Genomic DNA, 60,948 nt, shown 5'->3' with positions numbered 1-60,948 from the left:
GAAAATATTATTTAATTATAAATAGTGATATGTCCATATGGTCACATAATCTTTAAAATACAATATTAAATTGTGTAGATCCTCCATAAAGATTAGTATCGTAACATCAATTTCGGCCAAAATTAAAATATTTCTCAGACCATTTCCCAACTATAAATAGTTATCTTTACGTTCGTTCTTTGTTCATTTTTACTTATTCAATATACTAAAAAATAGTCATCCACTTAACTTGTTTGGTTTGAAAAAACAAAAGATAAGTAATCATTTTGTATCTGTTTTATTTTGTTATTTAATACTATTCAATTCTAAATATTTACAAGACCTAGAATTAATAGAGTAGATAATAATAACACTACTTTTATATATATATATATATATATATATATATATATATATATATATATATATATATATATATATATATATATATATATAATTTCGTAATTAAAAATGTATCAAGTCAAATATAAATGAAGAGATTATCGTCAATTTACAAACCAATATAAGTTTAATTTTAAAAAAATCGGTGAAGCCTACAAAAATTTTATAAGGTCCAAAATTTTCCTTCTCAAAGGAGTATACTACTAATTGGTACTCACACCGTCCGGATTTGTTTATCATTATATATTTATTAAAAGTTAATTTGACTAATTTTTAAAGGTAAATTAGATCACATTAATTCGATATTTTAAACAAAAAAATTAGATATTCTAAAATTATATGAAAAGTACTATAAATTACAATTTTTTGCATATGAATATGATAAAAAAATTCATCTTAAAATGTTAGTCAAATTTTTTATAATTTAACTCTAAAAATAGAAACTATAATAAACAATATCAAACGAAGAAAATAAATTAGTAAAACTATCAAGTAAATACTTCTTAAAAGGCATATAAGAGAATAAAATAGACACTTTATATAAAACAAGGTAGAATCCAACACAATAGACCATTAAGAATAAAATTTTCACAAAGTCAATTTACATATCTCAATTATTTCATAATACACCTTCCATTCATCAACATAAAACACTAAAAAAACTCATAATACACCTTCCATTCATCAACATAAAACACTAAAAAAACTATCTATCAAATTTTACAAGAATGAAAAGCAACCTAACATTTTTCCGTCTCTATTCAATTATTATGATTTTTATCACACTTCAATTAATTATTTGCGTTTTCATATTGACTTTGCAATATATATATATACACACATTAAGTTATGCAAGTTGTGACCCACGGACACCACCCAAATCGTTATCTGTCCCTTGAGTCAATCCACAAATATTAATTTCAAAAGATTTATCTCGAACCAACATCTTCCCCCTCAATTATTATTCCAAATTAGCCAAAAATAATTTATAGACAATTAGCTGGACCATACATTTGAATAATATAATAAAAACAACACTAATTCAAAAAAGTCCAAACTGATGTAACACCCACCCATTTTCCCATTAATTATTATATATATATATATATAACTTAAAGTTTGTCAAACGTCCCACTTACGACACGTTCTTGATTAGACTAATCCCAACTTGATTAAATTCTTTAATCTTAATTCCCATTGACTAACTATTACGGTAGGAACCAAAACTCTTTAATTTATTTTTAATTATGATTTAGTGGAAGATGGAATAAGTGGACTTCCTTGCTAGAATCAACCTAACGTGTATAAATAATTAAACGTCAAATCATAAAATTAAACAAAGCTAAAAAAAAATCTTCCAACATGATATGTATAGTATATTAAATTAAAATTTTTTAAAAAAATAAAAAATAAAAAGTAGCCACTAAATTTTTGCATGATTCAATTTTCCACCAAATCCACAATTTGTGCTCTCTATCTTCTTTTCAAATTTTTTTCCACGCATAATCAAAAGTATTTCAACGACAAGTACATAGAGAGAATAAAAATTAAACAAATATTGCCTCTTTTTTTTTTCTTTAGGCGTTGACCGTTAGATCGACGGTGCCGATTTACTCTTCATGTTTCTAAAGAAGATCTGAGCCATTGATTTATCATTAAGATTTACGAAGATTCAAGAACATGAGCTCCTGGTGTTTCTGTAATGGAATGTGAATGATTGTGTTCTCCTTCATATGTAACAATCAACATAGCTGCATCGTCTAATGCTCTTTCTACATGTTTTCTTGCTGGACATCCTCGTACACTGCTACATTTGTAATATCCCCTGAAAAAAAAAATCAAAATCGAATCAATACGATTACTCTGAATGATTTAAAATCAAGAAATTGTGGGTTCGAGTAATTATAATAAAGTAGAAAAATTTACCTAGGATGAGGAGAACCCTTGATGGGTTTTTGACCATATTTTCTCCATGAATAATCATCAGGTGGAATATCAGCCATTTTCATGCTAATAGCAGGGACTCTTACTACTCTTTTGACTCTTGATTTTCTGTATAAGTTATTAATAGATCAGTTAAAACTCAGATAAATTTGTAAAGATCTGTATATTTATGGATTTATAGTGATAAAAATGGAATCTTTGGGTTGATTTTTACCTTTTCTTTGGGCAGTGGCAACGGCCAGAGGAACCACCGGCGCTGCTGCACTTGAGGGCGGTATCGTCCATGGAACTACACTTCCTTTTGAATGAAGAAGTAGAAAGAGGTGGACGGCCGGCGGATGAAACCTGAGAAAGATTTGTTATTTGAAACCCAGAAGATAAAGACTGCTGTAAGCTCTCTGTTTCCCCTGTTAACGATGACATAAACGAAGTCGCCGGCGATGGAGAAGCAAAATTAATGGTAGTTGATGCTTCTTTCCTTTCAATCGACCCATTTTTCACTAATTGAAGATGGTTATGAGGTAAAGGAGGCAATCTTTGAATTGGGGTCGGACAGTAGATTTTGGTATTTGAAGCTTGGGGTTTTTCGATTTCTTCAATTTGGGGGTTTTGATTCTTAATGGATTGTTGTAATTGTTGTGGCTTTGATGGAAGTGGAGGAGAAAGAGAACTAATTGGTCCTCGCCGGAATCTAGCATGACCAGTTCTGTTTTTATCAAGTAAAGAAATGAACTTTTTGAATTTGTTTACAGCAGCATCAGCTACAGCTTGATAATCTGCAGAAACAGAGGAATTACCCGATGACGAATCCTGAAAATTCGTTTGTTGTTGTTGTTGATTTTGATGAGATTTAGACAACAATCTGATTAATTTCTCAACGCTTTGAAGTCCGGCGGTTGCAGCTTCTTGTACGGCGGTTTCCTCCATTTTTGATGAAAAATTATCGGTTCTGTAACCACTGGTCATTAAGTCTACAGCCATGTTTACAATACCATAGAACAGAGAGAAGAAGAAGAAGAAGAAGGAAATTGTAAAGAGTGAAGAGAGGGGTAGAAGCTAATGAAGATATAGAAATAAAAATGAGAGAGAAAAATGGGAGGAAATTCTTATTCTAATCAATGAGGGAGAGAGTCAAACTTATGATGCCCCTTTTTCTCTTTTTTCTTTTGTTTTTTTCTCTACTTTTATTTTGTACCTTTATCTTAATAAATGACTTTTTTTTTTAATTTTTTGACCGAATATTCGAGTTTTGAAATCGAAATCTTTAATTAACCTATTTAAAATTATCAATAATAATTGTACGAAAATGGTAAGTATCTTTTTATTTTTAATTAAATATATGAAATTTAATGTAAATATCAAATATTAAATAAAAAAATTATTTATGATTGTTAAAATTTAAATTATTTAATTAAATATATAAATGAGAAAATGCACAAGTACGTCCTAAACCTATGCCCGAAATCTCAGAGATACACTTATACTATACTAAGGTCATACTATTTCCCTGAACTTATTTTATAATTAATTTTCTACCTCTTTTCGGCCTACGTGACACTAGCTTGAAAATTATTAATAAAATAGGGGTAATACGATCTTAGTATATTATAAGTGTGTTTTTGAAATTTCGAGCATAGATTTGAGGGAGTACATGTGCATTATCACCGTGTAAATATTAAATTTAAGACATTTAATTTTATACTATATCACAATTTTTATTGATACAAGTGTAAATGACTAAATTTTGACCTTATAGCTCATAGAGGGATCGTTTGTAAGTTGATTAAAATTTTGAAGAGATCACCAATAAAATGTTATTTCATCATTTTAATAAAATGATTAATACTAATACAAGTATCTGTCATTTACTTTGTATCAAAGGAATTTCGTATTAAGAGGTTTCAAATTTGAAATCTCTTAGTCAATGATGAAAAAGTACTTATCACGCTTTTAAAATGGCGTAGTCAATTGGATATCTTTTATCGAGAAAAAATTAACATATACACAAGTAAAATAATATACGAAATGATTAAATAATTTATTTTGAACTCCTTTAATATAAAAAGTTATTATTTCTTAACACTCTTTGAGAAATTTATGATTTCGCCATGGCACTTTCACAAGCCTCGTTGATACATCTAATGGATTAAAGCCAATGATATGTGTCCACGTTGATCATTCATTTCTTTGTAAGAAAGAAAAAGAGGGCATTGACTATATAGTATTTCTATTATTATTTTTTTTGGAGTGTATGGGTAACCGGTTAAGGGATAAAGCGGTGGAAAATGGAAGATGACGAAAGGGAAAAGAGGCAGAAAGTCAAAAGAAAGTAATGAGCCGTTAGATGAATGAATGGTAAAATGAAAATTAGGTTGGAGCCAGTGAGGTAGAGTTGACTCTTTAACATCTTTTAATGCAGAAGTCCATATGGGGTATACATAAAAGTCTTTTTCATTTTACTTTTATTTTTACAAGGCAATATGATTATTAAAACCTACTCTTATGCATTTATTCTTACTTATCATTATATTTAATAAATATCTTTTACTACTAATGATTTAGTTTTAGTTTCAGATGGGCTTACAATATTGTTTTTTCCCCCCTTTTTAAACACATAATATTACATTGAAAAATAACTTTATTTTTGTTATCTATTCTTTTAAATTATTTTAACTAACAGAAAGATAGGAATAAAAAAAATTCTTTTATATATATATTTTCAACTGATAATATATGTCATATATATAAAATACTTTTATCTTTTGATTATTTTTATATTGATATGGGATAAACATTTGCTTGTACTGATTTAAAAAAGAATCTTTAGAAAGAAAAAAGCATATTTTTTTTTTAAAGAACTAAATCGTATACCGTAAAGATATTTTTAGATCAAATTATAAACTAAGATATATTTATTAAGTTTCATATAATTTAAGAATGTTTTTTAATCCTTTTCCAATACTCATTATATTAAAAAAAATATGTTTAGCTTTTTTTTATTATTATTATTTCTCATGACCAAATATAAAATATCAACTAATAAGTTCATTGAAAATATCTGTTTAATCAAATAATATCAGATAAATCGTATCTTTTTAGCATATACATATTCATGTTATGTTTCAAAAAGTTGAATTTGATTCATGACAATAGGGTCATTAGATGCCCCATAATTATGGGAAATAGAATAACCTTCCCCTCCATCTGAATTTCATCCTAAATATGCCTTTATCATTAGTAAATTTGCTCATATTTATCCCTCAAGTCATCAACTAGGGGAAATAAAATAACATTGTCCCTATTATGAATTTAATCCAAAATATACTCCTTATCATTAGTGGATTAACTCAAATTTATCCTTCAATTATGAAAAATAGAATAACTTTGTCCTCCGTTTGAATCTGGTCTAAATATATTTTTATTGTTAATGGATTGATTTAGATTTGCCACTCAATTATGGAAAATAAAATAATATTGGCTTTCATTTACGTTAGATCCTAAATATAACTTTATGGTTAGTAGATTGACTTAGATTTTCTCCCTCAGTATGAGAAGATAAATAACTTCATTCTACGTTTGAATTTGATCTTAAACATATTCTTATTATTATTAAATTTACTCTTCAAACTATTTATAAATGAAAAAAATTTTATTCGACCAATCAATAATTACGAGTCTTTTAGGACCTACTGATGTCTTGTTATGCTCAGTCTTCGTCAAACTTGAAATTAAAACCACAGAAAATCACAGTATAGCTAGCTAGGTCACAACTCACATGGGATTCTTTTTTTCTTCTTTCCCTATTGTATCTTTGAGTGAATTTCGTTTTTTGTACTCTTGTTAAAATTTCCTCTTGTGAGTTTTGACAAAAAAAAAAAAGAATATTAAAAAAAATATATTTAAAAAATAATTATTGTCTTACACCAAATGAACATTGTAGGACCCTTAACTATTAGACACAATATTCTCAAATCTACTTGGGGATCATTTCAACAAATTGTACAAATTGTCAACAAGTGAAAGACATAATTTCTTGTTAGATTTTGCGTATACTATCTTTATTTTAGTTAGAATTACTTTATTTTTTTCTTTCTTTAATTGGTCAAGTTGATCTTTTTGTTAATAAAATAATTGTAGTAGTTCAAACCTAGGAATCATTGGGGGCTTAAATTGTCTTTAAAAAGAAAGAAAAAGCAAGAAAATGAGTGATGTAATAATAATAATAATGTAACGTATCTCGAGGAGTTGATTTTAAAACGGAAAAAGAAGAGTTAAAAGTTGACAAAGGTGAAGATATTGGGAGGGGTGTTGTACAAGTAGTTGGGTGGATTGTCAACTTTCAAGTTGAAAATAAAGGATAAATTGAAATTCAAAGATGTATTTGAATGTAAGTTTTACTTGAATAAATTTTAAAAATTGTTACTAAAAGTCATTCTTTAATTTGAAATACTTAATTATAAACTATAGTAGTCCATTTAATGATCACCAATGGAAGACATCTCTTGTTTTTCAAATCTGATTAATGATATCGCTGCTTAGAGTTCAGTAAATTACATAAAAGACTCGAAATTCAAATTCGAAATCAATTAGTAAAAATTTACATATTCTACTCTATCTCATAGTAGTGCAATAGAGCCTATATTGTCACAAGATTAACCAAAACTTCACTCCATAAACAATAAAAGCCATAAAATAAAGCAATGAAGCATTGACTTTGAAGCTGGATCCCACTTTATGTTGGCTTGCTAATTAAGAGTTGAGGTTTCAATAATTATGAGGGCATTTTTACACTCCAAAAACATTTCTTCAAAGTCAATCTACTTCATTTTTTTTTCTTTCTTTTTTTTTTTTGGTTGAGAAATGCTTTTCTGTCCTAGGTTTCTTATTCTCAATCCCAAAAGGATTAATTTTGCCGAAAGCAATAGTTTATCTTTTTTCTCAAACTTAGGTTAGTGATAAACAACTAATTAATGGAAGTATGCGTTCTTTTATTGTTTTTTTTCTCCGATCGCACACTTTAACTGTTTTATGTGATATAGTTTTGTTAGTACAATCTTATATCTTTTCTCTAGTTTTTAAAAATGAACCTTTTTTAACGTACGTGAAAAAATATTACTTTTGTTGTTTCAATTTATATGGCGTTGCTCTACTGTATACAAAATTTAAACAAATACAATACTTTTTGATCCAAAATATGTCCATGAATCATCACATTGAGAATTTAAAAAAATTTAAATTATTTTTAAGTAGAAAAATATGATATTATTCAAAGAAAGGTTTAAAAGAAAAATTCAAAACATAAAATAAAAAAAAAAATGTCATAATTAGTTAAGAGTACGACAGGGTAAAAGAACGACAACTAATTGGAATTCGACAAGTTGATTTTCTTGTATAACACTAAAACAAGGGAATTAATCAACATTTAACCAGAATATGAAGTCATTGACTGAGAATAAATAAACATAAATGGACAGTAATTGTTAACCTAATTACTTACATGTATATCTCCAGTGTGAAATATTATTCTTAAATGGGTTTTAAAGTAAGATTTTAATACACATATCGAAGTAAAAAATCAAAAAAATATCTACACTATTGAAAATGACCAGGGCAAATATTGAGTGGTCAAAACACTCTAATGAATTAAAGTCGTTTCATATTTTGGAAACTTCTTTGACTTTTCATTAGTATTTGGAGTTCACTATAATTTTAAACGAGTCAAATCCGCGTAAACTTAAAATATATCCTACTTCCTAGCACAAATTATATATTTTTTTGTGCTTCCAATTTATTTCATAAAAAAAAGTTTTTTTTTTTTAAGAAAAAGACTTGGGTTTTGATGATTGTGACAAGGTTAAATATGCCACAAAAAAAAATAAAACGTGTTTGAGAAATTTGCAGATTATATAGAATTCATGGTTTCAATATAGGACGTAATTATTTAGAGCCCGTTCGGATTAGCTTTCAAATCGGTTGAACCTATTTTTTAAGTAGATTTTTGATTTGTAAAAGTATTTGACAAATATAAAAGTAATTTAAAATAAGTCAAAAACTGAAAGCAGGTCTCCCCATAGTTTGTATTTTTTACTTAAAAGTCATTTCATACTTTTTATTTTTAACTTAAAAGCTACTTATTTTTAAGCCAATTTACACGGGCTCTTATTATCTAACTTGTTTTTTGGGTTTAAAATATATAGAAGTTAATATTATAAATAGTAAGTAGAAGCAGACGTAGAATTTTGACTATCCATTTATCTGAACGTAAAAATTCTCATCCAACATGTAGATTTATATTAAACAATTTACCAAAGTTTTACTATAAATATACAATCTTGATTCATAACTACAGCAATACAATAATTTTATTACTAAAAATCTTTATAGTTAAAATCATAAATCTGTCTCTAGACCCGCCATATATAAAATAGGTTAATACTAAAAATCTCTCATGTATCTGTAAGAATTAATTATTAATATGACCTAAATTTAACATCATAAGAGGTAATTTTTTCACTTATTTCAACTGTTTATAAACTAATTATAGAGGTGATTTCAGTTTTCACATAAAGAAACTTTTCTCTCTAAAGTTGTTTGGTTGGGGAAATAATTAAAAAAAACTAGATTTTTTTTTTCAAAATGGTTGTTAAACTCGAGATGATACAATAGTAATAATAAATAAATAAAAAGTCATAATGGAGTATTATTAATGGGTGAAATATTGTTAGTTGACCATTTTCAATCCCCATGTTTGAAAATTAGCCATTGTCCATCTGTTATTGAGATTCGTTGAAATAATCGTGCTTTTATTTTATCGGCATAAAAGTTATTTCTAGAAGCGAATATATATCAAATATATTTAAACGATTAATTTCATAAATCGAAAAAGCCTAAGTATAGATGAAGAAGTACGTAAATTAAGAAAACCACTAACATTTGTTTTGTAGACATCAAGGTGAGCCTATTACACTAGCTGATAAGTTATAGAGCTTCATCAATAGAATTTGAAACTCTATAATAATGATTATTTCTTAATTACATAGACGAAAAATAACTAACCTCAAATTTACCTGTATAATGGTGGTTTGAGCATGCCTACTTGTGTTATGTAAGTCAATATTAACCAAATTTGTTGTAACTTGGCCCATACTGTGCCAAATTGTGAAAAGATGGATCCTCGATAAAAAGTTTGGTATCCTACAATGAGTTAGGTCTCCACATTATCTCAAATCTTTCAATGTTAGTTATGTTAGTTACTTTACTAGGTCTTTTTTTGATCCCTCGATATCAATAGTGTTTCTATTTATCTTCAACGAATAGCCCTAACTTATAAACTTTGAGATAGATTATTGATTTGTGCTTTAATATATTGAAAAATGTAAAAAATAACTATAGTTGATTGTACTATTAGATTTAACTCTTAGTTTGGTAATTATATAGGGATGTCAATCAGGTGATTGGGACTTGACGCCTAAATTTTTATCTCGTCTTGCTCTGCATAATAGAATTTACTCCCAAACACTTTTATTTCAATCAAGGTGAATAATATAAAATGAAAGAGACCAACGTGCGTATACAAAAAAAAAAAATCCTAGGATTGATATTAAGCATAGATGTTTTTTAAAAACATGTGCGTATATAATTCAAATGTCTAAGAAATAGAATATAAAACAAATAGGAGACGTGAAAAGCATTACATTGGTCAAAATTGTAATATAAAGTTGACTTTCTTAGATGTATTATATTATATATACATATTTCTCATACATTAAAAAAAAAGAAGGATGCGCATATTTAAGCAAGCATAATTCTATGTCAAATACCTCTTTGTAGATCAATAAGCTAATAAGAAATGAGAGGCCATGTTGTATATTTTAACGATTTAATTGATGCTTATTGTTTAGTATTAGAAACAAAATAATCATTGGAAGACTATTTATATAATAAAATACTAAATAATTAATTTGGTCAACTATTTAGGTGAAGATCGATTTCTGAATAATTATGGAGTTGAACCATTCAATCATCTAGTTTTAAAAGGGCAAAATTGTATGAAATAAGAAACTATTAATTTAAAATAGATGCTATAGCCATAGTTTATTTTATTTATAATTCGTAGCAAATATCCCATTTTTTTTGTCATCAATTAATCATTTTATACATTTCGGTATGACATGTATAAAATGTGTTTGCATAAAGCGAGAGAAAAGTATATATACAAATACAAATATATATATTTTCGTCTTATACACTTATAATTATACAAATACCGATCTTATCATATAAATTACAATGTATAAATGAATTTATACAAAATTGAATAATTTGTATAAAATTGGTATATCTAGTGAATTATGCAAATCAAAAGTTTCATAACAAATATAAAATTTGTTACGAAGCGCAATTAAGCAAACTATATGTAAAACATACAAATATAATTATTATGTTTGCTAAATGTGAAAGTTGCTATTTTAAAAAATATGTACGAAGTGTATAACTTATGTCAATTTGAAACTATATATACACCTATAATATATATGTTGCGTATATTTTGATCATATTGATAAACTATGAAAGATATATAACCGTAACTTTCTCCAAATGAAAATGGTAAGTGAGGCAGAAAACCTAGTTCTACTGAGAATGGGCCTGGCCTTTTTAGACTTATCAGATGTTTATACAGATGCTGACATAATCCAATACACAATATACCATCTTAGAGAAAGATGGGCCCACGAGAGCTCAATTTGGGCCCATCTATGTATATTACTCCTTAATTGGACTTATCTATAGGCCCAAATAACATATTTGGACTCTTGTCAACTTTAGCATGAGAAATGTACGGGCTAGCCACTTCTTGAATTAATATTTGAAGAAATATTCTGTATTTTAAAAGTAATATAATATTATGATACTATCAAGAATTTTGAAATTCGAAATTTGAAAATGTGAAATTCGATGATAGTGTCACTAATATTATTTGATGTAGGAAATTCATGTATTTCAAAAAATAATGCTTTTTAAAAAATAATTTTTAAGCCGATGATATCTTACCTGATTCGGAAAATAGCTATTTTAATTGTCCCTTTCGACCAATTGATGAATTAGTGTGGTTAGTTGATATATTACTTCCACTGCCAGATAATAAACAAACTCAAAATATTGTTTGAACTTAGATTGTTAACTTTAATATCGATTTCATTATTTACGTCTCTATATCTTCTATTCTTTGGAATAGTAGTTGATTAGGTAACAAAGACTAATTAATTGATTAATTAATTATGTATTGCTTATTAATCCTTTTAATTCTCAAGTGGTGAAGCTCTTAAAAGTAATGGAATGCACGATTTAGGGATCTAATTTAATCTATTACCAGAAAATCACATGTTTAATTTTATAATTTTTTTTCGAGTATATATATGTAAGGTTGAATTTGAGCCAGTCTTTTTTTTTTTGGGCAAAAATTGTCAAACCACTATGCCCAATTAAGTTGATCAAGTTTTTTTTTCTTGTTTTATTATTCAAAAAACTTGAAAATTTCATATTGGAGAAATTAATAATAGGAGAAAAATGAAATTCAACAAACTTATTGGTAAAGCATGGCTTCTGTCATCTTTGTTTATCAACTTTATTGTTTTTGTGTATTTTTTTTTTCTATTGTCTGATATCATATAGTCGTGGCTTTATAATTAAATATGATATAAGAACATGCTCACTTTACTTGAAAAACACATTAAAGAGATATATATTACCAATTAGGGTTGGACATAGTTTGGGTCAAATTGAAATCCATACTAAAATTTCTCTTTTTATTAATTTTAATTTCTTGAACTCATAAATTCCAAAAAAAATTAAAAATTAAAATTTTCATATTCAATCTGAATTGTTGGAACACCTTTCTCTAATAACAATAATTCAAATGTCGAATTCGTTCTGAGTATTGCAATTTATTTTTGCTCAAAGAGTAAGATGTATAAAGTATTAATCACAATCACATGTAGATTAATATTCTAAGTATGTAAATTGCTGTCACTATTTCACATTACACTATGTCATCCAAATAAAATCTTAAGCTTTACTTGAAAGATCCCATAAAATCGGGTTAATTATGAAAATTGGGACAATTTGTTTGACTCTAACATAATTTAAATTAGTTTGGAAGAAGATTCAAAAAACTATTTCTTCAGATAACGTGGCCCTAGGTACATTGTCTGATTTAATAACGTACACCAAATCAAACATAACATAAGAAATAGTTTTAACATAACTAATACGAACAATTATTAATACATCATATTCAATATTATTCTTATACACCTTATCAAAATAGAAATGAATTCATCGTATAACATATAAGTCTAAGTGAATTAAATACTGATATCTTTCTATAAACACATAAATATAAACATTACACGTCTATTAATTTATTATACAAACAAAAACGTTACACGTCTATACATTTATAATACAAACAATCGATGCGTATATATTTCTATCGAGTTGCACACATAATATACCTTAGGATCCATTCTTAAGTAAGTAATGGCCCATAAAGATTCATCGATGTATGGGCAACTTTCACATATAACAAACAAAAAATTCATATTTGTATGCTATAGCAAACTTTGCATAATTGCGCTCCATAGCAAACATAAAAACTGGATAATTCGCTATACATATACAAGTGTATAATTCGCTGGCCTATTTCGCTGCATTTGTATAATTAGCTTTACATACAGTTGAATCGAATTAAAATGTATGTATATTGAATAATTATAAGTGTATAGCAAGAAGATATATGTTTTTCTCGCTTTATACAAAAACAGAAACACAATATATACACTTCTGTTGTATAAAGCTAGAAAAAATTGTATTTCACTGCAATTGTATAATTCAAAATTGTATAATTCTTTGGCCTTTTTCTCTGCAATATTTGAAGTAAAATGTTTGTAAATTGTATGATTAAGTGTATAACACAAAGATATACATTTTGCATGTGTATATACAATTTTCTCTCGCTTTATACAAAACGAAAACAGAAATTATACACTTCTGTGTATAAAGCGAGAGAGGCGAAAATGAGAGAGTGGCGAGCGAGACTTTTGGGAGAGAGACGCCTGACAAATTTTTGCCAACATTTGCTATGGAGCACAATTAAATCAAACCCTAGCTATTCCATTTAATTTAGGTTATTAATTTCCTATTATATACAATTTTCCCTTGATGTATCCACCTTTAATTTGCGATAAATTATGGTCCAACTGACTTCTATATCACAACTTGATATTTTTGTTCAATTAAAAGAGACCGCCAATTTCTCGATTTTTTAAATTTATTTATACTTAATTTGACACATTATCCTTTAAATGATAATAAATAGAAAAAACGTCACCTAAACATTAAAAAATATATGATACTTAGTAGCTGAGATAAAATAAATATAAAATATTAAATTATTTTTTTTATTTCTTAAACTAAACGAGTAAAGTTAGACGAATATATTTAATATATTGAATAAATAAGACTGATGAGAGGATTATTATAGTCTCCCATCCTTTTATGTTTTACTATAGGCTGGTGGGCAAATGGGATTTGCCAAGCTGTAATGGATCGAAAGGATAATACTGAGATAATATCAATTTAAATATCAATGGATTCTCTATTATTTCTATCAATTAAAGATATTAACAAGTTCTAAGCCTAACAAAACAAAAAATAAAATAAAAAATTCTCTTTTTATTCATTTATTACTACTACAATAATGGAAGCAGTTTATTTAATTTATCTTTTTGTTTCGTTCACATGGTGTCTGAATCTGAATCTTCCTCAACACATATAACCTATTATTTAAATTGTTGTTAAGAGGCTTGCTTTAGTAGGTGACATTATTAATAAGACTAAACGTAAAATGATTATTGGATATAGTGATGGAATGAATCGAACGTGATAATTAATTCCTCTTTACGTAATAAAATGAAAGATATTTCAAATATTATCATATAAATAACACAGATATGATTGTGAAAATATTGATTGGTATTACTGATATTTTTACATAGTCAATATTTATTAATTATAAAATTTTAGGACTCAAATATTAATTAGTTTTTCATCTTTGTAATTTATAAATAGTATCTTTTCCACACTTATATAACAACAATATCAGTGGCGTAGCCGCATAGCGTCAAGGGTGTGCACATCCTTAACATAATTTAGATATTCTTTAAAAATTATTTAGCTTCGCTACTGAATAATAAATTTACATTCCCATGTTTGAAAGTCATTCAATTAAAGAGAAAAATCAATCCCCGCTGCCACCCCTGTCAAAAGTAGAGTTGCGATTTAAAGTTGTAGATTTAAAATTATCTTTCTTTTTTAAGATTGAAATTATCTTTCTTTTTAAGTCATCATATTTTAAATTAAATAAATATTTAATAATTTTTTTAAAATAATATAATATAAATATATAATTACAATCCTAACTTATAACTCTGCCCCTACTTTTCGTCAAGCTAAGAACTTCAATTATCACATAACCTTTTTTCTTCCTTTTGCTTCTTTTTCTTTCATCCCAATTCTCATCTTTGTTAGATCTGACTTTTGCACAACTTTCTTATATTTATATATATAAAATAAAAATGATAAAAACATAAAGCCCATGTATTACACATGATAGTTGCGTCTTCCTTTTTTTATCTTTTTCACCGTGGTAGGTTTGCCTCTCCCAAGAGTAATTTTGTGTTCAACAAACTTGTCACGCTTTTCCAAGTTGTTTCCTATATTTAATTCCACTTTCAATACATTAAATAATTAATAAATATTGAATTTTCATCTTTGTAATATTTTGATAGTTATCCATCCTATTTTATATCTAGTTGGTAGGATAAAACTTCAGGAAAAATCACTAAAGTATAGGCTTATACCAAAAAAAAAACCTCACTTTTTTTTCAATTACATAAATTCATTTAATTATATTTATATCTTGCTTACACAAATCCAATAGAAACTCATCAGAATTATCAGCTTGGATGCGGTAGTTAGGATTTTAAGGTCGTGGGTGCTTTGTAAAAAATATGTATTAATAATGAGATTCAAACCTTGGTACAACAACACTAAAAGAGTTTTAAGTATCCATCCTAAAATCATTTAACCAACTATATGATTTATTCATTGAGTGCTCTATGTTATTTTTATACAAATATCTATCGATTTCTACACAAATATATATATATTTTATAACAAAGTTAATGAATGCTCGAGAACCCAGCAGACACCACGTGAGTCTGCCCTTACTTGCATGCCAGATAATCTTTAGTGGTCTACTTATTTTGCATTAAAGATAATTAAACTCATTTAACCATTAACCATAATGTCAGAATTTATCTAATTTAAATCTAAATCAAATTACTCTCGACATTAAATAAAAACGATGTTTTATTACTCTATATTTATGAATTTAACCATTAGAAGAGAATAGCAATTACTTAAAGATGAAATGTGCTCAAGTAAAATTTACAAACAATCAAAATCATAATTTATGGATACTTGAAGGACTAAAAATGCTAATTACCTTTCCAACTACAATCCTACTCGATCTTCTCCTCCAAGAAATACGTACATATTCAAATACCTTTATTTTAAAAAATAAATAAAATATTCCACTTTTTAGATACCAATTGTCGAAAATACCCTTTTCCCTGCCTTTATAGTACAGTTGTTTCTCCACTACTTCCCATCTTCTTTTTCCATACCTCAACTAAAACAATCAAACATGGCGATTCATCTCTCCGCTCTAACAATCTCGATCCTCGTAATGGTCGTGTCCTCCGCCGCCGTAACATCGGCGGCGGCAGAGGACATGTCGATTATAAGCTACAACGAAAAACATCACACGATCGGCGCCGGTCGGACCGATGACGAGGTCATGTCTATGTACGAATCGTGGTTAGTTGAACACAAAAAAGTGTACAACGCTTTGGGAGAAAAAGATAAACGGTTCCAGATCTTTAAGGACAACCTTAAATACATCGATGAACATAACGCTATGCCGGAGAAAAGTTATAAGCTCGGTTTGACTAAGTTTGCTGATCTGACCAACGAGGAGTATAGGTCGGTTTATTTGGGTACGAAGCCGGATGCTAGTCGCAGGTTGTCGAGTAGACAAAGTGATCGGTATGCTCCGAAGGTCGGAGATAGGTTGCCGGAATCTGTTGATTGGGTGAAGAAAGGTGTGCTTGTTGGTGTTAAGGATCAAGGACAATGTGGTATGTGTACCTCTTACTTGTTTTTGTTTCACTTTTTATTACTTTATTTGTTTTCGGAAAAGCATTATGACTTTTGTTGATTATAGTTGATAGTGTTTTTTTATTAATTTATTTATTTATATGAATCTGATATACTTCATGTGCTACTATATAAATTTCAAACAAGAGTAAAGTACAGAATAATGAAATGAGCTTATGAAAATGTAGGATCCATATTACTTTGTTGTTTTGATTCATCCAATTTTTAGATGGGTTGATATGTGATAAAAATTTAACCCAGTTCCAAATTAGTGAATATTGATTTGCTAAGAGAAAACATTAATCCATTTAAATAATCAAATAATACATCTTGAGTTATGCTAGTTCAATTCAAATAACTTTTGGACTGATGCTTTACTAAGTCTATCTATTTTAAATATTTAAGTCAGCTTATATATTTGACACCTGATCCGAATTTTGATCCTTTATTAGTTATCAGGGAAAAGAATTAGAAATATATTTGAAATTTAATCGAAATTGTTTAATATGATATTAAAATTTGGAATGAATATTTTATTTGTACACTATTTAATAATTTTAGATAAAAAATGTTCATAAAATTTGAAATGTAACAACAATTTGGTCAAAATTGAAATATTTTTACCATTCGAATAGAAAGAGAATAATCTCATAACGAGTATTATACTTTATTTTAGATTTTTATCTGTAAAAATAAATTTCTCTAGAAACTTTAACATATAATTAACTACAAAATGAAAATGATGTTTAAATTTCTTTTCACCGTCATTATTTATGAACAACAACTGGTCAAACGTGATAACTACAAACAGCAAAACGTGCAACATGAATCATATGAATAGAAAAAGCCTATGTTATTATTCATCCGTGACTAATTTGTAATGTAAAAAGTGATGTTCGAATGTGCAATTATCAAGGGGTATTTATAAAAAGCAATTTGTATTTGTTAGAAAATTGTTTTTTTAATTAAAGTTAATGGTTCAATAATTAATATTCTCAACTCTATCATACCTAATAATTCCATTTGTTATTCTTAAATAGTAGTATAAGATTAGTTAGCATTCTCAATTACACTATCGGTTGGGGAGGAGACAAAATCATATGGGGTTGGATATATTTGTTTAACCCAATTGGAAATATTCTAAGTAAATATTTCCGTTTTATCGATGCTACTTTGCTGGCTTTGATTTCCAATATTTTAAATTTAAGACTATCTTTATTTAAATTTTAAAATAAATAAACAAATTCTCTTCGTATCTAAGTCAGTCTATTGGATTTGTCCAAACTCAATTGCTTTATTTTAAACTCTATATTTATATTATAAAAATCAGTAAGTATAGTAGACGTCATTGTCCTAGAATTTAGCTGTGTGTTATATTATGTTGGTAGAAGAAGGATTTTAATTTAGACGTTTGGAAAATGAAACAGGGAGTTGCTGGGCTTTCTCAGCAGTTGCTGCCATTGAAGCAGTAAACAAAATAAAGACTGGAGACTCGATCTCTTTATCCGAGCAGGAGCTAGTAGATTGTGATACTTCTTCTAACAATGGTTGTGACGGTGGTCTCATGGACTATGCTTTTGAATTCGTTATCAAAAATGGAGGACTAGACACTGAGGAAGATTACCCATATACTGGCGAGGATGGAAGATGTGACCTAACAAGGGTTAGTACCGCGTTCTTAGTCTTGAAGGACTTATGGAAATGAAACTAATATACTTTCAAGTTATCACAATTAAAGATCTTGTTTGAAACAATTGCAGAAAAATGCCAAGGTTGTCACCATTGACGGGTATGAAGATGTTCCTGCTAATGATGAAAACGCAATGAAAAAGGCTATTGCAAGTCAGCCTGTTAGCGTTGCTATTGAAGCTGGTGGCAAAGACTTCCAGCACTATAAATCGGTAAATAATCTTTACTTCAGACTGGCCTAGTCGTTAATAAAGATGTCTTTTGATTGAATTAGGTAGTGTTCTTGTTTCAATCAATAATCTAATTACGTACCTAACCAACACGATTTTTTGTATTGAATTTACATCGTATGATCATATTCTCATGCCTCAGAGGTAGATTTAGATGGACATGATCAATTGTTCCGTAATATTTTAGGCACAAAACATTTAAGTGAAAAGCACAAATATTTCCATAATTTCAAAAGAAGGGTTAAGAATGTTATATACATGTTAAATTTAAATCTTGAACTCGTCTATGCTCCAGGGCATCTTTACTGGGAAGTGTGGCGCAGCAGTGGACCATGGTGTGGTTGCAGTGGGATATGGTAGCGAAAATGGCATGGATTATTGGATTGTGAGGAACTCATGGGGTGCTTCCTGGGGAGAACACGGCTACCTCAGGATGCAGCGTAACATTGCTAACCCAAAGGGTTTGTGTGGTATTGCTACAGTTGTTTCTTACCCTGTCAAGACAGGCCAAAATCCCCCGAAACCAGCTCCATCTCCTCCATCGCCAGTCAAGCCACCTACTACTTGTGATGATATGTACAGTTGCCCATCAGGAACAACGTGTTGCTGTGTCTACGAGTACTATCACATGTGCTTTGCTTGGGGTTGCTGCCCTATGGAAGGAGCTACTTGCTGTAAAGACCATAACAGTTGCTGCCCACATGATTATCCTGTCTGCAATGTTAAAGCCGGCACCTGCTCAATCGTAAGTGATCCATCCCTACTTTGTAATTGTATGACGCACACAATATAATCATTTCCTTTATTAACGCGATTGTGTTTTTGTCTCTACAGAGCGAGAATAACCCTCTTTCAGTCAAAGCAATGTCACACATTCTTGCCAAACCTATTGGATCCTTCAGCAATCAGGGAATGAAAAACACTATCTCTTGAAGTGTCTCCAATGGGAATGCGCAAATTCGCAGTGAATTTGCAAAACCTCATTTCCAGCTGAAAGTTTATAGTTATAGGTGATTCCAAAAGCAGAGGATAACAGAGTTGCTGCTGATTTCTGTATAGTGCTTCTTTAGTGCTTGTCACACAATGCACTAGAACAATATTGAAACAAGATTTCATTGTTCTGCTGTTTCTGATTTATGTAAATATTTCCTTTATTTCTTCATCAGGGATGACTATCTGCTACTTTCACAATGCAGTTTATTATTCCATGTGATGCTTCTACTTTCATTTCACTAATAATATCAAAGACTATTGATAAACTCTCTTTGCTATTATATAAGCTATCATAAATTATTTGTCATTTTAGTAATTAAATATATTATTTTTCATTTTACCGGTTGTAGTAACTGTTGTTCTTGGATAAAACAAACGTTTCAATTGTGGGGTGATGACACATAAATAGAGTAAATATTGAATAAAAAAGAGATTATGTATACATAAACATGGATGATCATATTTTCAAAATACTAGGTTCAGATCAACTAAGTTATTTTTCATATCAAAAGTACTGAATTTCAGGTGAACTAGGTGCAAGTATCCTCTTTATTTGGTAAATTTATGGTTCATGCACTAATTCCAATAATTTATCCTCTGAGCATGAAGCCTATATATGTTAATGCATATTCATCAGATTATTCCATCCAAAAAATAAAAGTTCCAATTATAGCCAAACCACATATTTAGCATTTTGCTAGTAATTTTTTTTCTTTAATTATGGATTTTCTAATTCTTGCTTCTTCCACCACAAGAACAATTGAACAAGTACAACTCTAGGTGATACAATATCGAAAATGAAGGTGAAGATGAAAACGATATTATTCAATCTCAGCAAGAAGTTACAATATGCATGTGAAGAGATACTGTTAATGTTGATGTTTGTTTTTCTTCTGTTTTACTTAAGGTGGATCACAAACCATAACTATCAACATCATCTACTAATCACAACTCGAAGCACAAACAAATTGAACAAACAAATATTCATATTAGCAGGACAAAGCAACATGGCAGGGCAAGGAGGTGTACACAATTTTACATGGGATGGTGTAATACCTCGCGAATGTCAACCTAATTCAAACAATATTCTTCGATTAAGTGTAACTACCAAGTGGGAAATTGCACATGAACCTCTTAATTACGCGGTTGATTGTCTTCATAATTGTGGAGTTGGTCCTGGAATGGCATTTGCTAATGCAATTCTTAAACAAGATCCAAATTTTGGAGTTATTGGTTTAGTACCGTGTTCTAAATCAGGTACTGGAATACATACTTGGATTCGTGGAAATATGCCTTATGATCAATTGATAAGTAGAGCTAAGTTTTCTCTTAAACATGGAGGAACAATTAGAGGGTTATTGTGGTTTCATGGTGAAAGTGATACAAAGGACAAGTATACAGCAAGATATTATAAAGCCAAAGTGATGAAGTTCATTCAAGATTTACGCGATGACTTGAAATCTCCTCTGCTTCCTGTTATTGTGGTAAACAATATATACTTCTTTTACTATTCTTCTTCATAACAACTTCTGTCGCTAAACAACAACTAAACCTCAACTAATCATACTTAACGACAAATTTGTGAAGTCTATTCAAAAAATCATGTTAGATACTGGCTATTTTAGCGATCAATTTCATAACTAATTCCTTTTATTTGTGTAGTATAGTTAGGTTTCATTCTATTATTATGCTTGCAAGTTGCAACTTTTCTTGAAAAATTGAGCCTATACATGCTTTTGAACAAATTCTTAGCTTTAGTGATGGTATAAGATCTAATTTGGAAATTTTAGTGTACTAATATTCTCTTTCATATTCACTTTCAAGTGATTTTCGCACACTAACAAAAAAACTGTGAACTACATTGGATTTTCTTGGAATTTAGTATGAAAATTTAAAGAAAACTTATTTTCATGTAATTTTTTAGAAAAATCCTCATGTAATTTATATAAGATGATAATCCTTAGTTACCACGAATTTAATTTAGGTATATTGGCGGTGTTATATGTTATCATATGAAAAGTCTTGATATGAAGAGTTACATATCGTTGTAGGTCAATTTCACCGGATGTGGTAAAAAAAACATATATTGTTAACATACATAACTTAAAACTCAATTGAAACAACTAGAATTCCTTTTCAATTTTCTTAAACCTATATGCAATAACATGTTGAATTTATTTTTTTCAATTGGTTATAATAGGTTGTTTAGTGAATTTTTATTTTTATTTTGTAGAAAAGTAAACTAAACTATTCTATTTTACAGGTTGTTCTACGTTATCCAAAAGAACCATTTGATAGAAAATTTAAATTTGTAAATGTAGTGAGACAAGCACAGATGGATATTGATCTTCCAAATGTAATAAAAGTGGATGCTAATGATCTACCAGTTGAATCAGATGGGCTTCATCTCACAACTCAAGGCCAAATCCAACTTGGTAATAGGATGGCTCAGGCTTTTCTCAACACCAAATTTCAATCTCTTAAATATGATTCAAACAAGATTTATCATATGAATAGCTAGTTGTTTCGGCCTATGTTGCTCGAACCCTCTAAAAATGTTATTAGGTATGTGTCAGATTGTCCAAAATTAAGTAGAGCAATTTTGAGAAGCTACGACATGGGTGTGACAAAATTTTTTGAGAAATTCCTGCAATGTAGATCCCACTCCACTTTTTCTTTGTTAAGATTGTTCCTTTTGATACTACATTATTCGTATCGCCTTTTGGCCTACTTGTATGTATTCGTGATGGTACAAGTTACATAATATACTAATATTTTTTAACCTGAATTAGGAAAGACGAGTTAGAATTTGAAATTTGTGGTTTAATATTCCGACTCTTTTAAATTACCGGATACTAAATGAATAATTTGTATATATAACATATTTGATAAATTTCTTAAGATAAATACATATTCAGACTAAAGCTACCATTACTAAAAAAGCACCAATATCCCTTTGAACTAAGAAATGTCGAATGATTATTTTAATAGATATTTTGATTGAATTAATGAAGAAATAAATAGAAATAGAAGCTTTTTTACATGAAAAATAATGAAGTTTTTCGGTATTTCAGTGAAAATCTGTTTTTCACCATTTGACATTCTAGTGAGCCGGTTTGATAAAAAATGAATTCAAAACGTGTTAACAAAAGCCTCTATAACCTGTAAACTGTACTCTAATTATGCACTCTCTTACGTGAGTAACGTTTTCGTAACATAGGGACCCTTTGAAAGAGCATATATAAAAACAACACGTATTATTAAATCAGTACTCACATTTTCATGGAATTTAATTAGCATCTTGTCCCCAAAATAGTGTAAAGGAAAAAAATATCAAGGCTAGGGACCATCCATACTGTCTTTGTGCTACAACTTTCTTTGCTTTGTCTCCCTATTTCTTTTTTATTGTTTTAATTACTTTCCAAGATTAGCACTCATATATCAAAATTACTTCCTAAATATAGAATCTAATCTTCAACTTTGCTTCCCTAATCTATACTAATTATCCTCCTAGCATTTCCAATTAGTAAAACTGTACTTACTTATCGTTTCATAAGAAACGTGTAAAATGAAAGTGGACAACTAATATAAGACGGAACACACGGAATACTAACACATTTATTTAGCGAATGCATTGGTCCAGAGCTGGTCCTTTTTAATAATTTGGTGTAACTGTATTTTTTTTATTTTAATTAGAAAAGTGGGAAACAACTAACAAGTAGGGCAAAGATCAACATCGAGCTGATCTAACCATTGATGTGATATGTAGTAATTAAATTCTTGAATGGAAGGACAGTAGCTGACAATTCATTTAGGGGAACTCTTTCAAAGGACAATAATTTTCTTCCCTTACCTTACTTAGAACCTTAGACTCGGGGCGGAGCTACGATTAATTTATATATCGTAAATATACCTTACACTACATAAAAAATGATCATTAACGGCAGTAAATTCTTGATTGTCGTTAAATATGTATTTTTAGCGACAATTAACACTCTTTGTATATGTCCCTAAAACCTTTAGCAACATTAGTTCTAATGACACTTAACTGATGCCGATAAAGATTTTCACACTCTTTATTGTTTTTTTATAGTGTTATCCATGACATATAAATTATTAATTCCAGCGTGATCACAAGCGAGGCCTAGAGGGGTGGGGTGTATGTAGACCTGGATTCCAGAGGTTGTTTCCTATGACTGATTTGCATAAAATGCAATGACATAATCTTACAATGATTTATTGATATTAAGTGCTCTGATAAAAATTATTGAGTTCACGTGAATCTATGGATGTCGTGTAGATCCATCTCCACATACAAAAGTAAATCCAAACAATATGTTCACATTTCTTAGAAAGTGTATATCCAATAAATAATATGAACAGAACAAATTGCTAAAGATTACTATGTCATTACCATATAAACATATAACTCAGTACCTTATCAACAAGTTAAAGCTAATTAACAACCACTAAAAGATCCCTATGTAATTAGACTCTTTGCAGTTTGTTACTTACACTAAACTGCAATTAATTTGGATTTGGAGCAGCCCCTCCGTTTCCTAATTGTCTAAAACCAACCTCAACTACCTTATTTTCCAGGCCTAAGTTCTGGTTTAAGGAAAATTGATCATTTTCCTCATCTGTCTCAAACTTCAAATGGCCTAATTCATCGACAACCTTGACATCCTTGCTTGTAGTGTTCCTCGTAACTCTGTCATGTAAAGAACTCATCTCATGTGCTGCATTAGCATAACAAGACGGTGCTGCTATAGGCATCGACCACAAAGGTAGACTAGCCATAGTTTGTGGGCTATTATAGCCAAAGTTGATAGACTTGAACGGAAACTCATGAACTCTTTTCGACCCAATTATCTGGTTTTTGTCATCCATTTGATTATCCGTCTCGTTAACTAGAGTGACATTGTTTGGCTTGTAAGTATATGGATGTTGGATTGGCAAAAATGGTCTCTGAATTGCATAAATACCCGGTATGCTCTGAAGGTAGCTGAATTTCCTCTGAATGTTTAATACTAGATTATGATCTTCAAATGCCTACAAGTAGTCATGAACAAGTTATCAGTGAAAACACATGAATGGCGTAGGATTAAGTAGCGTTAAGAAGGAGGAAATCGCGTCAAGTAGCAATAGATACGAGACGAGAAACACCTTGTTAAATGAGCCAAGCTGAATTATGCCTTCCCTAACAGATATAATAGCAATAGTCTGCCAAAAAAACAGAAACTTTCCTAAATTAAAATCTTTGAAAAATGACATAAAGAGTGATAATATTTTTCTCATCAGCTAAACTTTCATTACCTGAATGCCTGAATTAAACTGAACTCCCCAGGCTCTTGGTTGCTGGCAAAAAAAAAAACGCAAACACAACACTTGTAAGAATTGTAAAAGGAGGGCGAGAGAGAGAGTCGAGCCGGTTCAACTGAACTCAATATTTTTGATAGGGACATAGATATATATAACGCGAAATAAATACTAAATTTTGAGCTGATAATCTAAAAAGTTCAAATCTTGAGTGAGGAGGAAATGAGGACTAGTGGTGCTTACAGCTTCAATAGACATATTCCATGAGCAAGTAAAGTTTGAATCTTTTTCATTTGGGGCATCTTTAGACACCCATCTGTGACTATTATCTGCTGCAACTTTGCCCACCAATCTGAAAATTTTATTACAAAGTTTAATACTTGTACGTAATGTAATTTTAGCTCATTCTACTTATCAAACCAGAAAATGAAATATCTCACCCTTCACCAAAAGAATAAACCTCATGAGACATTTTGAAGAAGATTTCAGGACCAAAATTTATCGTTACATGTTCCCTTTTCGATCTTTCACATTCATAAAAGTCACAAAAACCATCTTCCCAAACAAGAATCCTGAAATAAAATCAACTCAAATTATTAATAAAAATCACAAATACTACTAGTTCAGATGAACCTTAGTAGCTCAGTTGGTTGACTGTCCCGTAACTCCAATTTACAAAAACAAATACTCCTAGTATTAATATCATTACCAGTTTCTCTTGTTCCCTTTAGCGCGATCAAGCAAGCCTCCTCCATGATCCCATCTGCAACAAAAATCAAGAACAATTTACTAACACTATTCTTAGTAATGTCCAAATTTTGATTATTAAAATGTGCTTACTTAGGTGGAGGATAATTTCTTGGGACAATTCTCCAGAAAACAGCATAGACCCACTCAGAAGCATTAGAAGAAGAGTCAGAGCAAGTACAGACACTTCTAAGTGTATGTTGTAACAGACAATTTAGCATGGGGAGTCCACCTTCCATTTTCTCTCTTTTTTTTTTTTTTTGTTCTAGAGAAACAAAAAGGTGCAGAGTGTTCTACTTCAAATCACAAAAGTTGATGAGAGGAAAGAGATGATCTTTATTGCCTTTTAATATGAGTGTGTGAAGGAAACTGATGAATTTAATTGAAACATCTTACTAACAACTGTTTTTCTTGTTTTATTATACACTGAATATTTCATTCGGGTTAATAGTAAAGTTATCTTATGTATAGTCACGAGTTTGAGTTGTGAAATCAATCATTGATGCTTTATAACCAGTGGGGGGCCACCCTTTCGTTTAAAAATAACACTGTGTAGATAAGTATTTTGTTCTATATTAACGTATATACATTATCTGTTGAATCTCCTTAATTTCTTTGTGCATTTTGACCATGGTCGAATACTGCTTGAACATAGAAGGGCTTCTAACTAGGATATGATAGGCTCAATTACACTGTTAATGATGGATGCAAGGACTGTCATTCTGTCACTTTTGTGACAAAACTGACAGCTGAAAATATAAAAGCCAGTTTTAACATTCAAATAAGCTTTTATAATACTATATAATTTTTTATGTTATATAGTAGTTAGTAGGTTTTTAGGGTTATGTACTACTATTGCTTTCGCAATGAATATTAACCAACTTTTTGTTCCGTTATAGACCACAAACCTACCCTCTCCTTCCTTTTTGAGATATCAATAGAGCATTTTATTCATCTTCAAAGTTGAGGGACCCCTCTCAACAATTTCCTTCGATTTGTGTGTACTTCAATTATTATATTGAATATCTACTATCTCACACTAGCTAGCATAGGTATAGCTTTGTCTCACTCTGCTTAGAGAAATGAGTAAGCATATGATCAGACTGCAACCCTCTTTTTAAGATTAATAATATCAGCAAATCATCTGTACAAATTGGCAACCCCCAAAAGATTCCCAAGATTTGTACTTGGGATAGAGTCTGGCAAAATAAATGGTGGTCCTCCACCAATCTTCTAAAGTAATTGGCATTACATTCATAATGAACAAAGCTGAAAGTGACCCATTTCCCCTTTTAAATGCAACCATTCATTTTATACATTGCATCACTGTACAGACTACAAACTACTAGGCTTCCCTTCTACAATAATGTTATGTAGAGATAACGTTATACTCAAATCATACTGGGTTAGATAAATGCATACTTGACTTAAAGACCTAAGTATATATTATAAATGGGATAAAATTTACAAATAGCTACTATTCGACCCTCTAATTGAAAAATAACCATCGTCTTAAAAGAACAACGCATATCATATGGAAGGGAGGTCTAAAGACTTGGAAACTACAAATTGGATTGTAAAAGAGACTATTCAGGATAAAAGATTCCAATGACAACTTCTATTCGTGCCCCTAAAATTAATTCTAATCTATAACATAAACCTCTAAAAATTATATGCTTATACCATCCTTTTCCATCGTATAAAACTGCTGCATCATAGTGATAGATTTCATTTTCATTACACTAATACGGATTAGGACCAGCAGAAAACCAATGGTTAGCAGCAGTTCAAAAGTGATCAAGAAAATGTCTTCTTGTAGCGGTAAATCAAAATGAGAAATGGTATATATGACCTCAACCCTTGAAAAAGTAGTTTTCACTGCTCTGTGGTGCATGGCGATTTATAGGCAAAAATTAATATGCAGCAGTAATTGACAATTATACAAGAACTTCAACAGGGATGTGCAACCTGTTAGAAACTACTAAGGTTGAATTGAATAAGAGCGCGGTTCAAGAATGAGCTCAATATTGACATCCAGAGGCTAGCTTACAGATAAACGAAAGAATCAAGATGTGTGGCAGCTTCTAGGAGAACTAAGTTTTATAATCTAAGAACTCATTGATAATCATATATTCAATGACATAACCCAAGCTCAGAAACCTATCCGGTGAAAAATACAGCCATCTAGGCGAATTTGTATCAAAAACAAATTCATTCCCCACCATAAAAAGCTCATTCCACTTTGAACCTCAAGGTTTGGAAACACTTCTCTCATCAGTTGATGGTGCTTTCTTCCCGTAACGCTGTAGAAAAGAAGTATTTCCAATCATTTTCAGAATATTATGGTAAAGTACAGAGGTAATGCAGTCTGGCTAATGTGAAAAGACACCAACGTAATTGGAGCTAGATTTTATATGTACCTGCTTGCCAAATGTGAAGGGCACATATTTATATTTGACCATGTGCATTATTTGCCTCTTCATCGTTGAAACAAACAGTACCAACCAATAGAATAACAAAATTGGCCAAAATACAGGCACATCAAAGGCACTGAAGAATGTCAACACAAAAGCAATGCAGACTGCTTTTGATAGTGAGTACCTGCCAAGGAAAAGAAAATTATGCCAAACTACTAATTCAAGAAGATAATATTGCCAACAAATCTGGATGATGCCTACGACTAACGGAAGTACAGGCAAATAAATGAAGCGCACAATGAAAAAGTTCTGCTATATGATTAAGTGATCGACTTCAATGGGAATCCTCGGAGCGCAACGCACCCAAGGGTGTGGGCTAGTGGTTAATGAAGCAGGTGCAAACCTTGGAGATTAGAGTTCAAATACCATCCACCTTAGCTTTGGTAGGCAAGATTACCTAGTACATGTGCAAGTGGAAAGCAACACTGCATCAGGTACATAGTGGAATACTTGAGGTATGCTCAAGCTGGCCTGGACACCAAGCATCAGTTTAAAATAATAAAGCACGCAAAGATATTGCGAAATAACAAAATTCAGATAACTAAGTGTGTGTAAAGGAGGAAGGTCTAGAAGAAGTCTGCTCTGCCCTTGCACTGGCTGAAGCATATCACAGAAGCTCAAGGTCAACAATTCATATTCATCCCGGCTACTAAAACTATTACAACATCGGATCAGGAACCATTACTGGGAGAGACAAAGAACTACTGGGTGGAAACCAAATAGACTTGGTGATCAGCATGACTGGTCAGAAGCTGGTCCCCAAGTTTACTTTTCTTTTTCCAGACAATCTGAACATTTTGAAAACATGGACAGTTTGAATTAGGACATTTCCAACCTGTAGAAACTTGTAATAATTGATTGACACACTGACCATCATGATAGTGCTGGTCAACCAATTAATGTGGCTTATGAGGAACATCAATTATTAGGAAATAATCGAGTTAGGGCTGTAGCTATGAGTACTACAGACGGTCTCACGAAAGGAATAAAAGAGACTGAAGCAGGAGTTACTATAACTGTTCCAGTCAAGGATGGCTACATCATAAAACAAAAGCCAAGGACTGTGGAACTGCTGCACAGAAAAACATCGACAAAACTGCACCATAAAAACCTATATAACCTAATAGCAGGAATGGACCAACATAATCCCATGATCAGGACAACACATTTTGAATACTATCTATAATTATTAGCTGATTAAGATAAGTTGTCCCATGTAACTGAGAGCTTCCAAATAAAATCACCTAAGCTACTCCATATAATCACAGAACTTCCCCATTAAAATCACTCAAGCTAATAAGAAGCATTTATACTAGTTACATGAGTTATATTCAACTCCAGTTAAGAGACATATTGCAAGAAAAGAGAGCTCATTCGATCATTAAATTTAAAAATATCTTGAAAATAAAAATATGGTAGGCAACACGAGGATTTTATTTTAAAAAATAAATGGTACAGAAACAAGTACAGTCGATGAATAAAACAAATGACATTATTTATACAGCCAATTCAGTAAACAGATCTAACCAAGCCGTATGTCATTGCTTCATGCTCGGTGCTATCGACACATGAATTCTTATCAGTAATAATACGTGCGTTTCCTATCCATCTATTTCCTTTTTTTGTAAGTAGGATTTTTCTATCTATCAAAGTTATGTAGGCAGTACAAAACAGCTAATTGTGATACTATTAATTTATTATCCTGTCATATATGAGATCCATAATTCAAATTAGGAAAAGAGTTTTAGGGCAGAATTAGGATGCATCATATTTCCACCCTTTTTTTACAAGGGATGCAACATATTTTCATGCTTTTGAGCTTTGAGAGACTCTTCCAATAATTTGCACTGATTGAATTTAAAGAAATCAGACATCCCAAGCTATCTATCTCAATCTCACGCATAGCATGCTGCACGATGGAGAAACTAATGTTAGAGCATCCTCTTTAGTCATACGATAAAAATCTGGATTGTTGGAGTTAGTAGGTTCAAATGCTGAACGATTCAACCAATATTGCATACTAGTAGAGTGGAAGGTCAAAGGCACCACTGAAAAAAGTCCAGAAATACCAGGTCAAAACAAAAAATAAAATGTAAATTTGATGCCCAAAATGGTTTCAAGCTAATTCCGCCAAGCATTGTATCTTAAGCTTGGCTAAGGGTCATACTACAAAATAGTTTAAGAAAGTAGTTTTCCTTCTATCCACTCCGAATCTTCTATTCTTTATCAGATCCTAGATCATCATGTGAAGACCGGAATAGGTAGCAATTAGCAAACAGATCAGAAGTTTTTTTCAGTGGAGCATAAACTTCCATAACCATGAATATACAACAACATAACTAAACTCATCAACTCAACACTTCTCAGCAGATTCAAAAAATAACTATGCTGTGGAATGTACAAATGCTTATGTGAAATGCGAATTCTTAATTTAGAACATAGTATTCAGAAACCCAAAAATATAAATCTGACTTTTTAAAGCAATCCACATCTTGACAACAACACATCTTAGCATCAGATTTGATTTCCTACCAGAAATTAACCATCAGATTTGATCTCTATTCACAGAAACTATATGAAAATCAAACTGCATAATGAGATCGCAAAGCAGATGCATATCAAACAAATCTAAACTTCACAAGTAAGCAAAAAAAAAAATATGTAAATTGGCACATAAATGAGTTAGATGGATGAAGCACCAGAATTTAAATTCAGGAAGGCGACGAACGAAAGGGCGAAACTCATCGGATCCGCGAGTGGGAAGGGTAGGACCGTCAACTTCTGGATCGACTTGAGGGGAAAGGAAAGCAATAAGGAGCTGGATTATGTAGATTCCTAAAGCATATGTGATGATGTAGAAACCTTGAACCATGAACACGCGAATAGCAAAGATGAAAGCGATCGTAGCGAAGAAGATCCACCGATAAAGGATGTGAGGTGTCGATTTATCCAGAAGGTGTTGATATCGCTGTGATAAGGTGAAGGTCCACTGAGACACGGCGGAGGAAGTAGAAGAAGCACCGTCGCCGGCAACTGCTCCGCCACCGACGTCCATTTTTTATTTTTTATTTTTACTTTTTTACTTTTTTTTTTTTTTCTTGAAAGGAATTAGGAATTTATGGTATCTGAGAAAGAGTGCGAGAGCAACGAGGGGAAGTTAAACGAGTCCGGATGTGCTTTAAACAGGTCATTTGTTTTTTCTGTTTTATTTTATGCTCTCATTTAATTTTTTATCCCTCGATGTAAATTTTTATTCTTATATTACCATAATACTTCACAAATTTTAATTAAAATCGAGATCAACTTATTTGACAAACAAATTATGCAATTAAATAGCTTTTCAGATAGTGAAATGCTTTATTGGGCTTAACCTGGACTTAAAATTGAGGCCCATAATTCTAGATTAACAGCTGATAACATTGCACACCCTGTCCCATTTTGAGTCATATTTATTGATAATAAACATAATTGTAATGTAATGTGGTTGTTACATTAAGTATTTTTTCCTGAATTTTTCACTTTTGTATTTCTTTTCGTAAACTGCTTTTCTATGCCTTTGCTTGAGCTGACACAAACAACTTTTCTAATTCAAGTTGTGTACACGTTATCCACTCTAGACGTTACTTGTGGGATTATGATTTGTTGTTACATGAAATACAATAACAGTTGAGTAAAATTTCAAGCTTCAAACACGTACATTAGAATATTTTTGACAGTGACTACAATATCCTCCTCTTTGCACGAAGTGACAAACTTTACCCATAGAAGAATGGGGAATTCACTCTGTTGCAATGGAACTGTGATTGCGTATGCAGCAACAACAATCGATGCGGCTAGATGATGAGAAGAACAATTGAAAGATGAAATCTTCCCCTTTTCGTATACCAGATCCATAATATCCATGCAAGCTTCCAAGCTTAATTGCTTTCCAACTCTGGCAACTTCACTGAACTTTAAGAGTAGATCTTCGAAGAATCGGAAGGGAATGCTTTTCATGCCGATCTCAAATTTCAATACCTCCATTAACACTAGCTCAGCTTCCAGAAAATCCTTTGTTGTAAAATGCTGCTCTTTAATGATGTTGTCAGCTAGAGACTTGAAGGATTTGACACTTAGAGAAGGAGAATCGTGTATTTTGCTTGAGATCCATATTGCAACAAGGGCAAATAGCTGCAAATTGCTTTCTCTCAGAGGCTGTAAGAGCCAGCTCTTAGCATCTTTAGTTCCTTCTCCGGTAAGAGATGGGTAGAATCGATCGGCGAAAAGTGACAGTGCCGAGTATTTGACGATCGGAGAAACTTGAAGGTCCTGAGCTGATTGAATGAGGAATTCTACAAGACGAGCTAGCAAACAAAAACAAACCTCCTTCTTCATTCTGCAGTTGTCTGAAATGCCTAAAAGAACCAAAATGTTGAAGAAATTCACCGCAACCAAATTTATCTATTTGTCCTGGTGATGTTGGAACCCAGTGCGAACAAAATCAGCAGAAGAAACAGTCCAGCGGTCTGAAATCATAAAGGAAATGAGTATGATTGTCAAATTTGTTTAACAGGGATTTTTCTAAGGTTGAATCGATCGAAAACTGCTACTAATCAATGGATCGGAAATCCAATTCAAATATGGTGTTCACAGTAACAGAAATACTGTTGTTAATGACACCCATAGTTTACATATGAAGGGTTATAAAACGTTGATTGTTCTAGTATTTTTATCGACTTTCACCACTTCATCGTCTATTTGATCATATAAATGCGGGATTAGAACAAATATTCTTACAGCTCTGCAAGACGAACTGTATTCCTTGGTTCAGACTCTTTGAAGTTCTACGAGCTTCTAACGTTCAAATCTCTATGGGTGCAGTTTAAGGCAAAAACATTGTCAACAGATCCAATACTAATCGAACTGAAGATAATCGATTGACAATATTTCAGTGTAAACGGAACGGAAGAGTTTGATGAACTTTGCAAACATATGAATATTGAAATATCAACTGATGAGTAACCAAACCTTGACTTGAAACATCTTTAAACATAAAGAAAATCATTATCAAGCAAGTGAAAAGCTTACAAACCAATCACCATAACACCACTTACCAGATGAAGTACCAATTACTGAAGTAATTTTGATCACCAGCGCAAGACGAGAAAATTCTCAAAAACAACAATAGTATCGCTACATCAAGCAAGACAGAAAGGAAGCAAAAGAATCCTTCCAATACGAGTGAGTTTTCCAAGTCACAATCATGACAACTCACACTGTCCATTGTTTGGGATTTGGTGGTGAACAAAATCTGCACAACCCCATCATTCAGAAAAGAGAAACATATATAACTGTTATGTTTCAGCAACTAAAAGGATAGCCACAACCCTGACTTTGTGTACAAGAATCAGTTCATGCAGCATAACTGAAGTTCTTACAGTGTTAGTCATAAATCAACTAAAGGACAGAGCTGTTTGGTCCACTGGATCCATATAGAATGATGAACTACGATTTGCTTGTTTCACCAACAAAAAATGATAAACAAAATTTGATGATTCATTCTCAAAGAAGCAAATATTACTGCTATAGTCTGTCTATGGTAAAGAACACAAAATTACACCGGACAATTTAAGATAACAATTCAATACCTGCTACTAACCAAAGCATGAAGAAAACAGCAAGATACAGTTCAAAAACACCAGGCATCATCTAACTAAATGAGCAACTTTGTGTTGATAGTTATACCTACTCTCTAAGAACACAATTCTCCAAAAACAATATTCAACTCACCACTGACAATGCAACTTCCCGAAGGTTTTTCACTTGCCTTCATATGATTTTCAAAGAAAATATTCAGTAAAAGTGACACAAAGCATAAGTAAACTGAAGGGCTTAATACAAAACCAACTAAAGGACAGAATCTGGTCATGGCACCAATAAATCAGGCATGCAGTTCAGACTTATAGAGTCGTGCAGAAGAACAAAAAAAAAGTTGTGTTTACGCTATTACAATGAGTGTCACTCATCTTTTTCTTTTTCTGATAAAGTAAGCTGATTTATTCATTTGATTTAGCTAAGTAATTGCAGGCAATGGCCCCAAGGGGAGTATGATTAAATTTTGGCCTTCAAGGAGAACACAAGAGGAATTGGTACGAAAAAGAACTACAACAACCATCCTTGATCTCCATTTCTTATTCAAGACTACGCCCTAGAAAGACAAAGCTTGACATAATTATATTCTGATTACAAGAAGTCACCAAAAGTTTCTTAATTAGAACAGAAACAATTATGTCAACATGGTATCACACAAATACTAATTTGTGGCCCCAAACCCAGAGTTTTAACTTACAACTCTGTTGTTGTCAGTGTTCAGGGAAGTGTGAAGCGGAAAAAAGCGATAAAGGCCCCGCTTCACACTTTAAGCGATGAAGCACTCACATACTCATTCTAGTAGGTGAAGCATAGAAGGCTCGCATCGCTTCGCCGCGCTCGCTTTCCTAAATACTGGTTGTTGTGTCCTATGCGAACTGCAGAGCCTCTAGGAGAGTACATCTACATCTCAACACCAATGAACCAGAAAGTTTGGCGTAAACATCTAGAGGTTGATACCTTGACTTCAACAATATCTTGATATAATAGAGAGTCAATTTATACTCTAGCTCTAAGCATAAACAAATCCATGCTCTAGTTCTCCACATGTTTCCTAAATGTCATACAAGTCAAATAAGCACTTCTTTTTTTTGATAACCAAATCAGATAAGCAAATTGAGAGAATGATATAGAAAGATTCAGACAGTTAGACTTATAGGCATTTAAACATTTATCGTAGCATATCAAGGCCTTGAAACACTTCCTATTTCAGTTAGGGCTACAGCTTTGACTATTCAGGCCAGACTTTTCACCAATGTTCTTCATTTACCAGGTGAATCACACTATTGCTAACTTCTCCCCCCAGATTCACCAACAAGAATGACTCCTGATAAGGGCACGTCCCAAAAATATAAAAATGTACGAAGTTTAATTGTAAAAGCCGTGGAACAAACAAGTTGCAAGATTATTGAACTTTGTGTTTTTTCTTTTAGAAAGGTATCATAAATTTCTATAAGAGAAGTTTAGTGAAGTTGATCTCAAAGCAAGCGGAAAGGTACTTGAGAGAATGGAGGGCAGGGGCCCCTAATCGAACTAAAGGAAGAAATGTGGATTCCCCTAATTAGCTGGAAACGTTTTCTTTGAACTCAAACAATTTGACTTCATGCTTCCCGTAATTAATAACATGGGAGTGAATCAAAATCTGGACTTTTTTCTGTTTGAGTAAGGTAACGGTTAGAATCAAAATTTTGACTTCCTATTAGCTTAAAATGTGCATATCCTAGTGTATAAGAGTAAGCAATAGTATGATTTATGCACACTTCTAGTTTCTTCTGTTCTCCATTCAAATGCCTAATGAGTCAAGAAGAATGTGTTCACAATATTGAATCTTTCGCACATAGTAAATATATACAGAAGAGCTTAGCAAAACATAAACTGATAAAACACGTAGTCCAAAATCACCAACTTCTTGGATTATAACCTTTTCCTTCCTTTCTTTTTCAGAAGATAGAATGTTGAGTCCTCTCCCAGGAGAAATGAAGAACTCCACGTTGAAGGAGCATACCAAGCCCAAAAATAGCATCAACATAAGCAAAAACAAAAAGAAGGAAAACTCACGAACAAGGTCCAACCATGAAGGCTGAATCTGTTGTTGCATTAACTAGCATGCAAATTCAAGAATATATAAATGTAATAAAAGTCAAATAACTTCAATAGCAGAATATTTGAGCATAAGATTGATCTCAGTCAACTCCTTTTTTCTAATTATTTCTGGAACTGGAACTCGAACTCCCACCAAAGCTCGACCACCTTCTGAATGTGCAAGCCACCAGATTCCTTCCTGTTGCAAGTCCTAGCCTGGCCTTAAAGGAATTTGACCTCCCAGTACTGCTTGATGCAATACTTACACCTCTTACTTGGCCAGCCACCTGCCTAATTTCATTGCCAACTTCAGGCAAACCACCATCACTGGCACTTGCATCAGGATTTTCAGGTTCAGGTGTATCCAAGTTCACAGCAACGGAGCCCCTAGTTGTCCGCAACCAATCTGCACTTCCAGAAGTCACCAATCTACATTTCTTAACCTTTACTTTTACCAAATTTGGGCATCCACTAGCAAGCGCTTCCATACCCTGATCGGATACTGGGCAACTCTTTATACAAAGTTTTCTTAATGCAATACATTTCGCAGCTATGCACGACAGTTCTGGATCCCCAACAGTTTCACTTCCACACAGAGCTAATCTCTCTAAATTCAAGCAATTTGTAGCCAACTTCTCCAAACTAGCACATGTTGGATTCACACCTATTAAAACCAATTCTTGTAAATTGGGGCAATGTTTTGCCACAGCAATTAACCCATCATCACTTATCCTGTTAGTCTTCCACCCATCAATGTGAAGCTTTCTTAGAAGCTTACAGTTTTCAGCAACAGCCTTTAGACCATTATTAGTGCATTCAGGCGTTTTCACAAGGTGCAGAATTTCAAGAATGGAACATTTAGATATAGCAGCAAGACCGGTATCACTGACCTGAAGCCTCTCAAGATGAATTTCAACAAGTTCACTGACTTGTTCAGCAATCACTTCCAGAATCTTATCCCAATCTCCAGAACAACGGAACAGCTTCAGCGTCCGCAAACTCTTCGATCCAATAATCAACGGTCCAAAACACTGTCCATTGTAGAGTTCCTTAAGGCAAATAACTCTCAGAGAACCCCCTGCAACACCAGGACCAATTGGCTCAGCTGCAGCCCCATCTGTGATACCACGCAGCCGCTTCACGGACAACTCTTCCAGAGCCGAGCAGTTATTCAACACGGCGTTCATCCCTTTAGCTCCAAAAGCACAAGATCCACAAGATAGTTTCTTCAAACCCTTACAGTTCTTCGCAAAAGATTCCATTCCAGCATCAGTAAGCTCCCGGCACGACCGAAGCTTCAAACGAGTTAGGTTCCGGCACCTTAAAGAGATAAGCACCAACGCCTCATCCCCAATACTCGCAGATCTACGGTCACATTTCAAAGCGAGTTTCGTTACCGAATCAAACCTAGAGAAAATCACAGGAACAACAGCCACAAGTTCCGATTGTGCATTAAGCGAGAGACGGTGACGGCTCTGGCCTTCCACACGGAGCCAACGGCGGCAGACGAGAGAAGAACTTTTCCGGTCACCTGAGCTAAGGAAATGGAAAATGCAAGCTAAACACTCATCAGGAATATTAGAAGAATAATCAAACTCTCCTACATCGAATACATCGATAACATCGTCGGAATCATCAATTTCCTTCATAGAAGAAATCACCGGCGAAGATCTAGACTTTATACGGTTTTGAGCTCCGGCGACGGTGGAAGCTGACTGACCCATCCACCACTAGAATAACAAAGATAGGTCAAGGTCACTATATCCACTTACTATTTCACCAGCCCTTTTGCGTTCGTCTTTTTCGGATGAAGTTGCAATTTACAGGTGAGTTTGATAGCGGACCTGAAAATAAAATTAGTTCGGATTTAATTCTAATTTACTGGAAGTTTGTTAGGGATAGCAAATGTTAACATTTTAAAATTACTCCTCTCCGAAAATACATATAGGTCTTTATTAAAAATATATTTTTTGATACACCATCGTAATAATATTTAATATTAATTGTTCTCTCTCTAAATTAATACTCAAGATGAATCGATGATTATTCCTTTTAATAGAATTAATCAATTGAACTATTAAAATTTACGAGTATTTATCTTGTGATATGATATTTTTTATTTGAAAGATGAAAAAGTGCGTGCCGTGTGGGCTACCTACATGTAAGTAGGCGTGCCCGTTGGGTTATTTGAAAGAGCGAGAATAGTGGGACATGCGGAAGGAACACGGTAAGAAAAGTAGATTGAAACATGCAAGTATTTCCTCCACCAGTGCAGTAAAGGAAGTCACATGTGTATCGTGTGTCTATGCAATTTGATGCACCTGTTATCTTCACCCTTCTACTTTCAAAATCAACTTTTTCTTATCCTCTATTTTCGTAGGTCAGCTAATTATTTATACGAATGAGTTGAGATCGATTTTTTTTAATGTTTTTTTGAATGATTCTGTTGTACAGAATTTATCTTACCGAGTAATTTTTTTTTTTTATCATACAAAAATGGGTTTGACCCATTCCCACTCTTGTTGCTCTTGCCATTATTTATTGAACAATCCAATCATTCTAAAGTTACAACTATTGATGGAAATTAAACAGTCTTATCTGTTCTTTTTTATGTGTGGCAGAAGAAATTAAAGAATCAATTAATTCTTGCCTAACTGAACTCCTAAATATAACAATAAGGGGCTCCAATGGCGATATGATTCCGCAAAATTGGCAATCTTGTCTGTTGGTGTGTTATAACACACATGCATCAACATTGTATAACATGAGAAATTAGCTTATTATATACCTTTATCCTTTCATTATAGCTGATGTTTTAGCTCTACAAAATCATTTTAGAAATTTCATCATTTTTTCATCGGAAAAGGGTATGAAATATCCTTGATGTATTGAAAATGATATAAAATTACTCTCCGTCCACCTATTTGCTCCAAAATGCTCTTCTCATCTACCATTGGTTTCAAAATTGATCACTTATTTAACTATTTTAAAATTAAACTGTTTAAATATTTTTTAAAATACTTGACACCCAATTAAATTTAGGTTGAACTGCTATTTGGGAGGACATTTTCAATATGATTCTCTTTTAAACTTGAATTCAAAATTTACGATTAAAGGTAAAGAAGTAGTACATCCCAAATTAATGAATGCACTTTTTTTAATATAATTTTATAACTATTTATGATTTGTTTTGAAACCTTTAATGTTATTTTTAAAAAGTTATCTACTAAGAAATAATATCACATAATTGAGACGAAAGAATAATTAAAATGAACTTAGTATGACTTTTAAGTTTATCGATAATTTTTATTTAGACACTTGAATGTATGATAATTTACTTCTATATATATTTTCGCCTCAAAATTTTAAAAGCACTCATTGGCAGTAGCGTTCCTGTTGTTGCATTAGTAATGTAACGGGTTTATTAATTTGGTGGGATTTAATTAGTAATGTGTGGATAGTGAATTGATTTATAAATTATACTAATAAGTTAAATTATAACAAATAGTTGAGTGTCACGTATTTTAAAAAAATATTTAAATAGTTTAAATTTAAAATCGTTAAATAAGTGGTCAATTTTGAACCCAAAGGTGGTTGACAAAGGCATTTTGGAGCCACTAGATAGGTCGGAAGGATATTTTGGAGCCAATAGGTGGATGAAGGATAATTTTATACCATTTTCAATACTTCAAGTGTATTTTAGATCCTTTCCATTTTTTCATTTATTTTATTGTTAAAGAAGTAACTTTTTTTTAATACTAATTAATCATCAAAATATTATATTATATATTTTAAGTTAAAATGAATAGAAAGAATTAAGTGTTATCAAATTTTTTGAAGGGGGTGGTCCCTTAATTAAAGACCATCTTTGACTTAATGTTGATAAGATAAACAATAGAATTGATTGTGGATGCTTTGAATGAGTATGATGGCAAAGTTTTGGCAAATACTTTGAATGTGTGGTACATAAAAGTAATATTATTTGATTTCAAATAAATATGTCGTGCGAATAAATATATATTCATCGAATATTGCAGCAAGTGTAGAAATAATTGATTTTGAGATTATCATTTATGTTGTAGCTAATATGGAACCAACTTCAAACATATGCGATTGGAGATGCAAAAATTCACATATAAAGTTTGGTTTTAGATTCGAGAATTTTTTTTATCTAAAGTTTTACTTGTTAAAATTATAAATTATTAAAATATGTTTATTTGAAATTTGACTTGTCGGATCATACTTTAACAAGTATGTTTGAAGCTCCAACGTACATTTGATGTTGAAAATAATTTTTTTAGAAGTTTGAATTAGCAATCTTTATTCATTCAATAATTTTATATATTTTTAATAACTCCCACTTATATTTACATTCAATTCGACATCAAATGTACTTTCATTTGCAATTATAGTAATTTTAATGCTAAAAATCATTAACCAACTATAAGTACAAAATTTGAAAAAAAGTGAATACGCCTTAAATTACTTTCTGCAACGTGGTATTGCGTTTTCAAAATTCAAATATTTTAATTCTTGAAAAAAGAGACCGCTAATAAATTTTTGAAACTTAAATAATTTGGCAATACTTTTTGTCATCATTTTGACGATATATAATAGTAATAGCAAATGAGAATATTGAAACATTTTTGAATTTTAAAAGTAAAATTCCATCCATTTAAATTTGTTTTGATCTATTTTTCTTCTAAGTCTGTATTATTTTTTAATAATTTTTTTATTTTAGTTTTTCACATGAGACTGTTAAAATAACAAAACTAAAATACATTTTAATTATCAAATATAAAAGTTTTGTTTACTTTATAAAAATTTATATCAAATTAAAATAAATCAAACAAATTAAAATACGAAACGGAAACAATAATGATGATCTGAGCAACATTGTCATTAATTAATTGAGTAATGGAAAAGACATAACAATCAACATTAACGTATATGACCACTAGCCATAATTAACTAGATTGGAGGTCCATTTATAAATTTTCAAGTAGCCATACAAATTGTGTTTCGTGTCTCACAAATAATTTTTTTTTTGATAATTCAGGAAAATAATATAATTCAGGAAAATAATATAACTTATTTATCTCGACAGCTTATTTGGTTTACATTTAAAATAATTTAGGTATATTTTAAATCGTTCAGATGGGAGGTAATAGAATTTATGAAAGGTAGATGTAGGCTAAAAAGAAAAAATTGAATTATTTTTGGTTAAAGATATATGAATTAAATATTGATCGTTTAGTTATTGCGTAGTTTCTACAATGAAGTGTTACTATTTGTTGTCGCATTTCTTTTGTAATTTTTTATCTTCCTGTCTATTTTTTCTTTCAATTTTATGTAAGATATATTATTTTTCTTATGAAGATGGAGTCTACTTCATTTCGCAACTAGCTGGTACTCTTTTCTGACTAGAAGAGTTGCGCCTAAGACTCAGAAGTAAAGAAAAGTGATACCGGCCTTATCTATAGAACTATAGCGTTAGCGTTAAATCATATTTCAACGATTATTTTTATATCAATAATAGCACGAAAAGAAGATCTGGCTCTAAGTGGTTTAAGAATAATAGTGGCATTGAGTTTTTTTTAAGTCATGTCAGTATTTAATAGAAATGACAATTTTTAGGTTTGATCTATCTATATAAATGCTTTTCATAGTCAAGAAAAATGTCTGAAATTAGACTTAAAGCTAGTACAATTCTTTTTGAATGAATCATTCTTTTTGCTTCTCGTTCTTTTGAAACTTCATTTGTAAATTTATTATTATTACGTTTTAATCATATATTTTTATAAATCTGTCAAAAATTAATGTGTTTTTAACAAAAAATCACATGTCAAATTTGAGAAAAATCGTGAAAAAAATATTTAAAAACTACGAAATTAAATTAAAGATTTAATAAAATACTATTTTTCGCTAGTTGAATCTCAATCCAAGAGCACAACGTGATTTGTTCATTATATTACAAGTCGATAGTCATTCTTTTAAGTCCAATCACAATATAGACCATCTCAATTGGAAAAATAAAACTAATATAGTGTATCACAAACATTGCATGTGCATGCACCTTCCTGTGCCAATGAAAACACAAAAAACTAATAAGAGTTCAAACTTCAAAATATGGTGTCTAAGTTTGTATGTTGCTGTAATTGTATTGTATAATGTGAGTATCGGACTAAAGTTGTATATAGTATTGTTGAAGTGTTATATAAAATCTTTAGTAGCTGACATTAACTTTTACAAAAGTATATATAGCATGAACATGGTAAATACACATGCAACAAATATACTTTATACATGACTTGGTATAATTTATTGATACAAATTATATTTGTCAATACACATGCAACAAATATACTTTATACATGACTTGTATAATTTATTGATACAAATTATATTTGTCAATACACTTGCAATAAATATACTTTATACATGACTTGTATAATTTATTGATACAAATTATATTTGTCAATACACTTGATATGATTGTATTTGTTGATACAACCTCTCTCCTAAATCTTCTCACCTTGATCCTCCCTATTCCAAGCTTGCATCTCTTCTCCTTCCGGTATGTAATTACTTATAGCTTTGAATATCCAATAGGTTTAAATTTAGTTCTCCTCATTAGTGTGATTGATTAAAATTTTAAAATATAGAAATATCGAGGAGTTCAAAATTTAAATTTGGAGAATTTGAGATAATTTCATAAAAGGCATAAGACGGATCCAATTTTTCAATAATAGCATATGTGTGAATATAAATATCTCTTATACACTATTATATATTTTTATACGCCTATATACATAATGTAACTATTGTATAAATGTAATTCAAAACGAGTTCAAGTCACAATTAAATGAATTCAAATTTTGTAAACAACCTCTTTTCTAACAAGTCTAAACAATAATCACTCACCATATTGATTTGGAGATAGGATTAGAAATTTCTAACATTCAAAAAAGAAAATGAATAGTAACAATTTACTTATGTGTAATTCTCCAAAAATTAGAATTAGCGATGGGAATGAATGGGGCGGGTGGGTTTAATGCTATGTAGGGCGGGGTGGGGCGGGACGGATGCGAGGTGGATCGAAGTGAGTTTATTTAAAATTAACGTGGAGTGGAGCAGGTCTCGGTATATTTGATTTTATGTGGGTTCGAGCTTAATTTAACTTTTTACATGTCATTGAGTGATAGAATATTATTTCTTAAGATAATTTCATTAAAGCTACTAAAATATTCAAGCTAATAAATAAAAACGGTTTAATAAAAATAATATAATTTCTCGTATGTTTTTCCGATTCACATTTAAAAAATAAGATTTTTAGTCAATATCCTATGAAATTAGTACAACTTAATGAAAAAATAAATTTATTTTTAGTATCAAACATAACTAGAAAAAAAATATTTAAAAGATTATGTGGGTGGAATGGAACAAGTTAAAAATGAAAAGTATTTCTATACGGGACGAGATAAAGCAAATTAAAAATTTTATGGGTCAAGCTCAACCCACACCGCTCCCGCTCTACAGCGCCCCCATTGTCATTCCTTTAGAATGGAGGGAGTAGCAATTATCACAAACCCATGGACCTATTATATCTTTAGACAAAATTAAAGTTTATACCCCAAAAGAGTGAAAAAAGAATCCAAGAGGGCATAAGTCAAAAACTACTGATCACTGAAAAAACGCTTAACAATGGCTGCTCCGTTACTCCTCAGAGGTCTACCACTTCTCCGGCTTCGCTTCTGCTATCAGCGGCTGCCGAATCCTAGCTTTGTTCAACTTTCTTCGAGGCTGTTTTCAGCTGCTTCCGAATCGGCTCAGCCCTTCGACGACGCGGCGTCCGATGGGGACCAGACCACCGCCGTGCTAAGCGCCAAAGACCCGCCCAATTACCCGAGATGGAGTGACCCGGACTATCGAAAATGGAAAGACCAGGAAACTCAGATACTCAAAGATATCGAGCCCGTAATTTTCCTGGCTAAGGAAATTATCCACTCCGATAGGTCCGCTTTCTCCTTTACTAATTTGCAATTTTTGGGCGTCTCTAAATTTGATGTGAATGCCATTTTTAACTATATTGCTACGTAATTTGATTTTTCAGTATCATAGATAATGCACAACGTGATTAATATATTGAACTCATTAGTTTTCTAATATAAGGAATGATTTGTTCATTTTATTAGCTTATCAGGCTATTTAGTTCATAATTACTCATTTGAGCTTATTGTGAGTTAAATTGTCACTTCAATGCTTGCTTTGTGTTTGTTGAAATGGAATTGCATAATGTTTAGTTGAATATGTGAGGCAAGTGCGTGACTTAATTCACTTAACAATGGAATTTATGAGCCAAGTAAGGGAGTTGGAACTATTGGTGAAGACAATGAGAGGCACTTTCCTATTGAAGGGGAAAAGTACATCGGCAGCTCAATGAAATCGGTAGATTAAAGCTAAAATACAACAAAAGGCCCCTAAACTTATTTTAAAAAATCTATATAATAATGACACACAAAAGATGCGCTTGAGAATTTCATCTGGTGATAAGAGTGTTAGGCGCATGTCACAAACTCTTTTGTATATAAAAGCATGGTATTTTAGTGGAGAAGGGTAGAAAGACGGGGCTATTATATGGAGTTTCAAACAATTAAGCCACTTGCCCCGTGAAACATCTCGGTTAGAAAAAATGAGACAAAAAAAAAATTATTTTCTATTGTAAGAACCAAACATGAGAGTGAAATAGCTAATTCAAAGAAATGGAGTTGAAATTAGAAGCAAAATCGTCAAAAACATGTAAAAGAAATGGTTGTACATAGAGAAGGAAACATAAAGTTGAAGAGGAAGATAAAAAACTATTCAATTGCAAGAACAACAAGATACCCAGTATAATCCTACAAAGTGTAGTATTGAGAGTAGAGTGTATCTTAAGGTCACGTAGAGAGGCTGTTTTTGATCGACCCTTGGATCAAGATAAAAAGTCCAAAACAATCCAAAAAACGAAGTAATAGAAGTACAAGAAATAACATAATATGATAGTCAAACGACAAGACAATAGATAATTAAATATACTATTTAATTAATGAGGGGAAAAAATTACCATTATTTACTTATGCATCTATATTGTTTGGTGTTTTACCTTTTCATTTTGGTCAAAAGTAAGTGGTGTTTTACATAATCAAGACGGAATTAATTTTTTTTTTTTTCAATTTACCCTTATTTACACATTTCAATTCAAAGAAGTTGTTTTTAATTACAATTTTTTGTAAGTACCTTAAATAGGTACTCTTATTTCTTCAAAGACATTTGTATGCACATATGATTATGAAATATTGCTTTCACAAGACATATGCACGTAATATTGTGTCATTCACCTCAAATCTCGCACTTTGTTCTTATCAACTTGGAAAGATGCAAATTTAACAGTTAGTAGTTTCTGGGGCTGTGTCAAAGTCCAAAACGACAAATCATATAGACCGGAGCGAGTACTTAATCCTATGAACTTAGAATAATTTAGACTAAATTACCCTTAATAAGATTTTAATCTTTCTAAGTATGAAGATCATAAGAATTTGAGGTGTATGCAATGCTACTATGACATGTTTCTAAGTAATATGAAATAATATTATGTGGATATCAAATGCCTTTGAAGAAATAGTGATAGTACTATTTAATGTACTAATAGGAAATTGTAATTGAGAAAAACTTGTTCACAATGTGTGAATTTTGAAGAAAAACTTAATACCTTCTTGATTATGTAAAACACCACTTATTTTAGATCAGTGAAAAGGTAAAAACACCAAATAGTGTGTGGATTGGAAGGTGTAGTTTGTTAAGGGATGTGCCAATAGCCGAAACACCAAATGATATTGACCGGAGAGAGCATGTTATATATAATATTGTATTTCTGGCGCCTCTAGTATTTGGGAGCCTAAGACAATGACTTTATTTGCCTTAACCTTGAGTCGCCCCTGAAAAAGTATTTTCCTTTGATTCTTTGATTATTAAAACATACAAGTCAAAATGCAGCTGATCTGTAAATAGGAGGGTGGTATGTGGATAGAAGAAATAGCAGCAAAGTAGGAAGAGCTTAAGTATATGTGAACCAATTTGAGGTGCCTAAGCTGGGGTTAGCCAGTAATATGTTCTAAACCAAAGATTCATAGACACTTAGATAAATAAACTTATAATTCTTGCCCTGTTTAATTGGAAAGATAATGTGGAGTTGCTGGCTTCATAATCTTCCATAAATAATGGCGAGACAATAAGGAATCAACTTTTTTTTTTGGGTTGAAATGATGATTAGGAATCAACTACTTAACTTGCATTGTTTTTTTCTTAATTAAAATAATGATTCAACTGCATAACATTTTTTTTCTTTGAAAAGAATCAACTACTTACTATCTCTATTCTGCTGCTAGCAATTAGAGGGAAACAACTTGAAGGTGTTTTACTACCAATCACAAGTTTCATGTTGGACACAGTATTCCTATAGGAACTTCTGATCGAAGAGTTTTCTATCAACTGCCATCTACTTCAGATATCCTTACGGAAATCTTTTTTAAATAAGAACATTGAATATCTTCCCACAAATAAGTGAATTAGACTAGATTCCTTGGTCCAAAATAAGAAGTGGTTGGTTAATTTCATAAATTTCATCGTGAAATGTGAAATACTTTTTATTTTTGAGAGAACATAATGTAATTGTCAAATGTTAACTCTACTTATTTGAAGTGTTTATTGGGTTTTCATGCTTCTTCTACATCTCAAGAATCTACATCATCTTTTCAAAATGAAAGGAGGAGTATAATTTCAGATGGAGGTAGTAGTTTACATTTCTAAATAATTACACCTCAATTCAAGAAGTAAAAGCACAAAGTGGTTTCTTCCCATTTTTCCAAACCGTGGTGAATTGATTTGCCTTGTACATCTTTATTTAAAAAAAGAGTTACCCCGTACATGTGTTGGTGGAGGTAGCAGTTATTCTATGTAATTAGTCGAGGTGCTCAAGTTGGCCTAGACACCACAGTATAAAAAAAGGTGTGAAGTCCCCGAAGTCATGATAGGTTGAAACTCACGAAGCCCTAATAGGGTGCCCTTACTTCTTAGTGATAATTGGTCCCATAATGTTTTTGACCTGATTCCCCTTGCAGCTCTCTCTTACTCCGGTTGTTCTCGGACAGTCTAGGACCTCTAGGTGGATAATAGAATATCCTTTTACTCCTTTCATTTCATCTTTCTGTGATTTAATTGTGACATTTTCACAACATATGAATGATCTCTACCAGTCTTAAAAGTTTTTTCTTTGACTACAGCTTCTCTCGCTGTGCGTGTGTGACGTAAGATATTTTCTATGATTCAGCTTTCGCCGACCAACTTACCATATTCTTCAGGTCCTTTTGATCAATTCCATATTAGATATGAATTGAGCTATAAGATTATCATTGTTATGTCTTACTTGAGTTTCTCATTCAAGAAATTGTTTCGCTACATGGATTCAATTGATGGTTTAATGAATGAAATTTGTTAACCGGGAGAAATATAGGAACAGAATATTATACAATTGTTGTCGTGTCTATATTATTACATTGAGACCCTATTTTGTAGACACTAGAATACAATCCTTTCCAAGTAGGATACTATTTACTATTCCTATTTTCTATGTCTTCCTATCCCTGTTCTAAATACGATTGTATAAAACTATTCCTATTCCAACAGAATTGTATAAACCTATTTATATTCTAACATTAACGTTTTAGGGTACTTTGAAGAATCTGCATGAAAGCTAAGTTGCAAAGACTTTTCACTTTTGATGTCGACCCGTGTCGGATTCTCCAAAGATACACTACTTTTGGAGAATATGAGACGCATCCGCTGACATTTTTGAAGAGTCCGAGCAACATAGCATGAAAGAACTATGTCTGTTATAACCTGTGTGACATGGACCCATCAAGGAAAATATATGATCTATGTAGCAACTCTTTCCATAAGGAAATTTGGTATTCACAAGGAAATGAACAAACCGAGATTCTTAGATTTGTCCTGTGGCGTGCAAGGATATTTCAGTATTACAGTTGCTAGATCATCATGTTTTCATGTATGGGATATAAGACTCAAAAGAAGATCAAAGTACATGAGTTTTGATTTAATAGTATGATTTCTAGAGAGTGGCTTATTTATTTTGCAGTGTTTTGTTAACTTCAAGAACCATGAGTTATGTGAGAAAACTTCTTTTCCTGATGTTATCACTTTATTTGTAAAACCTGAAATTTCTTTTCCTGATGTTATCACTTCATTTACAAAACCTGCTAGAGAAGAGGATTGCAAATTTTGTGCTGGATAGAAGATAAGTAATCATCACATGAATAACTAATATCCCACATAAAACTAACCAACAATAAAACAGCTGCTAATGGTTAAATAAGTCTTCAGACTAATGTGGAAGAGTTAACTTTTCAAGAATATCGTTTCAATTATCACTCTTTAATCGTTATCAATTTCCTCTTTCGGTAGTCACTACCGCAGTAAGTGCTATCTAGGTTACTTGCTTATCACTGCCACTATTATACACTTCAATTTGAGTTTCAGTCGAATATACAAGAGTATTTGTGTTTTGTTATGTTTCATCTAAACCTTGGTTTCGGGTGATCTGCCTAACATGTTGTTTCTGTAGTTAGTGTCAAGTGAAGATAGAATGGAATCTTCTCTTCAAAAATAGAAATATCATTGTTATGGAACAGGTCGGTATTGCCCGAAAATTTTCAGTCGAAGTTGCTTTATTTGAAATGATATAAATTCACTCTATTGTTACATAGATATGGGCTTCTTTTCTTTTGTTTCTGTCTGGTAGGAAATTTTGGCGCTAAATCTTCTACTATAAGAGTACTTAGTCTGAATGTTTCTTGTCTGTAAAGGCTTCATCCTAGTGCTAAGTCTTATCCTTTCTCTACGTTACCAGGTATATGGATGGAGAATGTTTGACAGCAGAAGATGAGAAAATAGTGGTAGACAAGCTTCTTGCTTATCATCCCCATTCTGAAGATAAAATTGGATGTGGCCTCGACTCAATTATGGTTGGTCATATAGTTTGATTAATTCTCTTGTTGTTTAGTTCCTATCAATAACTTTTACTTAAATTTCTTTTCAATTGACTGAAAAATGTTGGTAGAGATGGATTTTTTCTTTTGGTTTGTTAGTTTAGCCTTTATCACACATGTTGCATTACAAATTATGTTAATCTCAAACTACATTGAGCACTCACTAAGTCTGGTGAATAGCATATGACAGGCCAATCTGAACTATGGATCTACAAAAGTGGAAGAGTGTCTTTCCTTGTGAATAACAGCCTTCCCTTTTGTCCGTAGTAGAAAGCCTTTGCAAAACTGTACTCCACTTAATAGAAAAGGAACAATGTGATGTGTTCCTGAGAATGACAACTTATTTTAAATTGTGCGGATTAGATTTAATTTCTGAGGGAAAAATGTAAACCTATTTGTGATCATTATTCTACTTCATGCTAGCTATTTGCTGATGTAGGAGTCAGGTTCTTAACCGAAGTAGCATGTAAAGAGGCAGTACTATGTGGCTGGGGTGATTAAATTGTTTGTTATTGAGTTGACTAATAGCCTCTATTTTGTAGGTTGATCGGCATCCCCAGTTCAAACGATCCAGGTGTCTCTTTGTCGTAAGATTGGATGGTGGATGGATAGACTTTTCCTATCAGAAGTGTCTTAGACAGTACATTCGAGATAAGTACCCTTCTTATGCCGAAAAATTCATAAAAGAACACTTCAAACGTGGTAGTTGAGTTTTATTTCAAACAGCCTCTCCTCACATAAAGACTAAAGTTGGAAGTTGTTGGCCTGTAAGAGCCCTTATGGTGTGTCTTTCTCAATGAAGGAACAAGAAAATGACAGGATCTTATGAATGCTTGGTGTGCGACTAAAGGTGTTTATGGATTAAATGACCAACAAATGACTCTCTGATACTTTTAGTCAATGTGGTAGATATTAGTTGACCAGAGCAATTCAAGTTTTATTTGGTGGGAGAATAAAGCTGATGGAAATTTTAAAAAAAAGTACACTTCCATAGTAATTAGATGGCTCTGCTTGTAATGTTGACTATCACTCTTTTTTGGTGAATCACTGTCTCTATCTTCTTTAATTTCTGAAGGCACATTACCTGGCATAGTGGCTTGCACAAAGTAAAACTTACATGCTGACCTTGTAGCTAAAAACATTAGCCTGTATTTTGTGAACACTGCATTTATCTTTGAGTAAAGATAAATTTTACTTTGCCAAGTAACGAGGGTAGTATAGCAAGTGTTTGTGCTGGTGTTAGGTACCAGGTACTTGATAAAATAGTCGAAGCTCTTAGAAAGAGAGTTTGTACACTTTGGAGGAATAGTCAAACATGCATTATGTTTCTCAGATTCAATCATGCAAAGGGAAGTGTCATGATTGCCACTGAACTCATGCTCACTTGTACATCTCCAAAAATTTCAAAAGAGAAAGAAAGAAAGGTAGCATGCCTTTTACACTTTTTGACTGTAGGATCATGTCATGTGCATCAATTTTGGATTGGGAAAAATAATAATATCACTTTTTTCAGTTTCATAAATATGAATTGTGTTTGTGTGAAAATTAAGAAAACTAGCTACGGCACCGTTTGTCAGTACATAGTGATGGTCGAAGTAGAATTCGGGTAAGTCAAAGTTGTGCCAGCTTTGCATGTTACTAGTTCGTTGTTTTGGTGACTTTGCCTTGCCAAAAATCATCTGGTCTAACCTTCTTTTTTTATATAAGAATAATAATGGTGGTGTTCGGTTTAGTTTGCACATATTTCTACAGTTTCTATTATGATGGTGTTCTGTTAAACTTGCGCATATTGCAATTGTTTACTGATTTACCACTATTATTTTCCTTTTTTCTAATAATGTTTGGTGTTAGGTCATTAACTATTACTTGCCTCTTGTTTTTTCTAATAATGGTGGTGTTTGATCGACTTGCACATATTTCCCACAATTCTAATGGATTTCCTATTATACTTCTATATTTCTAATAATAGTGTTGGTGTTTTATTTAGTTTGCACATATTTCATCCGTCCTACAAAATAATCATTTGTCCGTTTTCTAATATAGATGGTGTTTAATTCAAACATTTGCATACTTCAATATCATCAATACAAGTATCAGATAACTTATTAACGAATGCTTAGACATAGGTAATGACATTACCTTTTTGCCATACTGCATAGCTATTTAAGTTTCTATCCTCTTACTCTTTAATTTAGTTAAGTGGAAACATCAACTTAGCAATTTATGATATATATTATTAGTGATAATGATATGGTTTTTAACTTTTAATGGTGGTTGCTATAATGTAAACAGACTGGATAATTGGAGTCTCACTATTTGATTAGGTGTTGTGGGTCCAAAATCTACAAGTAATTTTTCTTTGATGAATCCTTCCAGCTGGATAGGAAATCTATCCACCAGTTCAAAAATCTTCTGCGCACAATCTTTATAGGATCTTTGAGAGAGACAAACACGTACTATAAACCCGCTTGATCGTAAAAATTATTCACTTTATTTAAAGATCATGTTTGATTATAAAATTTCTAACTCAATTTGAAAATCAGTTTATAACTCTCCATTTTTAACTTTTGAAGTTGTATTTAAGTACATTCGAACGTCAGTATTATTCCCAAAAAAATAAAAACAAAATACAACTTAAACAATGTACATAATCAAGGTGTTTTATAACGTTGGAACAAAGACTATTCCTTTTTGTGTTTTTATAAAAAAAAAAAAATATGGGAAAACGGTAAGTATATTTTCCTCTCCCAAAATATAGGAGTATTATGTATTGGGAGAGTGAAATAGATTTATCTTATACTATGATCTTCTATTTAATATAATTTATGATACTTTTTCATGTCATATATAAATTAGAGTTTTAAATTCCAAAAAATTGTATCTGGAGTTGATATTGGTGATTTGTCGATACTCTATTCTGACTATAATAAAGTACTCAGTGAATTCTGTCAATTTTTTTCTTTTAGAATGAGAGTACTTTATGAGGCAAGAAATTTCAAAGCAATGGACCAATGGATTTTGATCAATCAATCCAATCCCAATAATTTGTTACTGGTATTGTTTTTTTCCTATATGCTATGTGATGTTTCCCTTGTGCTAGTTGTATCTTTGTTTTTTGCTATTTCTTTGATACGTGTTACTTAAATTAAAAGTCTTTCAAAAATAATATTTTATTTTACTTTCGATGAATAAAATTTACATATATTAAATCATACTTGTGAAACTATACTGAATACGTTGTTATTATTATTATTATTGGTCCCATCCCATCAGCTTCTCAAGAGTATGTAATATAATTGTCATGCAATTATATTGGAGATAATATAGACTATAGTGCGTCGTCCCTATGAGCTTTTTAGTCTCTATAGAGGCTGCTCTTTTGATTATTCAGTATAAACAATATTTTGAAAAGAAAAAAAGAAGTTCAATTAGATTGCAACTAGAAGGTTAACTATACATTGTCATTATAAATGAATCTTTGTACCGTCAAGTTACTTAAAAGATAATTATATTTAATTTACTTCGAAAGGTGAGATTAGTAACAAATTGTACCTAATATAATGTATTAGTTACACACACAAAAAAAAGATTGTACACTAACAACAAATTGAAAGTATACTAACATTAACGTATATTAATAGTATAAGAACTGTTTGGTGTAGTCAATATACTAAAATTAATTTTAGAAACTTTAATATATGATGTCTAGATTGAAGTCTGATGACCTGTTTTTGGCAGTTTGACTGTCAAATTTATGTCACGCGACCAAGAACATGAGTTGTATGATTTCTGGAGTAAATTAGTTTATCAATCATAACCAATAATTTGAAGAAATTAAACATTAAAAGAGTAATAAATATAATCCAACAAATAGAGACAAAAAAATAAAATAGTGATAATGAAACTACTAACATTAATGAGATCACAACTGGGATCAATATGGGTTGTAGTGTAATATTGATGAGACTTTTTTTTTTTATCCTTAATCATAAGATTCATGTTCGAAATTTAGATATGAAAAGAATTACATTGGAAGCATTACACCCAAATTGTCCATATCGCAGTTTGAAATTTAAATTTGATTAAAGCTTCAATACGTACTCTAGACATCGAAGGAAAAATAAGAGATTACAACTGGAGATATGATGTGAAACAACCTAGGTCACAATAAATATTATCACCATATTTACGTGTACCGTCTGGTGGAATTTCAATATGAAAAGTGAAGTACACGAAATAGTTGAATAGAAATCGTTTGGTTAGTTGATTAAAAGTAGTTGATAAATATTAAATGTAAAAATATTTTTAGATATTAAAATTAATTTTATGTGTTTAAATAAAAACAATGAATTCAATGGATTTTGTTGAGGATGTAGCGAGAGAGAAGTAGAAGAATTGGTTGGTAAGCAAATTTAAGATCGGATAAATTTAATTTTGAATATCTATACATGCAACTTTCTAATAAATAGTTCGATATAAAGGTGAAGATAAATACATTTTTTTTTTATTAATATGACTGCAATATATATTTACGAAAAATATAAATTTTACAATACTTTTACAAAAAAAGAATCATGAACAATGAAAATAAAATAGAGATATAATGCTTTTTAGAAAAATTATTTTTAAAATATCAAAAAGATTAGAGAACGAACTATTGAAATAGAAGGGAATGATAGGATAAATCATAAGAGAATTCGTCAAATATATACTCTCTAAATATTATGTGCTGGTTTGTCCGTGATTCTGAAAAATTGTTTGAACATAAAAATAATATGATTTTACGTAATTCAAATAAAAGTTATTTTCAGAAATTTTCTGAAATTCGAAAAACTCAAAAAATATATTTGAAAAAAAAAACTACGAAGTTGTCAAAGTAGAAGTCAGTACTTTTTACCTAATGGGTAATTGGTGACGAACCAAAGACACTGCTGTCCACGCCAATGACTTACCTAACCAGTTGGCACTGACCCTTCCAGCATTTCTTCGGTCTCTGATTAAATTTTATAAAAATTAAGAAATTATCATTCAGTGAAATTTAACGTGGAAAAAAATTGAATTTTGATAGAGCCATGGAGTAAGAAATTCTGATACTTTTTAAAATTGATTAAAAATATATATATTATTGTATAAATTGAGATAGAAAGAGTAAAACTTATCACATCGCATTCATTAACTCTATGCATTTAGAAACTGGTCCTTACCTCAACAAGTTCTCTCCTAAAACTCCTCGGCTCGTTAATTCAGCATAAATTATTCTTACAAAATTATCACATATTTATTTTTAATTAGAAGTTCAAATTCATATAAAATTATTTTTTTTGTTATAGATCCTTTTATTCCTGTGTAATCTATCTAGTCTAGTTTCACATATGTCAAGTCAGTACTTACTCTATATTGTTGCATGCATGTATAACTCTCCTTACATTTTTAACCAAAGCAGAACTTATAGCATTTAACTTCTGAACATATATCACCATTTACCTATTGGTCTTTATTGTCTTATCTCTTTTGTGATATTTCTTGATATATAGTACTCCACGTATTTTTTAGTAAAATACTATAAACACTTCTAAATTTGCATAAACTATTAGTTTCATCCACAAATTATTAATAGTCTAAAAATACTTTTATATTTAACTTATAAAAGTTAGATACACTCTTTATGTTCATAAATGTCATAACAAATGGTCTCAACTCTTACAAAAATTTTCAATGAACAATCCAGAAAAATGTTCAAAAAATTTCTTAACTTGGCGAGAATTTAGGAATGTATTTCAGTCAAGTAAAAATATATTTTTAAACTATCAATAATTTAGTAATGAAACTAATATTTCACGTCAAATTTAAAATTATTTTCAATACTTATGCACATGTACCCCTCAATCTATGTCCGAAATCTCAGAGACACACTTATACTATACTAAGGTCCTATTACCTCCTAAACTTATTTTATAAATAATTTTCTACCCTTTTTCGGCCTACGTGGCACTAACTTGAAAAAAAACAGTGTTGGGCCCACTAGATGATGGTACGTAGGCCGAAAAGGGATAAAAAAATTATTAATAAAACAAGTTCTGCAGGATAATAAGACCTTAATCTAATATAAGTGTGTCTCTGAAATTTCGAATATAGCTTGCGTGATACTTGTGCATCATCCCTTATTTTATATCTGAGGTGGGAAAGGGGAGGGGGGGTGTCCAGCTCAGCCAAAGTCCTCGGAGAATGAGCCATTGAAAGAGAGGAGGGAAAGAAATGGAAGAAAAAAAGATAATAAAAGCAAAGGAAGAAAGAAAGCAACTAATCATACCAGAAATTCAGTCTCTGTTGGAGCTAAAATCTTCATCTACAGAATTCAAAATATAAACGCACAAAAAAGGTAAAAATATTCACACATCTACCATAGATATACATTTTAAAAAAATATCCTCTTCGTGTCTCAATTTTCAAATGACATATCCAAGATGATAAATTTTCATTACATTTACATATCTTTAATATAATATAACAAGACATTTTTTTTTTTTACTTTCTTATACTCCGTATCAAATCAAAGTCAGACAATTAAATTGAATCAGAAGAAGTAATATTACACACAAGTTCATTTTTCGACGAAATAGGTTCGAATAAGTCCCTTGTGCTATTAAATTGTATCGAACCTTATCTTACATCCCTGCCACAAGTCCACAACATGTACATTTGCATTTATTATGTCTCTTGTAGTTAATTAATTTATACATACACGTATATTTTTGGCAAATACATCTACCAATTTTCCCTCCTTTATTCTGTTTCTAAAAATATGCTGTCTTGTTCTATTCTCCCAACTAGTCTACTTACACACACATTATTTTACTTTCAGCTTTATTTGTACAAAAAAGAAGTTACAGTGACAGAGACAGTAAACAAAGGCATTGGGAAACTGGAATTCCTTCTATAATTTTGTTTGGTGACATTTTACACTTGACAATAAATTGGACATGAAAAAAAAAAAAGAATCAATGAATGACAATGTTAGTGTTAAATAGAAAGGTTGCTTCATTTTGTAGGCATAATTTATTGAGGTTTGGATATTGTCAATGGAGATATGTTGCAAATGTTTATTTTAGAATTTAAAACATGTTTGAACGCTTAACTTTTAGATAAAAGATGACAACTTAGCTACTTCAACGTAATATCAGAGCGGATCAAATTACTCTGCTCCTTAAAAAAATTAGACCAATATTATTAAAACACAAACAAATGGATGATGCATTAAAAAATACAACTAAAAATATTAAATGAGATACAACATACTCCAACATGAAGCTAAGCGTAAAATTAGTGTTGGGTTCTCATATTTTTAGATTAAGGCCTAGAACTTCACTTGGTTTAGTTCAATTCTCCCCGCATGAATAGTAAAATTAATATCTTTGATTTAGTTAAAACTTAACATTGATTTTATTAGCAATAATTAATGAAACAACAAATAAGAATGAGAATGTTAAGTTAAGGCAAATGAGGTATCAAAGAGACGATTATTGAAAATAGTTTCTTCATCTCACAGAGATATGAGTAAGATCTGCGTACATTACATTCTCGCATTTTGAATTATAGTGAATACTTTGTTGTAATTTGGGGAGGGATTAAAGGGGTATGGAATTTACTTTAACTTTATATTTTAGGGTATTATCGAAAATGGTGTTTGGACTTTTAGGAGTGATGGTGAGTGGTTAGAGTCTACTCTAAAATAGGCATGCAGAGCAACTTTTGGCTGCTTTTTCTCTTTTGTTTAATTACTTGTATGGTTTTTTCTTCCTTTTATACACTTTGGTAAAAGAAGAGATCTGAAGGTATATATGACTATTCCACCATACTATAAAGTGAGTAACTTTGAAAATACTTCATCAGTAACATAAAGTACTTACACAACTACTAATACTTTTTTTCTTTTTTAAATATTATTTTATTTAATAATTGAAAAAAAGTAGAAGAACATTTTTGAAGAATTAAGAGAAGTAATGATAAATTAATGATGCAAGGTGAAAGTAGTAGTTGGCAAATGGGAATACTCACTTTTCTGTGTTTCAAACTGTAATTTTGTCATTTCTGCTATAAACTTTACAGTGTTCTGCATTCACTAGTCAACTGTTACCTTTGGTCCCTGTGTTTTTCTCTTGTTTTATTTGACGTTCTTTTAGTCTGAATACATCGATAATTTTATATATATATATTTAAAAGTAATTACGTAAAAAAATTTTAATTTAAGCGATAAATATTTAATATAAACACATTATAATATATATGTAGATGCTCAAACGAGACATATGGAAATTAAATTTGAATGTCTAGTATACTAATAAAAAAAATTAAGGATATGCTTATATTTTATGTTTTTACTGTATTTAATTTTTCTGTGTATCACTTAAGTATTCTATTTACTTAAATATAACATAGGGAGACAACCTCTGAATTTAAAATTTAGTAATAGTCAACCTTTATGTTTTACCACAATATACGTTATGTTTGAAATTTTAAGATTTGAAAAATAATATTTGTTCGATTTGGTAGAGTTAACACATATTTATGTTCTATTTTAAAATTATTTGATTTAATTAAACTTAATAATTTATAATCTATCTACCGTTGCTTGGGGCATAGTAATATGGTAAAAATATATTCACGAGTAACCAAATGTCTCAATGAACAATTATCTTCTCAGTGTTAATCTTGATTAGTTAGTAATAAACCTCTATTATGTTTCAAATTAAGTAATTCTCTGTTTAGATCAGTTGTAGTATATTATAATTTATCCATAATGATCTGGATCTTTAATTAAGGATCGAGCTTTAATTTGGCATGGATCATGCACCTATAAATTAAAAGATGAGTATTAAAATTCTTCATTATTAAAATTGGCTACATTAAAATTGATGCTTGGAGATGGTCAACATTAAATTAATTACCGCGTATCATTTAATTATAATAAAGTAAAGTAATTGAAATGTTTTTAGAAAGAATACCTATCATTGAAATATTGTAATCGAATTTATGAGAATCAATTGGTCCACCTTTTTTTCCCCTCACCTGTCAAAATAAATTAGATACTCAAAATACAAAATTATTAATTAAAAATAAATAAATATTCATTATTTGTATTAGAATTTTTGATAATTTTCCTAGTGCTCGAACTTAGGCCTCTTATTATAATTTGATCTGATAGCACACACGAACCTCACGTGTCGAGTTTATTATTCTGCATGTTCGCATAGTTTTTTTTTCTTTTCTTTGGTATCCTTTTATACAGATATACACAAAAATAATAAAATCCATAAATTCGATTCAATAAAAAAAATATAGCAAAAACAACCCAAATATCCAAAATAAAAACACAATCTTCCTCCCAATCTTCTTCATTCCCCATTTTCCTCTTCTCCACTCTCTTCACAACACTATCAACAAACCTTATTTTTCTTTTTCTTTTTTTAAATTCAGTTTCTTGAATTAGTATGAAGTAAATGAAAACACAACTAAACTTCTTCTTCTCAGAAGAAGATAATGTCTCACCATTATCAAGAACAAGAACAACTAGAAGCACAAAAGATTCCATTTTTATTAGATTCACTTTACTGTGAAGAAAATAATATACTCACTGAAGTATCAATAGAGACAGAGAGTTTTTCTTCACATGATTTGTTATGGGAAGAAGAAGAACTTACCTCTCTGTTTTCTAAAGAAACAGAGTATGAAATAAGCTACAATGTGTTAGAAAAAAACCAGTCTTTTATTTCATCAAGAAGAGAATCAGTTGAATGGATACTCAAAACAACTGCTTATTACTCTTTTTCTGCTCAAACTGGATTTCTTGCAGTTAATTACTTTGATAGATTTCTGTTATTTAGTTTTAATCAGTCTCTGAATCATAAGCCATGGATGAATCAACTTGTTGCTGTTACTTGTCTTTCATTAGCTGCTAAAGTTGAAGAAACTGATGTTCCTCTGCTTCTTGACCTTCAAGTATGTTTTCAAGAAAAAAAAAATTTAGTATTTTGATGGATCTTGTTAATTTGTTTATATGATCATGTTTTGAGTGATTTGGGGTTTTGTTTTTTTTTAGGTTGAGGAATCAGGATTTTTGTTTGAATCTAAAACAATACAGAGAATGGAGATGTTGATTCTGTCTACACTTAAATGGAAGATGAATCCAGTAACCCCATTTTCATTTCTTGATTTTATAACTAGAAGACTTGGATTGAAGCACTGTCTATCTTTGGAATTTCTGAGGAGATGTGAGAAAGTGCTTCTTTACACAATTACTGGTAAGCATGCTTATGTTCGCAAACACATTTTTATTTACTTAATTACATCGTTCACATCATAGTGTTCTGATACGTTTTGTTGTGAACAAGTTGTTTCTTTCACGTGTATGACAACTTATTCCATTACTATTATTGTGTTTATGATTATTTATTTTTATTTCTTACCCCAAACGAGCTTATAAACTTGTATGTTCTAACTGGTATTTGGATTTTGTCAAAATCAGATGATAGATTCATTGGTTACCTTCCTTCTGCAATGGCATCTGCCACAATGTTGCATGTTCTTGATAGGCTTAAGCCTTGCATTGGAGAAAAGTACCAAGATCAACTTTTGGGCATTCTTGGAATTGTCAAGGTAATTAAAGGTTTAAATTATATGTTCGGTCACTTTTACTTGTCCAATATCATAGTTTTTACTTAGTCGACTTAATTTATTTGTGACCGAAGCGTATTGCTACTACTTTCACTGATTAAATTTGGATAATGTAACAGGAGAAGGTGGAAGGATGTTACAGGCTAATACAAGAAGTGGCTTGCAACATTGACTTTGGTTCAAATAAGAGAAAGTTTGGGACATTACCAGGGAGTCCAACAGGGGTTATGGATATGTCATTTAGCTCAGATTACTCCAATGACTCATGGTCAGTGGCTACATCAGTTACTTCATCACCTGAGCCATTGTCCAAGAAGATTAGGGAGTCAAATGAATGACTAATTAAATGTCTTTTAAATATTTCCTTATTAGTAGACTAGTTATTATTGTTATTATTAGATATGTATAATGTCCAATAACAGTGATCCACTTGTCTCTTAGTTTAAGTATTAGTAATTAATTAAGTTCTTGTTTATTCACATGTTAATTTTGCTTACATGTAAAAATTCAAACCCCCTTTTGACAATTATCACAGCTAGCTAGCTAATGGACCATTTGTTTAATGCTGTACTGTCTATAGTGGGGCTATGAGATTTTGTACTAGTTAAAAGATGGTTTGGCATTTTATTCCAAGGAAATAAAAACTTGCATGAAAAACAAAAATGTAAATTCATGTCCACTTGTTCTTACTGTAATTATCTTGTGGACTATTAATTATAACTTGCTCGAAGATAGTTATAATTAATAAACGTTATTAATATTATAGGTTTGTATCGTGAAAATAGTACACGTGTTTACATATTTCAAAAGAAAGAGATGGGTGGTGTGGAAAAATAATGAAGATTTTGGAAAAGAGTGGATTTTGTTCACATCTTGAGGGAGGAACATATTGTCGGCCACTGGCTAAATTTTCTATGGGGTTAGATTTGCTAAGTAGTTTTATTTGTTTGACCTCGTTATAAGAGCTAGGTCTCTTTTTAGTTTTGTTTACTGAATTTCGAGGTCGATGAGAAGGACATTAGTTAAAACAATTTGTTTTTTAAAAAATAGAATATTGAATTGTGATATGGAATTTATAGATTGATTTGATGTTGAATTATGTTACTATATATACTTTAGATTCCGCAATTTTAATTTGTTTTTTTATAAGTTATAAAAAGAAACTATTAAAGTTTCTCTTAGTCATAGTTCAATATACAAAATATCTGAATGTTTTCAAGGTATTATATTTGATAGTTGTTTGTAGTATTTTTCTTATATATAAATGGGATTGCAAATTTTAATATAGATGTAATTTTGTTGAGATCAACTAGTCAACAATAATACTAGTTATTTTTTAATATAATAAATTATATGATACAAACAGTCATTTGAAAGTAAATTTTATTTTTATTTTTGTAAATTTAA

General features: G+C 31.0%; 9 protein-coding genes across 9 annotated transcripts; 4 read left to right on the top strand and 5 right to left on the bottom strand.

Moving 5' to 3' along the window:
* Positions 1-1,734: 1,734 nt before the first annotated feature.
* On the bottom strand, positions 1,735-3,529 carry LOC101247012 (probable WRKY transcription factor 7). Its single transcript, XM_004238082.5, has 3 exons — positions 2,540-3,529; positions 2,308-2,433; positions 1,735-2,206 (listed from the first exon to the last, which is right to left on the bottom strand). The coding sequence occupies exons 1-3, from the start codon at positions 3,304-3,306 to the stop codon at positions 2,044-2,046; spliced, it is 1,056 nt and encodes a 351-aa protein (XP_004238130.1). The 5' UTR covers positions 3,307-3,529; the 3' UTR covers positions 1,735-2,043.
* A 12,448-nt stretch (positions 3,530-15,977) lies between these two features.
* On the top strand, positions 15,978-19,783 carry LOC101246709 (low-temperature-induced cysteine proteinase-like). The gene is made up of 5 exons (XM_004238081.5): positions 15,978-16,586; positions 18,033-18,268; positions 18,366-18,506; positions 18,820-19,269; positions 19,359-19,783. The coding sequence occupies exons 1-5, from the start codon at positions 16,094-16,096 to the stop codon at positions 19,455-19,457; spliced, it is 1,419 nt and encodes a 472-aa protein (XP_004238129.1). The 5' UTR covers positions 15,978-16,093; the 3' UTR covers positions 19,458-19,783.
* Positions 19,784-20,180: 397 nt separating this feature from the next.
* Positions 20,181-22,842, top strand: LOC101258557 (probable carbohydrate esterase At4g34215). Its single transcript, XM_004238527.5, has 2 exons — positions 20,181-21,001; positions 21,781-22,842. The coding sequence occupies exons 1-2, from the start codon at positions 20,315-20,317 to the stop codon at positions 22,036-22,038; spliced, it is 945 nt and encodes a 314-aa protein (XP_004238575.2). The 5' UTR covers positions 20,181-20,314; the 3' UTR covers positions 22,039-22,842.
* Positions 22,843-23,906: 1,064 nt separating this feature from the next.
* On the bottom strand, positions 23,907-26,733 carry LOC101246050 (protein RICE SALT SENSITIVE 3-like). Its single transcript, XM_010322015.4, has 7 exons — positions 25,677-26,733; positions 25,546-25,599; positions 25,277-25,408; positions 25,080-25,188; positions 24,834-24,875; positions 24,684-24,740; positions 23,907-24,569 (listed from the first exon to the last, which is right to left on the bottom strand). The coding sequence occupies exons 1-7, from the start codon at positions 25,820-25,822 to the stop codon at positions 24,045-24,047; spliced, it is 1,065 nt and encodes a 354-aa protein (XP_010320317.1). The 5' UTR covers positions 25,823-26,733; the 3' UTR covers positions 23,907-24,044.
* Positions 26,734-27,552: 819 nt separating this feature from the next.
* LOC104647186 (protein RER1A) lies at positions 27,553-31,386 on the bottom strand. Its single transcript, XM_010322014.3, has 3 exons — positions 30,760-31,386; positions 28,004-28,184; positions 27,553-27,886 (listed from the first exon to the last, which is right to left on the bottom strand). Exons 1-3 carry the CDS (start codon positions 31,113-31,115, stop codon positions 27,833-27,835), a joined length of 591 nt encoding a protein of 196 aa, XP_010320316.1. The 5' UTR covers positions 31,116-31,386; the 3' UTR covers positions 27,553-27,832.
* Positions 31,387-31,731: 345 nt separating this feature from the next.
* Positions 31,732-33,292, bottom strand: LOC101258257 (cyclin-J18). The gene is made up of 2 exons (XM_069297418.1): positions 33,154-33,292; positions 31,732-32,565 (listed from the first exon to the last, which is right to left on the bottom strand). The coding sequence occupies exon 2, from the start codon at positions 32,432-32,434 to the stop codon at positions 31,739-31,741; it is 696 nt and encodes a 231-aa protein (XP_069153519.1). The 5' UTR covers positions 32,435-32,565; positions 33,154-33,292; the 3' UTR covers positions 31,732-31,738.
* Positions 33,293-35,499: 2,207 nt separating this feature from the next.
* Positions 35,500-37,925, bottom strand: LOC101245757 (F-box protein At1g47056). The gene has a single exon (XM_004238078.5). It carries the CDS (start codon positions 37,492-37,494, stop codon positions 35,890-35,892), a length of 1,605 nt encoding a protein of 534 aa, XP_004238126.1. The 5' UTR covers positions 37,495-37,925; the 3' UTR covers positions 35,500-35,889.
* Positions 37,926-43,247: 5,322 nt separating this feature from the next.
* Positions 43,248-49,936, top strand: LOC101246421 (protein DCL homolog, chloroplastic). The gene is made up of 3 exons (XM_004238080.5): positions 43,248-43,785; positions 48,732-48,846; positions 49,413-49,936. The coding sequence occupies exons 1-3, from the start codon at positions 43,475-43,477 to the stop codon at positions 49,578-49,580; spliced, it is 594 nt and encodes a 197-aa protein (XP_004238128.1). The 5' UTR covers positions 43,248-43,474; the 3' UTR covers positions 49,581-49,936.
* Positions 49,937-58,307: 8,371 nt separating this feature from the next.
* On the top strand, positions 58,308-60,204 carry cycd3c3 (D-type cyclin-3). The gene is given in 4 exon segments (NM_001247829.1): positions 58,308-58,866; positions 58,967-59,168; positions 59,393-59,523; positions 59,661-60,204. Coding segments are annotated over 4 exon segments (1,011 nt in total). The 5' UTR covers positions 58,308-58,407; the 3' UTR covers positions 59,880-60,204.
* Positions 60,205-60,948: the final 744 nt, after the last annotated feature.

This window comes from Solanum lycopersicum, chromosome 4 (genome assembly GCF_036512215.1).
Source record: "Solanum lycopersicum chromosome 4, SLM_r2.1".
Classification (NCBI taxonomy): domain Eukaryota; kingdom Viridiplantae; phylum Streptophyta; class Magnoliopsida; order Solanales; family Solanaceae; genus Solanum; species Solanum lycopersicum.
Note: the sequence above shows the minus strand (reverse complement) of the source record. Positions and strands in the feature narration are given on the sequence as shown.

What these genes read in the sequence shown, in the direction of transcription:
- LOC101246421 (XM_004238080.5), top strand. Translation starts at nt 43,475, where the DNA reads ATGGCTGCTCCGTTACTCCTCAGAGGTCTACCACTTCTCCGGCTTCGC. An exon ending in GAAATTATCCACTCCGATAG is followed by an intron (nt 43,786 to 48,731) that starts GTCCGCTTTCTC and finishes CTACGTTACCAG; the next exon opens with GTATATGGATGGAGAATGTT. An exon ending in GTGGCCTCGACTCAATTATG is followed by an intron (nt 48,847 to 49,412) that starts GTTGGTCATATA and finishes TCTATTTTGTAG; the next exon opens with GTTGATCGGCATCCCCAGTT.
- LOC101258557 (XM_004238527.5), top strand. Translation starts at nt 20,315, where the DNA reads ATGAAGGTGAAGATGAAAACGATATTATTCAATCTCAGCAAGAAGTTA. An exon ending in CTCTGCTTCCTGTTATTGTG is followed by an intron (nt 21,002 to 21,780) that starts GTAAACAATATA and finishes TCTATTTTACAG; the next exon opens with GTTGTTCTACGTTATCCAAA.
- LOC101258257 (XM_069297418.1), bottom strand. Translation starts at nt 32,434, where the DNA reads ATGAAGAAGGAGGTTTGTTTTTGTTTGCTAGCTCGTCTTGTAGAATTC.
- LOC101245757 (XM_004238078.5), bottom strand. Translation starts at nt 37,494, where the DNA reads ATGGGTCAGTCAGCTTCCACCGTCGCCGGAGCTCAAAACCGTATAAAG.
- LOC101246709 (XM_004238081.5), top strand. Translation starts at nt 16,094, where the DNA reads ATGGCGATTCATCTCTCCGCTCTAACAATCTCGATCCTCGTAATGGTC. An exon ending in TAAGGATCAAGGACAATGTG is followed by an intron (nt 16,587 to 18,032) that starts GTATGTGTACCT and finishes AAAATGAAACAG; the next exon opens with GGAGTTGCTGGGCTTTCTCA. An exon ending in GAAGATGTGACCTAACAAGG is followed by an intron (nt 18,269 to 18,365) that starts GTTAGTACCGCG and finishes AAACAATTGCAG; the next exon opens with AAAAATGCCAAGGTTGTCAC.
- LOC101246050 (XM_010322015.4), bottom strand. Translation starts at nt 25,822, where the DNA reads ATGGAAGGTGGACTCCCCATGCTAAATTGTCTGTTACAACATACACTT. An exon ending in GTTTATTCTTTTGGTGAAGG is followed by an intron (nt 25,189 to 25,276) that starts GTGAGATATTTC and finishes TAAAATTTTCAG; the next exon opens with ATTGGTGGGCAAAGTTGCAG. An exon ending in AGTTTAATTCAGGCATTCAG is followed by an intron (nt 24,741 to 24,833) that starts GTAATGAAAGTT and finishes TTTTTTTGGCAG; the next exon opens with ACTATTGCTATTATATCTGT.
- LOC104647186 (XM_010322014.3), bottom strand. Translation starts at nt 31,115, where the DNA reads ATGGACGTCGGTGGCGGAGCAGTTGCCGGCGACGGTGCTTCTTCTACT. An exon ending in CTTCCTGAATTTAAATTCTG is followed by an intron (nt 28,185 to 30,759) that starts GTGCTTCATCCA and finishes TTTCCTTGGCAG; the next exon opens with GTACTCACTATCAAAAGCAG. An exon ending in CCTTCACATTTGGCAAGCAG is followed by an intron (nt 27,887 to 28,003) that starts GTACATATAAAA and finishes TCTTTTCTACAG; the next exon opens with CGTTACGGGAAGAAAGCACC.
- LOC101247012 (XM_004238082.5), bottom strand. Translation starts at nt 3,306, where the DNA reads ATGGCTGTAGACTTAATGACCAGTGGTTACAGAACCGATAATTTTTCA. An exon ending in TGCCACTGCCCAAAGAAAAG is followed by an intron (nt 2,434 to 2,539) that starts GTAAAAATCAAC and finishes TAACTTATACAG; the next exon opens with AAAATCAAGAGTCAAAAGAG. An exon ending in AAGGGTTCTCCTCATCCTAG is followed by an intron (nt 2,207 to 2,307) that starts GTAAATTTTTCT and finishes TTTTTTTTTCAG; the next exon opens with GGGATATTACAAATGTAGCA.